This window comes from Stomoxys calcitrans, chromosome 4 (genome assembly GCF_963082655.1).
Source record: "Stomoxys calcitrans chromosome 4, idStoCalc2.1, whole genome shotgun sequence".
Classification (NCBI taxonomy): Eukaryota; Metazoa; Arthropoda; class Insecta; order Diptera; family Muscidae; genus Stomoxys; species Stomoxys calcitrans.
In genome coordinates, this window is record NC_081555.1 from 152368427 (window position 1) to 152440515 (window position 72089).

Genomic DNA, 72089 nt, shown 5'->3' on the forward strand with positions numbered 1-72089 from the left:
ATAGTTTCTCCTTTAATACTCATTACGAAGATGCTGGACCAAGTCTTTCTCTGCTGGACTTTGGTTTTTCTATTCGGAATTTTTATCGTTCTCCAAATTCTACCGAATACCATGTGTTTTATGTGTACACATTTGCAACATGTTGAATTTTTGCAGCTGGCTGCTGTTTGCTATGTACTACGTCCGTTTGTCTTCTACTCCGCATCTAATGCTGCTGCTGTAGCTGTTATTGCCTAAGCTAAACCTACAGCATAGCACGAAAGTCTATTTTAAACACGTATGCAACCATAGCTGAGTGCGTGTACAATTGAAGAAGAGAGAGCATAACAGAGAATTTTCGTATCTGTGTGGAAGTGTAAATTTGCTTTTGAGTTAAATGCAGGCATAACTTCAAGCTTGAGATCCCACTTTCAGGCATTTGTCTGTCTGTCATGCTCATACCCCATGCATATTAACTAACATTGGGGAGAATTTCATCAGCATTTATTTGCTCTCTTTCATTTCTCTCTCTCTCCCTCTCTCTTTATTCAACTCTCAGAGCTGATGATTAAATGGTGAGGTTTTGGTCATTTAAGCAAGGTTTGAGGTATATCGCCCTCTTGTTGTTATTGTTTGGCAATAGGTGGTGGTGGGTATGAAGTTTTATTTTTTCTTTCTAAATTCAATGAGTTTTTGAATCTCTCAGTACTTGCTCACCCATTATAACCCATGACAGTGGCACGTTTGTCTGTAAGTACATGCATCTTTTTTCCCTCTCCATCAATTTCAGTTACTCGCTGCTGTTGTTGTTTTTGTTTGTATTATTACTTGAGGCTGCTGCTGTTGCCTGTGTAAGCATTGTTGTTGGTATTGTGTTATGCTGTTCGCCAGCCATTGAATTGAGCTGCCTGCTGTTGGTGGTGGCATTGTTGTTGCCTGTCTCTGTGTTAGCTCTTTCTGTATGTTGTTTGTGTTTTTGTTGTTGTGTTTGACTGCTGCTGTTGTTGGTTTGTGTTGTGCTCGTGCTCTGTGTGTTATTTTCAGTGTTGTGTGTTTTTGTTCGAAATGTGTTTTTGAGCTTCTTGAACATCAGCCACTGTTCGAGCATATTAGTGTAGTATTTGTGTGTTCACAGTACTCAGCTTAAAGTATCTGACGACGCGTGTAAAATTCTTGTTTTTCTCGACAACGATGATGATATTTTTCTATGATTACAATGGATTGAACGAAAAATATCGCTGAAAATTGTAAAAACCAAACGCGAAAATTATTTTAAAAAAATAAGAGGAAAAATCGAAAAATAATTTGAAAGAAAATATCGGTGAAACAATAGTGAAAATCTTTGCATTTTAAAAAAAGAGAATTCACCCAGATTGAAGCCGCCGTTACTGGCTCATTAGCATTTTGAGCGGCAATTTTGTGTGTTTTTGTCAACCTTCCAAAGAACCACCCACAACTGTGTCGACTTTTAAAGTCTCTTCACAGCATCATTCAATTGTTAAACGGAAATTGGAGGTGCATCATCATCATTCACATCATCATCCAACTGCCTGTATCCCATAGGAAAAATAGCAGCAATTTTATAGCCTCCTACCTATCTAAGGCCCCCTGGAAATCCTGGATTAGCAGATTTGCTGTTGCATCTTTCAGATGTGCTTAATATTCCTATAACAGCAATTCATAACAAATGATTTTGTAAGTACCCAACTAACGCTTTGAAATCTATGATGAAAAATGTCATTTGGTATTCGTCATGAGTATTTTTTGTTTTAATTTGCAATAATTAATTCATTCACTAAAGCTTGAGCTGCATGCCATAAATAACTTTTTTCGGTTTTTTTGTTATTTTGTTTTCGTCAGAGCTCCCATAGAATTGTTATGGCTATTAGTCACTAAAAATAGCATTTCTCACATAATTCACTGGAAATTATAAAAAAGCGGATTTAATTGAAATGGCTTCAATAGCCGGAAAGTGTGTTTTTTATTAGCCCCATTCACCATTGACTACATAGTTTTCCGTCCGGCTATTATTTCAATTATTTTGTATTATTAATTTAACAAATAATCAGCTTCGATCTTTCATTGCCTTGAGATGATAAGAAGTGAAGGTTGTTGTAGTGACATTTTTTTCAAATGTGCCGCCTATTAAACCCTCATTTTACACATGGTCCCTTTTTTGATTGAATTTTGCAAATATTCACATGTCCATGTGGTTAATTGGCAGATTTTTATCCCAAGCTGTTAGTGTTGGCAGTTAAGTTGGAGTTTGACAAACGCGTTGTATATCAAACACATGGTGCAAGAGAGCATGCTATTACAAAGTATCGGAGAATAACAGATGTTACCCTAAGGTTACCACGATATTCGTATTAGTTGTTACAATCATGTTGTCATGACTAAGGGTTGCCACCTCAAATTCGACACAGAAGAGCACTTGGGGCCTTCGTAACTTTGGGGATTTGTTTATACATTTTTCAATCAATACAATTTTTTTTATGGAAAAGCCAAAACGATAACGAAAATGTATTCAGGAATATAAGAAAATTCCAACTTTGTAAAATCATAGGTATGAACCAAAAGTAAAAGCGTGCGGCCGGGCCGAATCTTGAGATGGATTCTGCTAAAAATGTATACAAAATATATTTAGGTGAAGGGCATAATTTTATTCTACATACCAAACTTTTGTCAAACCACCAAAAATGAAAGCTTCTAGGAACCGAGCAAAGATGATTGAGAGACCGGTTTACATGAGAGCAATATCAGGTTATAGACTGATTTGGACCGCATTTTGGCACTGTTATTGGAAGTCGTAAAAGAACGACGCATGGAAAATTTCAGACAAATCGGGAAAAAATTGCGGCTTCCAGGGGCTCAAAAAGTCAAATCTGGAGTTCGGTTTATATAATAGCTATTGTATATCCAAGGGCTCAATTGTGGGATAGGTTTATATGGGAGCTATATCAGGTTATAGACCGATTTGAACCGTATTTGGCACAGTTGTTGGAAATCATGACAGACTACTACACGCAAAATTTTGGCCAAATTCTGCTTCCAGGGGCTCAATAAATCAAATCGGGAGATCGGTTTATATGAGAGCTGTATCAGGTTATAGACCGATTTAGAACGTACTTAAAACAGTCGTTGGAAGTCATAACAGACTACTACACCTAAAATTTCAGCCACATGGGACAAAAATTGCGGCTTACAGGGGCTCAAGAAGTCAAATCTGGAGATAGGTTTATATGGGAGCTATATCTAAATCTGAACCGATATGGCCCATTGGCAATCTCCAACGACCTATATCAATATTAAGTATCCGTGCAAAATTTGAAGCGCCTAGCTCTACGCGTTCGACCGCTGTCGTGATTTCGACAGACGGACCGACGGTCATGGCTAGATCGACTTAAAATGTCATGAAGATCAAGAATACATATACTTTATGTGGTCTTAGACTAATTTTTCGAGGTGTTACGATTGATTCTTCTTTGTAAAAAGTCAAATATGAGAGTTAAATTTAAATATGAACCCACCACCACATACAACATAAGGGAATGTTCGAAAACGATTGGGTGTATCCGTTGGTCTGGTCTTTAAGTTGTTATCACGCTATGGGGGTTACATTTTGGATTTGACACCTCGCTTCTTCTACCGGCTATGGTTTAATCTGAATCATATTCGGTACAAGCATCTAGGTTAGAAGTATGATAGCTATCATTTGGACCTATCTCCCGTTTTAGAGTCTTGAGCCATTAATAGGAAGCCACCTTGGCGTAGAGGTTAGCAAGTCCGCCTATCACGTCGCACGCCTGGTTTCAAACCCTAGCGGTTATGGTGGCATTTGTAAGGTTAACATCCATGTTAAAACTTCTCTAGCTAGTGGTGTCGCTAAGCGGCACATCTTTCGGATTCAGCTTAAAAAAGGATGTCCCATATCATTGAGCTAAAATTTGAATAGGACTGCACTCTTTGATATGAGAGAAGTATTCCCTGTTTCTTAATGGAATGTTCATGGAAAAATAGTCGAATTTATTGCCACATTTCGACGTCTCTTACCACCCCAGGTGGGCTCTTATACCATCGGAATTGGTATTTTATACCACCGGAGGTGGTGGTCTTCTATGCCACCAGCAGTGGTCTTGTATACCCCCATAGGAGGTATTTTATACCACCATAGGAGGGCTTTTATAATACCACCAGTTGGTCTTTTATACCATCAAAGTAGGTCTTTTATAACACCAGAGGTGGTCTCTTAGACCACCAAAGGTGGTCTCTTAGACCACCAAAGGTGGTCTCTTAGACCACCAAAGGTGGTCTCTAATACCACCAAAGGTGGTCTCTTATACCACCAAAGGTGGTCTCTTGTACCACCAGAGGTGGTTTCTGATACCACCAGAGGTGGTTTCTGATACCACCAGAGGTGGTTTCTGATACCACCAGAGGTAGTCTTATGTATCACCAGAGATGGCCTCTTGTACCACCAGTGGTGGTCTTTAATACCACCAGACGTAATCTTTTATACCACAATACCTATACCACGATAGGTGGTTTCGTATACCACCATAGGTGGTTTCCTATACCTCCATAGGTAGTTTCTTACACCACCATAGATGGTATCCTATACCACAGTGTGTGTATACTGGTAGTGTGTATACTACGCCACCATAGGTGGCATCCTATACCATCATTATTTGTTTTGCTATACCACCATAGGTAGATTCCTATATCACTATAGGTGGTATCCTATACCACCAGTGGTGGCGTCCTATTCCACTATAGGTGGTCTTCTATGTCATCAGAGGAGGTTCCTATACCGCCAGAGGTTGTCTCCTTTACCACCAGAGGTGGTGTCCTCTACCACCAGAGGTGGTCTCCTATACCACTAAAGGTGGTCTTCTATGTAACCAGAGGAGGTTCCTATACCGCCATAGGTTGTCTCCTCTACCACCAGAGGTGGTCTCCTATACCACCAGAGGTGGCCTCCTATACCACCAGAGGTGGTCTGCTATACCACTAGAGGTGGTCTCCTACACCACCAAAGGTGGTCTCCCATACCACCTACACCTCCAGAGGTAGTCTCATATCAGCAAACGTGAGCGCTTATAACACCGAAGGTGGTTTTCTTTACCACCAAAGGATGTCTCTTATACTACCGAAGGTGGTTTTCTATACCACCAAAGGTGGTCTCCTACACCTCCAGAGGTGGTCTCATATCACCAAAAGTGTTCTCCTACACCGCCAAAGGTGGCCTTTTATACCACCAGAGGTGGTCTCTTATTTCACCAGAGGCGGTCTCTTATTTCACCAGAGGTGGTCTCTTATTTCACCAGAGGTGGTCTCTTATTTCACCAGAGGTGGTCTCTTATTTCACCAGAGGTGGTCTCTTATTTCACCAGAGGTGGTCTCTTATTTCACCAGAGGTGGTCTCTTATTTCACCGGAGGTGGTCTCTTATTTCACCAGAAATGGTCTCTTATACCACCAGAGGTGGTCTCTTATAACTCCAGAGGCGGTATCCTATAATACCAGAGGATGTATCCCATACTACCAGAGTTGATATTTTATGACACCAATGATGGTCTCTTATACCGCCGTAGGCGTCCTCTTTTCATACTAGAGGTGGTGTCATGTACTACCAGAGACGGTATCCCATACTACCAGAGGTGATCTCCTACACCGTCAGAGGTGGTCTCCTATACCACAGGAGATGCCTCGTATACCACCAAAGGTGGTCTCCTATACCACCAAGTTGGTCTCCTATACCACCAAGTTGGTCTCCTTTACCACGAGAGGTTCTGTTTTATATCACCAGAAGTGTTGTTTTGAACCATCAGAGGTGGTATCTGATGCCACCACTTATACCGTAGGTGGTCCTTTTCAAGAGTAAACTAGACCTTTAAAGTGTTACACTAAGCGCGTTGCTTTTGTAGAATTTGTTTTCACAGTTGCATTTTTCAACCCAACTCTTGAAAACAAAGCTCAACGTTCCCATTCTGCTTTGGCTTTAAGGGTATAGTATTATATGTATATGCATTTGTTAACAAATTTTTGAAAATTTCAAAAGTGTTATTAGTTTTTTGGCAAAATATGTTATGTATAACAGTTTTTTATTATTTACTATAACTGTTATACAATGGCCTTGAGGAAGAAAATGTTATAAAAGAAGCAGATTTTAACGTATATTCTCCAATATTATAGGTATTATAATTGCTTTTAATTATATTGGATTGCCCAAAAAGTAATTGCGGATTTTTCGTTTGGTCGGCGTTGACAAATTTTTTCACAGCTTGTGACTCTGTAATTGCATTCTTTCTTCTGTCAGTTATCAGCTGTTACTTTTAGCTTACTTTAGAAAAAAAGTGTAAAAAAAGTATATTTGATTAAAGTTCATTCTAAGTTTTATTAAAAATGCATTTACTTTCTTTTAAAAAATCCATAAAAAAACGTGGCTACCTAAAACACCTTTAAAATTCGTATAAAACTTTTACAGAGCTCTTTACCTTCGGGTTATTTTAGCATATAATAAAAATGACAATAGCTTAGATGGTATAAAAGCATTTTAATTATCATTTCATGTTTTTCCGCGATTAAAAGTGAATATTATTAGTGGGAAATTAAGCTGAACATTTATTGTGATTATGAAATTGGATTCAATTTAGCAGTCTATCCCTATATATTAACACTGCTGACAAGGTTTCGTATGATATTTTACTCGGAAATCTAACAAAACATTTAGTGGATGTGAATATTCCCAAGTTGTTAACTTTTTAAAGCGTTCTGGATAGTTTAATGGTAGGAATTAGAAGGCATTTTCTTTAAGTGGAAGTCTCCCATCAGACTCATTTGTGATTCCACAGGAACAGAAGAAGGAAGTAAGATGCCTGCCTTCTATTTTGTCCATACCGTTGAACCATCCAGATATCTTTAAGAAGCCTAACAACTTGTGAAAGTTCACATCCGCTAAATCAGACAAATTCTCATAGAAATCAGAACCTTCTGACTGCCACTGCGCGACACACACACAGTATATATTCTATAGTCTCTTCTTTCTCGATATAACTAGTCTATGCAACTTCTATTACCAGGGATTATCTATCGGAAATGGTAGCAAAAATGCAAATTTTCCCATGAAAATTGCATTGAGTAACAGGGGAAAACTTCTTACATCTCAAAGAGTGCTGTCCGGCTGCGGCAGCGATGCACAAACAAACCAATCTTTGCAACAGGCTGAGTTTTGAACAGTAGGTGGATTTTCAAAGTTCCGTCCACCAGACTACAAATCCAGATAGCATGATAGGTCTGATAACTGCAGTATATACCCAGTGCATGAAACGCGGTTTAAACCCCCCAAATTTTATTAATTACTTTCTTGCAGGTGTATGCAATGAACAAAAAAGCCACCCTTTGGAACTGGCTGAGTTTTGAATAGTAGGCGGACTTTCGAAGTTCCGTCCATCAGACTACAACACCATATAGCATAATAGGTCTGTAGTATATACCCAGTATATACCCACGCGGTTTAAACCCCCAAATTTGGCCAATGGCTTGCTTGCAGTTGTATAGGGCAAGAGTTGCCTTTCTTGCTCTTTCCAAAATATTTCAATTAAAGTTAAATTTCTTGTCCATCAAAACACCCAAGTATTTTGCGCTTTCAGTAAATGGAACATTCTCTTCTCCCAAGGAGACAGATGCCACTGTGGGAAGCTTGCATCTCCTGCTGAAAGGAACAACTTCCGTCTTAGATGGATTTACGCCAAGAAGACTATCGGTAGCCCACTTCGTACGTAGAGCTGCCTCAAGTATATCTCTAAGAGTGATTGGAAACCTTCCAGCTACACTTTTACCCCATTTTGCTCCAGAGATAATAACATGTTGCTAATGGCAATATCCCAAAGTAGAGGAGGCAGTATACCTTCTAGAGGTGTTCCTCTGTTGACCCATCTTTTTAGAACAACAGAGCCTAAGCCTGCCGAAAAGAATCTATGTTAGGTTAAAAAGAAGGTGGGAATGTTAATACGCCCGATGGGTTGTCAATGTTGACCCTCAGTCGCACTCTGTTCTCTAGCTTTGATGCCTCTGTCTAGCATGAACTTTCAGATCCCAATGCTAAAGTCGCCTCATTCCAAGACTGTGCCGCTGGGAGTATTACCAAGCACTCGACCTTTTAGAAAGAAGTTTTTAACAATCTTTCTTGCGGTAGTGTTTATGCTTACAAACTCCAGCTCCTTCATGACTGTCGTGTTCCCCCATCATGTTGTGTTCCCCCATCCGACAGGTATGTACGACATGCTGATACAAACAGAGTATTTCTTCCAAAGCCAAGGATCCAGTCTATCGGCCACAGCTTGTAATTCACCGGTGATACATCATCAGGGCCTGGCGATTTAAATGAGTCAAAACTTTTTATCGCCCAAACAATTTTCGACTCAGACAATATCTCCTCAACAGCCTCCAACGAAAGCATATTAGTGACAACCTCTTCTAGCGCCACGTTGTGCGTTAGTAAGTTTCAACGAATAGTTCTTGTGTTACTTCACTAGACATTGTCCATACATTCTCTGACTTCTGAATATACCCCACCGTAATAGGTCTCGAGGACAGAATCTTCCGTAGCCTAGAGGCCTCAGAGATATCCTACATGGAGATGCAGAATTCCACCCAGGATTTATTCTGAGCCTTTTTCTGCTCATCCTTAAACCTTGTCCCAATCGTTTGATGCCCTTGTGGCAGTCCTTCCTTAGACCAACCAGTTCTGAGGCGGTCGCTGTTTGCCTCTTTGCTTGGCACTAGAACATGCTGACACAAGCTAGTCACTCAGGGCCTTCGTGATCCGCTTGATGATTATGTCTATATTCTCCGCAGTTGCCCCTTCCTTTTCTGGTCTAAAAGGAATAGACATGCAGAATTTGTGCCGAAATTTATCCCAATCCGCCATTCTTCTGTTAAGCCGAGGGACCACTTGTGCAGTACTTTCATCAAGACATTTGTCTTAAATCCTTAGATGTGGGTGGGAAAAAACATTAGCCGGAAGTCGATTCCACATACGAACGGTTCGAGCGAAATAAGAATTCTCTCTATAATGCATTATGAGGTCCGGTGGCCAATCAATTACAAACGGGTGTGAGTTCCTAGAATGTCTAGTATCCCTGACATACATCCTTACAGCAGGAACAAGTAGACGAATATCAGACGAACACACACCGTGAAAGTACCGATAGAACAGCGCCAAGCAACCCACATTGCGATGATGATGAAGGGAGGCAATAGAGTTGGATACCCCACTGTCCCCAATCAACGCCATCGCTCTCCTCTGTACACGGTCCAGTAGCTCCAGGGATGATTTTGAAGCTGCAGCCAATACATGTGAGTTGTATTCCTTTATCGGCCATATGAAAGTGGTGTAGATGTTAAGAAGAGCAGATAGAGTAAAGTAATTCTTACACCGTTTAAGGAAGCCTAAACACTTGAATGCTTCTTTCGACACTTCAAATACATGTTTAGTCCAACGGACATCACCTCGTATTTTCATGCCCAGAACATCAAGAGCATCTGATTGCTCAACATCTATACCGTTGACAAGACTAAGATGATCGTAATGGGTCGGCGAATCGTTTGTGTGACAACAAGCAGCACTGAGCCTTCCGTGCATTAAAATCTACTCGATTCATTCGACCCCACTCAGAAATGGCCAGCAATTCCTGGTAGAGTGTATCGTCCATTACCCTTCTCTTGTCCTCAATCTATCGAAGACTCGGCCTATGGTACAATGAGTACAAATGACAGAGATTACTGTCATCCGCAAGTGAGTAGATCGGATTCGATGTCTGACCCAACAGATCGTTGATGAAAATATTGGGTTGCCCAAAAAGTAATTGCGGATTTTTCATATAGTCGGCGTTGACAAATTTTTTCAAAGCTTGTGACTCTGTAATTGCACTTTTTTCTTCTGTCAGTTATCAGCTGTTACTTTTAGCTTGCTTTAGAAAAAAAAGTGTAAAAAAGTATATTTAATTAAAGTTCATTCTAATTTTTATTAAAAATGCATTTACTTTCTTTTAAAAAATCCGCAATTACTTTTTGGGCAACCAAGAAAAAGAGAAGGAGAAAGAACAGAGCCCTGGGGTACACCTGCGGTCAATTTATGCTCATTGGATGAAAACCCACCTATAACGACTCGAATAGTGCAATCTCTGAGAAAGCTCGAAAAAATTCGAACGAAGCAATTACCGACACCAAATGCGACAAACTTTGATGATAGTGCACCGTGCCAGACCCTATCAAATGCCTTGGAGATATCCAGAGCCACAACCTTACTCTCACCAAAACTGGTGGATTGAGCGACTCCAACGTTCCGACAGAAGTGCCATGAGGTCGCCCGTAGAGCGATTTCTGCGGAACCCATACTGTTGGTCGCTAAGAAGGCTATTAGACTCTATATACCTCAAAAGATGTTGATTAACCAGGCTCTCCATGACCTTGGAGAGAGCGGAGCATATCCCAATTAGCCGTTAATTCGTAGGGTTGTTTGCCTCACCCATCTTGGTTATCGGCTGAACGTTCGCAACCTTCCAATGCGCAGAGAAGACTCCCGCACAGTAGGCAATGTTGCGTAATGGACGAGCGAGCGTCGAAGATCACTTGCGTAAGACAAGTGTTGATATGCCATCCGGGCCCGGGGATTTATTTACCTCGAGATTCTCGAGAACCCTTTTAACTCCACGTGTTCGAAAAAATATTTGGGGCATGACGCCAGATACATTTTCGCTTGGGGGGAATGATTGATTGCTATCTGGCAGGGAAGAGTTCCCTGCTAATATATCAGCCAACAGGTTAGCCTTATCAACGGAGTCAGTGAACGTTTGATCATCCTTAACAAGAGTTGGAATAGATGAAGAACTACCCTTTACTCTTTTCACGAACGACCAAAAGCTCTTACTTCCTCGTGTAGATGCAAGGACCTTAGTACGCAGACGCTGTTCGTAAAGAAATTTCTCACGCCTAAGCACGTTGGCACACGAAGATCTTGTCTGCTTGCGCAGCAGTTCAGTATAGGCATTTTTATCCAAGCGCCAGTTCCTGAGTGCCACCTCTTTCAGTCAGACCGCATCTCGGCATGTCTGATTAAACCAATTTTTGTCGTCTGATTTAGCCGTTATAGTCTTAACTGGAATAAATGTCCTCATTCCATTTAAAATTATCTTCTCAATCATATCAGCAGTAGCATTTATATCGTAATCTAGAAAACATAGTTTCCAATTAAAATGGTGAAATAATCCATTGAGCTCAGCCCAACGTGCTTTTTCGTATAAAAATATTGACCGCTTCGGTACTGGGGAGGAAGCAGAATACGAAAAAGATGCTGAAACAATGCAGTGATCGGAGTTACCAAGAGGTGCAAGAGTATTAAATTCATACTTTTCAGGGTGTGAAGCTAAAAAAGGTCAAGAGTATTATTTTGGTGCCCTTGGACTCATGAGATATTTGGCGGTTCGTTCACTAGTTGCTCCAAACCATTGTGCGCAGCGAAAAGCTCAATGTATTGACCCTCAGTAGTCGTATGACTCAAATGGGAAAGCCAGGAGGAGTAGTGGATATTGAAATCCCCAGCTACAACGATTTCACTGTCCGAAAAATCTTCCAAAAAATTTGTAATGGAATCTGAGAGGGCGTCAAAGCCGTTCATGGAAGTCTCTCTTTCTGAGTTTAGACTTCTATATAAAAATCCGAGAGACAGTATATGTGATCCAATCCCGAATTTAATCCAAAGGGAGTTAAATTCAGGATCCTGTGAGTCCAGGTGTTGTCGTCTTTGGAACACTACATCATTATCTACATATACCACGAGGCCTCTGTAAGAAATAAAAAGTGACTGAGTATGGTACCCAGGGATGTGAAAATCCTGTGGATCTGAATTCTCACGCACCTGGGTCTCATTTATTTATCATTTATGTTCTCAACTTCAATATTTCTTGATTTGGTATCGTGAGGCTTGATTGATAGTTACATTGAATAATACTATTCCGACACTTATTGATTAAGCCCTTGTATTGAAAGATCTAATTTTGTTCTATACCCAGAAGCAGCAGTTGCTTCAGTCTTTACTATTTCATTGATTTCTTTTCAAAAATCCATTCTGTTTCCAATCAATATTTTCCAACTGAATAAAAGGTTAACTAACTTCAAAAAGTCATTAGTCATTCCAAATGTTGTGAAAATTTTCTTCTTAATTAACACACGCTTGTCTGCTTATTCTTCCTTGCTCATTTCATTTCGTTATTCTTGAGATATCTGTTTTTATAAAATGTATGTATGTACCCATGTACTTTCCATTTGAAACTATAAGAACCCAAAAGCAACGTCATTAACCATTACTTGTGGTTTTTTATTTCCTTCCTTTTATTGGGTTCTTTTTTCCATACTGGAACTCTTAAATGACTGTTGATCAACCACGTCATTTTAGCCCAGAGCAAACCCAAAGACCATATGTTTTTGGTAATCATGCTAAGAGGGAAGTTTACTTTCGTTTTGTTTTATAGTCGTCAACCTTTACTTTTAGGAGTTTATCGTATACTGCAAGTATTGACTTCCGTTCCATTGTCATGCATTCCAAGCTTGTCTTGTCTGTTAACTCATTTGTTGGCATTGCAGTGCAAACACAATGAGGCGAGACCAAGTGGTTTAACTTCTTTGGTATTAGGAATTCATTTGTTTAAGCTTAGCCTAAAAGGAAGATAAGAGTTATAAAATGAAGTTTTGTTATACAGACGGCAAGAAGAGTATTTTAAAATTATTATGACAGGAAACAGATAAGATCATAGTTTTTTTGTTTTGTGAGCATGCAAACAATAAAAATGGCGATGCAAAAGGATAAGAACAGCAAGGACAATGTATTGTTTTGCCTAAGTCAATATCTATGGGGAATAAGCTTTACTATCAAAACGCAAATTTGGCCATGAACACTCAACTAAAGAACAGGGTCAAACTTCTCACATATCAATGAGAGCAGTCCGATTCAAGTTTATGCTCAATGAGGGCCTCCTTTTCATAAACGAGTCCGAACGGCGTGCCGCAGTGCCTCTTTGGAGAGAAGTTTTACATGGCATAGTACCTCACAAATGTTGCCAGCATTAGTAGGGGAAAATCACCGCTGAACATTTTTTCTTAATGGTCTCGCCAGGATTCGAACCCAGGCATTCAGCGTCGCAGGCGGACATGCTAACCTCTGCGCTACGGTGGCCTCCTTTACTATCATAACATTAAAATTGAGAATTTTACAAGAATAGCAATCAAGAGGAAAGTCTTGGAAGATTAATCCAGATTTATCAAAACCAACATTTGGGCAAGGGCAAGAAAGACCACTCTATACACCTGCAAAAGAGTCATTGGCAAAAGTTGGGTATATAGTGCAGTTGTCAGACCTATAGTGCTGTATGGTGTTGTGGTCTGGTGGACGGCGCTTCAAAAGTCCTCCTACTGCTCAATACTTAACCGGATCCAAAGGATGGCTTGTTTGTGCATCAAAGCCGCACTGAGGACAACACCATCTGGTGCACTGAATTTAATGCAACATCTCATGCCTCTGGACATTGTGGCTAAACAAACTGCAGCGACTACTGCTGTGAGGTAAAGGGTGATTTCTCATTGGCTATCCCATGTTCTAGGCAGTATGGATTACACCCTACCTGAGCCGCTTTTTGCTAAAAAAGTACTGTTCCACTATTGTTGATAGTACCGATTGGAACTACGATATCCCTGGTTACAGAAGTTACATAGACTTCTATACGGATGGTTCCAAACTAAACGCCCAGATGGGCTTTGGGGTGTACTCTAAAGATCTAGAAAACCGAAAAGGTTAACCTCCCACTGCAGTGTGTATCAAGCAGAGATCCTTGCAATTGAGGAAGTGGTGGTATGGCTAAGATATAATGTTATAACGACGATTGGCATAAATATCTTCTCTGACAGCTAGGCAGCCATTAAATCCCAGGAGAACGTAATTCTGAACACAAAAACCGCCCTCGACTGACGCAGATCTCACAACGAGATGACTGAACATTTCAAAATTCACCTGTTCTGGGTGCCGGGCCACAGAGATATCCCAGGGAATTCTAAAGCATACGAGCTTGAGAGACTAGGAACTACCTTACACATTCCAGGGGATCTGGAATCTGAGGGTATGCCTCTAGCGACATGTAAGCTAAGTTTTCAGGACCAGGCCCGAAGGACAGCAAATGATAGATGGTTACAAAGAGGACGCTGTGAGCATTCCAAAACTATGTGGCCTAATCTAGAGTTGAAGAGGTCTACCGTTTGCTGTCATTGGCTAGAACAGACATCTTAGTCATTGTGTCCGTCATGATAGGTCACTATCTAATCGGAAAACATGCTGACTGACTGAAGGTTGCCAGCAACGACTTTTGCAAAAGCTGAGAGGACATCGAAGAAGAAGAGACTATAGAACATCTTCTGTATGTGTGTCCCGGACTAGCAGTCAGAAGGAGTTCCACATTAAGTTCTTATTTCTTTGAGAACCTGTCTGCTTTAGCGGATGTGAACATTCACAAGTTATTGGTCTTTTTGAAGCGATCTGGATGGTTCAACGGTAGGAACTAGAAGGCATCTTCCTTCTTCTGTTCCTGTGGTATCACAATAGACGAAGACGGGTAAGTGAGTCAGATGGCAGACTGACACTTAAACCTTAGCTAACCTAACTTATCCAACCTGTATAATCGAAAGTCAGGCGCTACTCTTATCCATATCCTAAATTGAAAAAAAAAAAAATGTCTGCGGTTGTTTTCCCTCCAAATGCTGGCAACATTTGTGAGGTACTATGCCATGTAAAACTTCTCTCCAAAGAGGTGTTGCACTGCGGCATGCCGTTCGGACTCGGCTATAAAAAGGAGGCCCTGCACTGCACTCATTGATATGTATGAAGTTTGCCCCTGTTCCTACATACACCCAGAGAAAATTTAATACCAAACGTGCTCATTTCAGTACCATATGGTATTGATTGATAGTAAAGCAACACCGTATGGTACAAAAACAATACCGGTTGGTATGGATGAAACCATAGTACCGTTTGGTATTAGTACCGTTTGGTATTAGCCTTATTATCGAACTGGTATTGGTTTTAATACCAATCTGTTATTGGTTTTAACACCAGACCGTTGTAGGTTTTAGTACCAAACCGTTATTGATAATTTCATCCTATTTTATTACCCTCCACCAAAGGATGGGGGTATATTAATTTTGTCATTCTGTATGGAACTCCTCGAACTATTCGTCTAGGACCCTATAAAGTATATATATATTCTTGATCGTCATGAGATTTTAAAACGATCTAGCCATGTCCGTCCGTCCGTCTGTCGAAAGCACGCTAACTTTCAAAGAAGTAAAGCTAGCTGCTTGACATTGTGCAGAAATATTTCTTCTTAGTGTAGATCGGTTGGGATTGTAAATGGGCCCTATTGGTCCAAGTTTTGATATAGCTGCCATATAAACCGATCTTGGATCTTGACTTCTTGAGCCAAATTTCTTGAGCTGAAATTTTGCACGAAGTGTTTTGTTATAACTTCGAACAACTGTGCTCAATACGGTTCAAATCGTTTCATAACCTGATATAGCTGTCACATAAACCGATCTGGGGTCTTGATTTCTTGACCCTATAGAGGGCGCAATTCTAATCGGATTTGGCTAAAAGTTTGTACGATGTGTTTTGCTATGATTTCCAACAACTGTGCTAAGTATGGTCCAAATCGTTTCATAACCTGATATAGCTGTCACATAAACCGATCTGGGGTCTTGATTTCTTGAGCCACTAATGTGCAAAATTCTTTTCCGAGTTGGCTGCAATTTTGTACAACGGCTTCTCCCATGGCCTTCAACATACGTGTCCAATATGGTCTGAATCGATCTATAGCCTGATACAGCTCCTATATAAACCGATCTCTCTATTTAACTTCTTGAGACCCTAAAGGGCGAATTGGCTGAAATTTTGCACAATGACATCTACTATGGTCTTCAACATTCAATTCGATTATGGTGCGAATTGGACTTGATATAGTTGCAATATCAAGCTATTCTTTTTTTTTCCTTTGTTTGCCTAAAACGAGATATCGGGAAAAGAAATCGACAAATGCGATTAATGGCGGAGGGCGTGCTAAGTTCGGCAGGGCCGACTTGTTTACAACTTTCGACGTAGATTAACTCAACAATAGTGCATCGATGAACTTAATTCAATGCTTGGCGATGAAGCTCCATCAAGGACCAGTGTTTTTCGATCGAGATCGTAGTTCACTCCGAGAAGAATTTCCTGAAGGTCGTCCAAAATCAGTTGTTGTTCCAAAAACCATTGATGCTGGGCGCCAACTGATGATATTGCAAGATCGTCATGTAGCCTATCGTGAGATTGAAACAACCTTAGGCATTAGTGGGACCAGCTTCCAATTAATACTGCATGAACATTTGACCGTCAAAAAAAAAATTGTTCGAGTTGGATCCCACACAATTTGTCAATCGCCCAAAACAGGCTGGTTTAAATTGGTTAAAAGAAATGCTCCAAAAATACGAAACAACTGAAGTTTTGAGGACTCAAAACATTGATTTGATGAGTCATACGCCGAATAGTCCTGACTTGGCACCGAATGACTTTTTTTATACCCGTACGAAAGAAATAAAATGAAAGGTCAACGTTTCTTGACACCTGAAGAAGCGGTTTATGCGTTCAGAATGCATGTTTTGGTGATTGCTCAATCAGAGTGGCAAAAGTGCTTTGACAATTGGTTCAAACGCATGCAAAAGTGCAAAGGTCTTAAAGGGGAATATTTTAAAAATCAATAAAGCGATTTTCGATGATTAATATTGGGTTGGCCAAAAAGTAATTGCGGATTTTTTAAAAGAAAGTAAATGCATTTTTAATAAAACTTAGAATGAACTTTAATCAAATATACTTTTTTACACTTTTTTTCTAAAGCAAGCTAAAAATAACAGCTAATAACTGACAAAAGAAAGAATGCAATTACAGAGTCACAAGCCGTGAAAAAATTTGCCAACGCCGACTATATGAAAAATCCGCAATTACTTTTTGGGCAACCATATATGTTTTTGTTCTCTAATCCCGAAATATAAAAGGCAACCCTCGTAGTAGTAGTTAGTTTCGAAGTATCTTTCTGCACTAAGTCTTTTCATTGTAGATCGATCTTCCTTTTATTCGTATTTTTTTTTAAATTCTATGAAGATATGTTACTGCGGCCTTTCCTCTTCATTGCCAAATTAATTTTTTTCTCTGTGTTGAAATGATTTTTTTAACTTTCATTAGCATCACGCTTATGACTAATAAACATCTTAAAAATCTTCCCCCGAAATTATGAAATTAATTTTTATTGGCAACAATTTCATAAAGCAACTCATCCTCACTTCATACATTGTCCACTTATTTGACCATATTAATAATTGTTTAGAAAAAAAAGTATTTTTTCCATAAAAAGACCTATTTGTTTTAAATACTCATTAATGAAGACTGCTTGTTGGCTGTAAAAAACAAACAACAAATATCATTATTATGAACTCAAAGTACAAACTTGACACAAATTTCAATGCGTTTGACTGTTTCTTCTCCTTTTTGGCTCGTCAAATTATTAACACTTGCTTTGTTAAAGTCATCAGCACATCGTTCATTCATCCCAACTCTATACCATAAATGAATAAAAGACCTGTTCTTAAGTAAATAGAATGAAATGTAACAAAAAATACAAAAATTCCTTTCATGCGACAAGTGTTTTGAAGAAAAAATATACAGTAGTTGTAAATCATTGCTCTTAAATTAACTTTCAAGTTTGAAATCATGGAATGATGTGTTAGAGGGGGAAGAAACTATCGATACAACTAACCAGTTATTCAATCGTCAAGTGGGGATTTAAATATACTATGAAATTTAGTGTTATCTTTAAATGTTTGATTTATAAATTGAATACTAAATTTACACACTAAGTTTTGATTTTTGATTGCTCAATTGCAACATTGGTCAGTTGGTATTTAGAATGTCTGGTATGTAAATCTTCATGAAGGTTGCTAATATGTTAATCTCGTCTTAGCTTGTCTATATATTACTAATCTGAGACATACTTCTCGTAAAGCCTACATTCAACATGGGATCAATGAAATGTTTTGTTGAATAAAGAACAAATAAAAGCGTGCTAAGTTCAGCCGAGCCGAATCTTATATAGCCTCCACAATGGATCACATTTGTCGAGTTCTTTTCCCGGTATCTCTTTTTAGGCCAACCAAGGATTATAGAAAATAATTGCTATGCTATTGGAGCTATATCATGTTATGTTCCGATTCGGACCATAATCGAATTAAATGTTGTAGACTCTAGTAGAATAAGTCATTGTGTAAAATTTCAGTCAAGTCGAATAAGAATTTTGCGTCCCTTAGGGGCTCAAGAAGTAAAATAGAGAGATCGGTTTATGTGGGAGCTGTATCAGGCTATAGACCGATTCATACCATAATAGACACGTATGTTGATGGTCATGAGAGGATCCGTCGTACAAAATTTCAGCCAAATCGGATAAAGCTTGCGACCTCTAGAGGCTCAAGAAGTCAAAATCCCAGATCGGTTTATATGGCAGCTGTATCAGGTTATGAACCGATTTAAACTTTATTTGACAAAGTTGTTGAAAGTAAGAATAAAATACGTCATGCACAATTTCATTCCAATCGGATGATAATTGCGACCTCTAGAGGCTCATGAAGTCAAGTCCCCAGATCGGTTTATATGGCAGCTATATCAGGTTATCGACCGATTTGAACCATACTTGGCACAGTTGTTGGATATCATAACAAATTACTTCGTGCAAAATTTCATTCCAACCGGATGATAAATGCGACCTCTAGAGGCTCATGAAGTGGAACTGCGCCCTCTAGAGCCTCATAATTCTTGAGCCCCTGGAAGTCGCAGTTTTTGTCTTATTTGGCTGAAATTTTGCACGTGATATTCTGTTATGATTCCCAACAACTGTGCGAAGTACCATCCAAATCGGTCTATAACCTGATATAGCTCCCATATAAATCGATCTCCTGATTTTAATTTTTGAGCCCCTGAAAGCCGCAATTTTTATCCGATTTTGCTGAAATTTTGCGATTTTTATCCGATTTGGCTGAAATTTTCCATATAGTGTTCTATTATGACTCTCAACAACTGTGCCAAGTACGATCAAAGTCGGTCCATTACCAGATATAACTCCCATATTTTAGTAGAATCCATGGTGGTGGGTTCCCAAGACTGGGCCCAGCCGAACTTAGCACGCTTTTACTTGTTACTTTTTAACAAATGAAAGATCTACCAGAATGCAATTCTTCATTTAGCTACTATAGTTTCAAGGTCACCTAATGTTTGTTACTGTCTGTTACCTATTTTACAGCTGCAATTGTATCCAAATTTTAAGCGAAACACATATTCATCAAATTTCTGATCCAATCTCAGATGTTAATGTAATGAAATACCATCAACTTTTAACTCTCCTTCTTGGAGTTAATATGTTTAATAAGACGCCTATGATATTCAAACCACATTAGATGTATTCAATTGAAACTTTTGTGGGCAAATAAAGATCTCAATGGTAGTTTTGTAAATTAGAATACATAATCTCTATGGGTATCAAATAAAAGTGTCATAACAGGGAACGTTGAATGCTAAAGTAACTTAAGTCATAAAAAAGAGAAAAAAGAAACACCTTAAATCAAAATTGAATAAGTAGAAGATATTATTGGCTTTTTATACAAGGTATAAGGTAGAACTTTTTACAAGGTAGAACTGTATCATCAAGTTTTGATTTTTATCGAAACTATTTTAGGAATTACAAAAAAGTGACGATTTGTAAATTCTACAGTGATGCTTTCATTCATTTATTTTTGTTTTCAAGCTTTTTTTCATTCACATTCAAATTTTCTTTACTTCATTACAACAATTGCCTTAAGTCATTCTTATGCTCACTCGCCCAACATGCGTTCTACTAAGTACAAGTTCATTTGCACAAATGTAATTTAATGTGACTTTAAGTCTCACCGTGACGCAAAACCTTGTACAGATTATTACCATATACTAGTCGGATTCAATTGCGCTGCTCGATGTTAGAATACCCTCTCTCTCTCGCGTTTAGTTCACTTAATACACCACCGTCACACCACAAGGTGTGGGCCAGCTTAATATGATAATGATGGCGGCGGTTAAGGTGTTATTGACTAAGCCACCCATTGACAGGCGTACTATGAGTTTGTGTCTAGAAAATGCAACAGCTACAAATGGGATGTGGACACATGTGTTTGGCATTGTTATTGTGATTACTAGCTACCACATCTCGTAGCGACGAGATGTAGTGGTTGTCGAACACCAGAAAATGTGAGTCCAATTTTGTGCATATGGAATTCTAAAATTAAGTAATTTTCGTGCCGCATGGCATGCTGCAGGTGATTAGTTAGAAAAATTTTCATGGGATGAGAGAGAAGATGGGGGTTCTTTCAGAAAATGAGATGAAATACTTTAGAGGGATTGATTATGTGATTTAGAAAAATATGGAAGCAATTTCATGAGTTGGAAATATGCATCATATTTGGTTCCACCTGTTTAATCGCAACCAAGTGTGGACCATCACCATGCCAGTTTTTAAAGCTGATATGTTAAAATCAAACTGAATGATTGAGCTAACCACAATTCTTTATGATAAATAACATTCCCCATTTAAACCGCAACCGCGGAATGTTCAATCTGTAAAATTCTCTTTTGTACACTGAAAAAAAATTTATTGATGGTTGAGTCCATAGCGGCCTACATGGTAACTCATTAAATAAAGAGGCTCTCTTGACGAGGATGAAAAAATAAACCTCTTGCTTTGCTCCTGTCCAGGTCTACAGGGGCACAGGCTTTCCATCATGCGGTTTTTCTTCGATATGGGTAAACTTTCAGGCGTATTTATAGAAGACCACGGGGTCATGCGTGTTCGATAGGCTTTAGCTCCCTACTATCTTTCTTCAATCTCATGGCAGCCGGTTGTATATACCGGATTGGCCCGATGGGGTCTTTCATCGGCAAGGGCTGCCGCCTCAGTGTACAACACACTGCTAGAACAACAACAACTAACTTTCCTAATCTCCCTATCTCGTCTTTAAGCCCGATCTTGGGACCAGGGATGGAAAAGTCAGTACTATAATACTTCTTTGACCCAAGGAACACCGATTAAGTACCAAATTAGCACAAGGAATTTTGGAAAGAATTAGGAAGTCTTTTAAGCTTTATTTCTACACTCCCCCATTTGTAACAAAATGCAAATTTGCCCATTAGCATTCCATTAAGATACAGGGGTAAACTTTTTACATATCAATGAGCTGTCCGATTCAAGTTTAAGCTCAATGATAAGGGACCTCCTTTTTGTAGCCGAATCCGAACGACGTGTTGTAGTGCGACCTCTCTTTGTGGAGAAGTTTTTACATGTCTTAGGACCTCGCCAGCATTAGGAGGGGATAATCACTGCTGAAAAAAAATCGTCTGCTGTTCTCTGCACCGTTTGTAACACCTTGAAATATTCGTCGATCTAGCCATGTCCGTCCGTCCGTCCCTCTATCAAAAGCACGATAACTTTCGGAGCAGCAAAGCTGGCCGCTTGAAATTTTCCACAAATACTACTTATTAATGTAGGTCAATTGGGATTGTTAATGGGTCACATTTGTCCTTGTTTAGATATAGCTCTCGTGTATACCGATCTCTCGAATTTGCTTCCTGAGCCTTTAGAGAATGCAACTTTTTTTTTGTGGTTTTTCGAACATCTTCCAGCTCGAGATCATATTCAATGCTTTCTTTTCAAAGAATATCATAGCAATGAACTTATCAAAGTTGAGCAAGATTGTGTTATTATTCAAAACATTTTGACTGGCTTGGTGGATCATGATTTCTGATACGCCATATATCTTCACCAACACCTTTGTCAAGTTGAATAAGGTACCCTACATATCCAAAGACTGTTTTGTACGGTGTAGAGCACGCTTTTGTTTTGAAACAGGGCTCAATAAGTACTCTAACTCTCCTTAGCGCAGTAAGAGAGGGGAAAGTCTAACTTTCCACTATTCCGATACAAACTAATCATCAACGCTACGAACAGCAAACACATCAACTTTGCCAAACTCTTTTTACTGTGCACTTGAACATTCTTTGTATGTCATTGCAAGTGTTTTTTATGCTTAGACCGCATTGCCCTAATTCACAGCGATGGGCCGGTTAGTTTGGTTTGTCCGTTTGCACTCCTTTATTTTGATCTTTAATATCTTTTTGTGATTTTTCGAATATCTTTCAGTTCGAGGTCATATTCAAAAAATAGCATAGCAAAGGACATATACAAGTTGAGCAAGTGTGTGTTACTATTAAAAACACTTTATATGGCTGGGTGGACCATGATTTCTGATATGCCATGTAACTTCTTCAACATCTTTGTCAAATTAATTAATATGTCCTACATACCCAAAGACTATTGAGTACGGTGTAGAACACGCTTTTGTTTTGAAACAGGGCTCAATAAGTCCACTCACTCTCCGATTTATCTGAAAATATATCAAGTATGATCCGAAGCGGTCCAAGACCTGATATAAATAGCTCCCATTTACACCTATCTCCCAGTTATACTTCTTGAGCCCATAGAGGGTGAAATTGTTATCCGAATTAGCTGATATTTTGCACAATAATTTCTACTCTGGTCTCCACCACCCAAACCAAGTATGGTCCTAATCGATAAATATTCTGATATAGCTTCAACAGCTCCATTATCCCTTGTTTGCTTGTTTGAACTTGACAAATGTTATCCATGGTGGAGGGTATATAATTTTCGGCCCGACTGAATTAAGCACGCTTATTAGTTTTCATTGGCGAATTGCCCATTAACGTCTGACCCTGGATTCTCTTGTCCGAATTTGATGAAATTTCATATATTAATTTTACCAACGCAGTATTTTTATAGCATCCATCATAGAATGATGGTATACTATTTCCCCATTCCGTTGAAATATTCATCTCAGACCCAACAATGTATAAATATTCGTCTTGACATTCTACCTCGACCTAACCCTGTCCGTCCGTCTCTCAAAAGCTCGCTATGTTTCGAAGGAATAAAGCTTGAAATTTTGCACAAATACTTCTCATTAGTTTATGTCGGTTGGGATTGAAAATGTGCTATATATTGGGTTGCCCAAAAAGTAATTGCGGATCTTTTAAAAGAAAGTAAATGCATTTTTAATAAAACTTTGAATGAACTTTAATCAAATATACTTTTTTACACTTTTTTTCTAAAGCAAGCTAAAAGTAACAGCTGATAACTGACAGAAAAAAGAATGCAATTACAGAGTCACAAGCTGTGAAAAAATTTGTCAATGCCGACTATATGAAAAATCCGCAATTACTTCTTGGGCAACCCAATAGGTCCTTGTTTTGATATAGCTGTCATACGAGGCCACCGTAGCGCAGAGGTTAGTATTTCCCCTATGACGCTGAACGCCTATGTCCGCCTATGACGTTCGAATCCTGGCGAGACCATCAGAAAAAATTTTCAGCGGTGGTTTTCCCCTCCTAAATGCTGGCAACATTTGTGAGGTACTATGCCATGTAAAACTTCTCTCCAAAGAGGTGTCGCACTGCGGCACGCCGTTCGGACTGGGCTATAAAAAGGAGGACCCTTATCATTGAGCTTAAAACTTAAATCGGACTGCACTCACTGATATGTGAGAAGTTTGCCCCTGTTCCTTAGTGGAATATTCATAGGCAAAATTTGCATTTGTCAAACGAGTATAAACCGATCTTGGGTCTTGACTTCTTGAGCCTCTAGAGTACGCAATTCTTATCCGATTAGAATAAAATTTTGCACCACGTGTTTTGTTATGATATCCAACAACTGTGCTAAGTTACGTTCAAATCGGTCCATAACCTGATATAGCTGCCATATAAACCGATCTTGGGTCTTGACTTCTTGAGCCTCTAGAGGGCGCAATTCTTATCCGATTTGAATGAATTTTTGCACGAAGTATTTTGTTATGATATCCAACAACTGTGGCAAGTAAGATTCAAATCGGTTCATAACTTGATAAAGCTGTCATATAAACAGATCTGGGGACTTGACTTCTTGAGCCTCTAGAGGGCGCAATTCCTATTTTATATTATTTTTATTCTATTTTATTCTTACTTTCAACAACTGGGTCAAATAAGGTTCAAATCGGTTTATAACCTGATATAGCTGCCATATAAACCGATCTGGGATCTTGACTTCTTGAGCCTCGAGAGGTCGCAAATATAAGCCGATTTGCCTGAAATTTTGTACGACGGATCCTCTTATGACCATCAACATACGTGTTTATTATGGTCTGAATCGGTCTATAGCCTGATACAGCTCCCATATAAATCGATCTCTCTATTTTACTTCTTGAGCCCCCAAAGGGCGCAATTCTTATTCGAATTGGCTAACATTTTACACAGGTCTCCAACATATAATTTAATTGTAGTCCAAACCGGACCATATCTTGATATCACTCTAATAGCAGAGCAAATCTTTTCTTATATCCGTTTTTGCCTGAGAAGAGATGGCGCGAAAAGAACTCGACAAATGCGATCCATGGTGGAGGGTATATAAGATTCAGCCCGGCCGAACTTAGCACGCTTTTACTTGTTTTTCTTTGCCGTTTCACTTACATCTCGTTCTCGCTAGGGAGTCACAATGAACTTTAACCCTATATACCTCCCATAAATATTCTAATTTGACTTCTGAAGAACCTGGAGGGGTGGAATGCATATGCGATATGGATACAGATAAATTTTTTTGGTTTCTGTTTATAAAGACAAATAGTCTAAAGAACTTGGCAAATGTGATTCCAGTTACTTTTTTTTTTCAAAGTGCATTTAAATCTACACAACACCATGCCCGAGTATAAAAAAAAACGTTCCACCATTATCACACAAACCGCTTAACACCCTTTTCTCAACATTCCCACTAGGTAGTTTTAACAGGTTTGTCCATATTTCATTGTTTATTTCAGTTTGTTTTGCTTGATTGAGCAAATTAAGTGCAAATTTTATTCAAAATATCTGGGGTGCTCTTCTCCCTAAAAAAAAACCATTTGTGCGAATATTTATGAGTTTAAATAGAAAAAGCTGGGCAACAACAAAGCTTCTATCGTGCCGATCACCAATAACTACGTTTACGGAAGTTCATTAAATAAAAGTAATGCCAAGGTAAAATGAATTTCTTTGTTTTTATATTCAAGTACGTAGATACACTGAGAAAAAAATTAGCACATTCAAATAAAGAAATGCAGAAGAAGGAACTGACTACTCTAAACTCTTTAACTGAGTGATTAGGAAACATTTCTGAAGTCTTTTTGACAATGGCAAACGGCATTCGGATGCCTTGGGTCATTTTCATGTATTTTATTGGCAAATTTAAATTATTCCCACTTTTGTTTAAATAACTTGCCCACAAATGACTTAATAAGTCAATATTCATAACCATCTGTATCTGTACCCAAGAGCAACCAAGTGAAATCGAGTGTCATTTCAGTATTAATTAATTTTGATTTAAGTCTATAAATGCATTTATAAATAAATTATTTCATATTCGTTATGAATAGAAATAAAATATTCTATTTGCCAGAAGGTATTGCGTTTCTAGGTAGCTAATATCAAAAATCCAATTTAATCAAGCTGATAGACATGATTCTGTAATAAACATAAGTGAACAAATAACAATGGAATTAAATTTGCTGGCGCCATGTTAAGCGCAGTTCTTGCAATGGCTAACACAACTTACAACTCCTAATTTTATCCGAACTGGCTAAAAAATACCGCTGTTTTGTCATCAAGAAGTAAAACAGGGAGATCGGTTTAAATAAGGGATATATTAACCAAGTAAGAGCGTGCTAAGTTCGGCCGGGCCGAAACTTATATACCCTCCACCATTGTTCGCATTTGTCGAGTTCTATACGCGGTATTTCTTTTTAGACAAATATGGAATATTAAATAAGAACTGTTATGATATTGGAGCTATATCAAGTTATAGTGCGATTCGGATCATAAATGAATGCTGAACAGATCATTCGGATAAGAATTACGCCTTGTAGGGGTTCAAGAAGCAAAATCGGGAGATAGGTTTACATGAGAGCTTTATCAAGCTATTGATCGATTGAGACCATATTAAACACGTATGTTAAGGGTCATGAGAGAAGCCCTTGTACAAAATTTCAGCCAAATCGGATGAGAATTGCGCCCTCTATATGTTCAAAAAATCAAGATCCCAGATCGGTTTATATGGCAGCTATATCAGGTTCTATACCGATTTACTCCATACTTAGCACAATTGCTGGAAGTCATAACCAAACACCTCATGCAAAATTTCAGCCAAATCGGACGAGAATTGCGCGATCTATTGGCTCAAGAAGTCAAGATCCAAGATCGGTTTATATGACAGCTATACCAGATTATGAACCGATTTGCGTCATACTTAGTACAGTTGTTGGAAGTGATACCAAAACACTACGTGCAAAATTTCAGTTAAATCAGACGATAAATGCGCCCTCTAGAGGCTCAAGAAGTCAAGAGCCCAGATCGGTTTATATGGCAGCTATATCAAAACATGGTCCGATTTAAACCATATTTAGAGTAGTTGTTGGAGGTGCTACCAAAACGCTACGTGCAAAATTTCAATTAAATCGGATAAGAATTGCGTCCTCTAGAGGCTCAAGAAGTCAAGACCCAAGATCGGCTTATATGGCAGCTATATCGAAACATGCACCGATTTAAACCATACTTAGCGTAATCGCTGGAAGTGCTACCAAAACACTACGTGCAAAATTTCAGTTAAATCGGATGAGAATTACGTCCTCTAGAGGCTCAAGAAGTCAAGACCCAAGATCGGTTTATATGGCAGCTATATCAAAACATGGACCAATTTAAACCATACTTAGCGTAATCGCTGGAAGTGCTACCAAAACACTACGTGCAAAATTTCAATAAAATCGGATAAGAATTGCGCCCTCTAGAGGCTCAAGAAGTCAAGATCGAATATCGGTTTATATGACAGCTGTATCAAAACGTGGACCGATTAAAACCATACCTAACGTAATTGTTGGAAGTGCTGCCAAAACACAACGTGCAAAATGTCAATAAAATCGGATAAGAATTGCGCCCTCTAGAGTCAAGACCCAAGATCGGTTGAAATGTCAGCTATATCAAAACATGGACCGACTTGGCCCATTCACAATCCCAACCGACCTACACTAACAAAAAGGTATTTGGGCGAAATTTCAAGCGTCGAGATTTACTCCTTCGAAAGTTAGCGTGGTTTCGACAGACAGACGGACGAACGGACATGGCTAGATAGACTTAAAATGTTATGACGATCAAGAATAGATATACTTTATGGGGTCTTAGAGGCATATATCGAGGTGTTATCGTATGGTGGTGAGTATAAAAGGCGAACTATTTGTACTTTATTCAGTTAGATGTAGAGTTGCCTAACATAAATCCGCACTACATTCAAGTGATGTGATAACAAGTTAGTATGTGCTAAGTTCGGCCCGGCCAAGTCTTATATTCCCTCCACCATGTATCGTATTTCTCAAGTTCTTTACCCGGTGTCTGTTTAAAAGCAAACAAAGGATAGTGAGAATGAATTGCTATGCTATTGGAGCTATATCAAGTTATGGACCGATTCGGACCATACCTGATTTGGATGTTGTAAACCATAATAGAAGTCGTTGTGCATTGGATGTGCCCTCTAGCGACGGGAAATGCGCCCTCTGGAGGCTCTAGAAGTAAAATCGGGAAATAGGTGTATATGGAAGCTATGAACCGATTGATATCATATGTGGCACATATGTTGAAAGTCATAGGAGAAATTCTTGTGCAAAATTTCAGCCAAATCAGACAATAACTGCGACCTTTAGGTGCTCAAAAAGTGCAATCGGGAGATCGGCTTATATGGGAGCTATATCAGGTTATGGTGCAGAGGTCATTGTGCAAGATTTCATCCAAATCTGAATTGTGATCGAGAGGCCCATATGTATAATAGGGAGATCGGTTTATATGGCCCATCTACAATCCCAACCGACCTACACTAAAAGGAAGTATTTGTGCAAAAATTCAATTCACGAACGGACATGGCTACATCAACTTTATGGGGTATAAGACCAATATTTCCATGTATTACAAACGGAAAGAAGAAGTTTGTATACCCCCATCCTATGGTCGAGGGTATAAAAACGTTCGCTGTTCCCTGTAAACTCAGAAGAGCTCACAGTGGCATATAATCGAAAAAAACTAATAAACAAGTAAAAGAGTGCTAAGTTCGGCCGGGCAGAATCTTGGGAACCCACCACCATGATTTAAAATAAATTTAGTTGAAGCGCATAATTTTATTCTATATACATACCAAGCTTCTATAAAAACAGGAAAAATTAAAGCTTCTAGTAACCAAACAAAGACAATCGAAAGACCGTTTACATGGGAGCTATACCAGGTTATAGACCGATTTGAACCGTAACTAGCACTACTGTTGAAAATCATAAGGGAACATCACATGCAAAATTTCAGCCAAATCGGACAAAAATTGCGGCTTTCAGGGGCTCAAGAAGTCAAATCGGGATATCGGTTTATATGGGACGCTATAAACCGATTTGGACCGTACTAGACTCAGCTATTGGAAGTCGTATCAGATTACTACAATACATGCAAAATTTCAGCCAAATTTGACAAAAATTGCGGGTTATAAAGGCTTAAGAAATCAAATCGGGAGATCGGTTGGTATGGGAGCTATATCAGGTTCTTGGCCGACTTGGACATTACTAAACACAGTTGTTGAAAGTCATAACAGATTTGGCTGAAATTTTTGCACATGGTGTTGGAACTACCAATACCTGTGCGAAGTACCGTCCCAATCGGTCTATAACCTGACGTAGGTCAAATACAAACCGATTTCCCGGTTTGAGCACTTTAGTGCAATATTTCCCAAAATCGGACGAACATATACATGGGATCTATATCTGAATCTGCGCCGATTTGGAGCAAACTTCTAAGATATTGCGATAGTTGAGGAGAAAAGCGTTGTACCAAGTTTTGGCAAGATTGGCCAATAAATGCGCTTGTAGTCACCATAGAAGTGAATATCGGGCGATGTACATATATGGCAGCTATATCTAAATCAGAACCGATTTCTATGAAATTCACCAGCAATGACGAGAGTCAGGAGAAAATCCTTTCTACCAAACTAACAAATGAATATTTCATTGCATTATTACTGCAAATCGGACGAACATATATATGGGAGCGCAGAGGTTAGCATGTCCACCTATGACGCTGAACGCCTGGGTACGAATCCTGGTGAGACCATCAGAATATATATGTCATGTAAAACTTTTCTCCAAAGAGGTGTCGTACTGGGGCACGCCGTTCGGACTCGGCTATAAAAAGGAGGCCCCTTATCATTGAGCTTAAACTTGAATCGGACTGCACTCATTGACATGTGAGAAGTCTGCCCCTGTTCCTTAGTGGAATGTTCACGGGGCAAAATTTGCAAATTTATATCTAAATCTGAACCGATTTCAAGCAACCTTCTCAGATATAGTGGTAGTGGTCGGGGAAAGCGCTGTACAAAATTTTGGAAAGATTGGTAAAAAAAAAATCGACTGCAGTGGCTCTAGAAGTGAAAAAAAATCGGGCAATATATATATATATATATATATAAATATGACAGCTATATCTAAATCTGAACCGATTTCTGAGAAATTTACCTGTAATGTCGGGAGTCATAAGAAAATCCTTCCTGCCAAATTTCGAGAAAATCGGTTAACTAAAGACCATTTTTATACCCACCACAGAAGGATGGGGGTATATTAATTTTATCATTCCGTTTGCAACACATCGAAATATCTATTTCCGACCCTATAAAGTATATATATTCGTGATCAGCGTAAAAATCTAAGACGATCTAGACATGTCCGTCCGTCTGTCTGTTGAAATCACGCTACAGTCTTTAAAAATAGAGATATTGAGCTGAAATTTTGCACAGATTCTTTTTTTGTCTATAAGCAGGTTAAGTTCGAAGATGGGCTATATCGGACTATATCTTGATATAGCCCCCATATAGACCGATCCGCCGATTTAGGGTCTTAGGCCCATAAAAGCCACAATTATTATCCGATTTTGCTGAAATTTGGGCCAGTGAGTTGCGTTAGGCCCTTCGATATCGTTCGTCAATTTGGCTCAGATTGGTCCAGATTTGGATATAGCTGCCATATAGACCGATCCGCCGATTTAGGGTCTTAGGCCCATAAAAGCCACATTTATTATCCGATTTTGCTGAAATTTGGGGCAGTGAGTTGTGTTAGGCCCTTCGACATCTTTCGTCAATTTGGCTCAGATCGGTCCAGATTTGGATATAGCTGCCATATAAACCGATCCGCCGATTTAGGGTCTTAAGCCCATAAAAGCCACATTTATTATCCGATGTTGCTGAAATTTGGGACAGTGAGTTGTGTTAGGCACTTCGACATCCTTCGAATTTGGTTCAGATCGGTTTAGATTTGGATATAGCTGTCATATAGACCGATTTCTTGATTTATGGTTTTGGGTCCATAAAATGCTCATTTATTGTCCGATGTCGCCGAAATTTGGGACAGTGAGTTAAGTTAAGCCCCTTGACATACTTCTGCAATATCGCACAGATCGGTCCAGATTTAGATATAGCTGCCATATAGACCGATATCTAGGTTTTCGGTTTTGGGGCCATAAAAGACGCATTAATTGTCCGATGTCGCTGAAATTTGAGACAGTGAGTTTGGTTAGGCTCTTCGACGTCCTTCCTTAATTTTGCCCAGATCGGTCCAGATTTGAATATAGCTGCCATATAGACCGATCTCTCGATTTAAGGTTTTGGGTCCATAAAAGAGACATTTATTGTCCGATTTCGCTGAAATTTGGAACAGTGCTTTGTGTTAGGCTCTTCGACATTTTTATGCAACTTGGCTCAAATCGGTCCCGATTTGGATATAGCTGCCATATAGACCGATATCTCCATTTAATGTCTTGGCCCCATAAAAGGCGCATTTATAATCCGATTTCACTGAAATTTGGCACAGTGACTTATGTTAGGCTTTTCGACATCCGTGTCGTATATAGTTCAGATCGGTTTATTTTTAGATATAGGTAATGTACTTATTAGTATTTGGTCCAAATCGGAACATATTTGGATATAACTGATATGGGACATAAGGTATAAAATTTTCACCGAATTTTGATGAAAGGTGGTGGGTATCCAAAGTTCGGCCCGGCCGAACTTAACGCCTTTTACTTGTTTGCAGTATTACTGCAAATCGGACGAACACGTATATGGGAGCTACATCGAAATCTGAACCAATTTTTTCCATTTTCAATAGGCTTCGTCTCTAGGCCGAAAAACATGACCATACCAAATTTGAAGACGATCGGATGACAATTGCGACCTGTAGTTTGTATACAAATTAACATGGACAGACAGACGGACAAAAAGACAGACGGACAGACAGACAGGCTGATAGACGGACAGACAGACAAATGGACATAGCCAAATCGAAACAGAATGTGATTCGGAGTCTATCGGTATACTTATCAATGGGTCTATCTCCCTTCTTTTTGGGTGTTACAAACTAATTCACAAAGTTGTAATACCATGTAGTGGTAAAATTACCAATTACTTTTATTTGTTTAAATCCATTAACAGCCAATAGTACTGAGAGACCAGCTTGAATTTGAGATACAGACATTTTCCTGCGTCCACTGTGTATCTTGCAATTGTTTGGGATTCATGATTTATTCTCAGAATTTTTAAATTAAATTAGCCAACGAGCCATTTTTTTTTCCAGGAGTGGGCAAATGTATATGTATTTCAGTATAGTCTCAAAAAGAATTCCAGTGACAAATTCTTATGAATTAAGATGCATAACTGAGGAAATGGACAACAAGTAATATATGAATATTCCCATAAATAATATTTTTCAAATGATTCAATAAAATCTCTGCACCATCAGCGCCACCAGCCACCAAATGGCTGCAAGATGTGCATTGAACTCAATTAATGTCAATTTAACTACAATAAAATTCAGGCTGTAGCTTCAAGAAGGAAAAAATTCACATTTTTCTTATATTGAATGAATAAAAAAGACCCATATATGCACAGAATCTTCTAAATGCATTACTTCACTTCGTAGAAAGCATTCAAATGTTGGTGAATAAATTGATGGAGAAAAGAAATCGAAACTTAAATGCGTAGACGCCAAGCCCATCACTAAACGAGGGCAATAAACTTAGAAAGACACACTGAACTGCAATATTCAAAAAAGACAGTGCTGGCGCTTTATATTTCATTGAAAAAAAAAATTTTTTTAAAGTTTCCCCCTTTTGGGACCTTTAAATTTAGAATTCTGGGAAATTGAAGCGGGCAGACAAACAGCTCTTACATGTTGATGGGAAATGATGAAAAATACACTAAAGGCTGATTTAAAGCATTTGTTGAACATGCTCACTTCATGTCTGTCTATTTGCCTTCCACCATCAGCATGGCCTTCTGAGTGTGTCGAGATTTAGTTTTAAATAAAATTTAAAAATAAAAAAAATAAAACATTTGGTAGTTGTTTGTATTTACCCCTGAACTTGAAATGTCTCTTCACTGAAATTTGTTTAAGTTCCAAGGAAGTTGTTGGGCATCAATCCAAAATTTGTCACCAACATTTTGGGTTACGTATGCATAAACAAATGTTGTTTATTGTGTTTTACATATAAACAAATATTGTGAGATATGAGAGATATTTCTATAAACAAAAGGAGACAACATGTATGAATGTTTCAAAGTCTCCAATTTCAAAAATGTCAATACTATCTATCAATAGCTTCTTGCATCATGCCTTATAAGCTGATTTTTGTGAATTTTATGTACTTCTTGTTAAATTTTCTGATTTGTTATGCCAATATTTTAATGTTTTCTTAATTTTTTCTTCTCTTTCCAGTTGATATGAATTCTCGCCTAATAACCACATTTTTAAACATTTCCAGAAAATACAAGTGATTTCCCCTCTCAATTCTTTCCATCCCATTGCGTTCTTTTCGAAACTCTAACAAAATTCATTTCACACTGCCATCACCATGTATAAGTTATTGGTCGGCTTAAAAAGCTATCTCAAATGGCAGGACATTCAAACGGACAATACAATATTTCGTTTGCACAACTCCTTTACCACAGTTCTGCTGTTGACCTGCAGTCTAATTATCACCGCCACCCAATATGTGGGTAATCCCATCAGTTGTATAGTCAATGGCATACCAACGCATGTGGTGAATACCTTCTGTTGGATTCATAGTACATTTACTATGCCGGATGCCTTTCGGAGACAGGTGAGTGGTAGAAAATATTCATTATTTTAAATGAAAAATAAGTAAAAAGGATTTGGATACCTACCACCTCGGGTGTATACGTAAACACCCGTCGGTCAAAATGCGGTGAAAAACAACAACACAACTCAATGTCCCAAATTTCGGCGAAATCGGACAATAAATGCGTCTTTTATGGCCCCATAACCTTAAATCGAGAAGTCGGTGTATATGGCAGCTATATACAAATCTTGATCCATCTAAGCCAAATTACAGAAATAAGTCGAGGGGCTTAACTTCACTCACTGTCCCAAATTTCGGCGACATCGGACAATAAATGCGCCTTTTATGGGCTCAAAAACTTAAATCGAGAGATCGGTCTATATGGTAGCTATATGCAAATCTTGATCCATCTAAGCCAAATTACAGAAATAAGTCGAGGGGCTTAACTTAACTCACTGTCCCAAATTTCAGCAAAATCGGATAATAAATGTGGCTTTTATGGGCCTAAAACCCTAAATCGGCTGATCGGTCTATATGGCAGCTATATCCAAATCTGGACCGATCTGAGCCAAATTGCAGAAAGTTTTCGAATGGCCGAACACAACTTACTGCCCCAAATTTCGGCGAAATCGGACAATAAATGCGTCTTTTATGGCCCCATAACCCTAAATCGAGAGATCGGTCTATATGACAGCAATATGGAAATTTTGATCCATCTAAGCCAAATTACAGAAATAAGTTGAGGGGCCTAACTTAACTTACTCTCCCAAATTTCGGCGAAATCGGATTATAAATGCGCCTTTTATGGGCCCAAAACCTAAAATAGAGAGATCGGTCTATATGGCAGCTATATACAAATCTTGATTCATCTAAACCAAATTACAGAAATAAGTCGAGGGGCTTAACTTCACTCACTGTCTTAAATTTCGGCAACATCGGACAATAAATGCGCTTTTTATAGGCCCAAAACCTTAAATCGAGAGATCGGTCTATATGGCAGCTATATCCAACTCTGAACCGATCTGAGCCAAATTGAAGAATAATGTCGAGGGGCTTAACTTAACTCACTGCCCCAAAATTTCCGCGACATCGGAAAATAATTGCGCCTTTTATGGGCCCAAAGCCTTAAATCGAGAGATTGGTCTATATGGCAGCTATATCCAAATCTGGACCGATCTAAGCCAAATTGAAGAAAGATGTTGAGTGACCTCACATTACTAACTGTATTAAATTGCAGCAAAATCGGACAATAAATGTGGCTTTTATGGGCCTAAGACCCTAAAACGTCGGATCGGTTTAAATGACAGCTATACCCAAATCTGGACCCATCTGAGCCAAATTGAAGAAGGATGTCGAAGGATGGCTTTTATGGGCCTAAGACCCTAAATCGACGGATCGGTCTATATGAAAGCTATATCCAAATCTGAACCCATCTGAGCCAAATTGAAGAAGGATTTCGAAGGGTCTAACACAACTCACTGTCTCAAATTTCAGCAAAATCGGATAATAAATGTGGCTTTTATGGGCCTAAAACCCTATTTATTTTATCAATTAAATTGATAAAATTAATATATCCCCATCCTTCGGGGGGTTAAAAAATTAACCTCGAAAGGGTAAATCTAATTTAGGAATTCCGTGCTACTTACAACATCTTTGATTGGTTTATATTTCACGCCCCTTTGTTGGTTCATGTCTGGTATTGTGTCCCCACCTAAGTACCGGTATCTGTTAGACATGAAAGTCGGGCAATGACATAGGAAATTCTTCAACATCTCATCATCTTCCCCACATGTCCTACAGATGCTATTGCTGGCCGCACCGATTTACATAAGTTAGTCCGTAGCCATATGTGTCCCGCGATTGCAAATTTTACCCATGAACATTCCACTAAGAAACAGGGGCAAACTTCTCACACATCAATGAGTGCAGTCCGATTCAAGTTTAAGCTCAATGATAAGGGGCCTCCTTTTTATAGTCGAGTTCGAACGGCGTGCCGCAATGCGACACCTCTTTGGAGAGAAGTTTTACATGGCATAGTACCTCACAAATGTTGCCAGGTAGGGAAAATCACCACTGAAAAAATTTTTTGATGGTCTCGCCTGGATTCGAACTCAGGCGTTTAACGTCATAGACGGACATGCTAACCTCTGCGCTACGGTGGCCTCCGTCCCGTTATGATACCAAGATGTATAGCTCTTGGTATCATAACGGGACGGAGGCCACCGTAGCGCAGAGGTTAGCATGTCCGTCTATGACGTTAAACGCCTGAGTTCGAATCCAGGCGAGACCATCAAAAAATTTTTTCCACCTTCCACCTTCTTACTTCATTACATTAATAGCCTTCTCTTCTCAGGATCGGGACCCCCTATAGGATTTTCGCCGTCCTACCGACCAATTCGCTGTTCCACAATGTTGCTTGCGCATTCGTCGCCCACTCCCTTAACTCGGACTGCGTCGACCCGAAAGGCTTCGGGTTAACCAAGTTTATTGACGGCAGTCCTCTGACCTTCACCGCCAAATCGTCTGCCCTTTCATTTCCCCTTACTCCGTTATGGCCCGGTACCCAAATGATGCGGATTTTCCCATCCTCAGAGAAGGCGTTAATCTCTTCTTACATTCAAACACTGTTCGTGATCTTACCATCCTGGTTTTTATTGCCCTGATGGAAATTTAACTGTCCCTAAAGATGTTCATATTCGACGTTCTCGCGTTAAATCCACACCACTTCACGCATTCCCTGATCGCCCAAATCTCCGCCTGCAGGACCATATTTTGGTCAGGCAGTCTATGACAGATCTCAGTCCCTGGGTTCTCAGTGTAGACCCCCAGGCCCACTCTGTCCTCTAGCTTTGATCCATCCGTGTAACATTATCTTCCAAATGACAGAACTAGGGTTTCGCCTATGCAAGACTCTGCCGCTGGCAGCATTGCCTCGAACTCGACCTCAAGTGTCGTCTTAGGTATCCGATCGGACGAACTTTGTCGTTAAAAATCGCAAGCACGATTTAGATTTTGACCTATGGTTTCTTGGGCTTATGTTCTTAGTAATCGTCCTAGATTTAGATTCGATAACCGCTTGGAGGGGATTTTTGGTCAATACAAATTAACCCACCTTGAACTCCATCCCCCAGCAAAACAAGAGTCTCAAGTTCTTGAATTCCTGAGTCTATGGGTAATCTTCGTGCCTACATACCCAAATGGCTAAGGATCGAATATACCATTTACCGTTATTCAGGGCCGGATGCCACAACAGATATTCTTATGCGAGAAATGACGAACAACCGCCATAAGCATGCAGTGTACCGCCCCTGGCCAAAGATCAGGACCTATCGAGTAACGACAGGAATAGAGTGCTTTCAGTGCTTTTCTTCAGCTTAGTTCCTGGCTAAAAATCACACCCAAATTATTGACCTCCGTAGAGAGCTTTAGGATAGGTTCCCCAGCCATTTTCCACCTCCTGGTCCAAAGCAAACAGTTCTGTCTTTTTAGAGCTCGATACAGCCAACCACAACATGACCAACATCAACTCACCGACCTTTAGTGTAAGCCGTATTGGGATACATGTCGATTAGACTCTCTAGGGTCTTTAAGACGATGAGGGATTGATTAGTCTGTAGTTCTTGGGCAGAGAGTAGTCTCGGTAACTTCCCGCCACCTAGAAGAAACTACGACCAGCAAAATTCAGCTTCTTTAAATCATCCCAAGAAGTTGTATGGCATATGGTCTTGCCGTTTGCAATTTAAAGGCCCACAGAACCATTACTTGTATCCATCATCTCCTTCGCAACGCACTTTCGGCGGTATTTATTTTCTTAAAATTTTAAGATAATCCTTTAATGTTTGTTCTTATAACCGTTCATGAACTTCTTTCTATTCAAGCCAAGGTTTTAAGATTGGTATTAGCGAGGTATGGCTCAGACATTCTTTAGTTCAGATCTCATATTTCAACAAGGAATATAAAACTATTTTGTTGTGAATAAAAAAATTATTTCATATGGAAGCTTAAAATTTCTGTTAAATGCCACCATTTAATAAATGTCAATTAAATCCAGAAAGGAAATACCAATCCATAACATCATCATCACAACAAAAGAAATCCCTTCTACAAACTCAAGGTAGAGAGGTAGCTCCACAGCCAGGCCGCAAGATCGCACAACATATCCAATTACCAATTCCTTGAAAGCTTGCCTTGAATTTTTTTCTTGGATTTTTTTTTCTGTCTCCCCCGATCATACCAAAAATGGATGGTTGAAGGGTTAAATTGTTGCTGCTTCTTGGTTTCTTGCAATCACAGATTTTTAGACATGAAAAAAAAAACAGTTCATAAAAAACTGAAGCAAATAAAAAACACACAAAACATCCTTTGCAGCGTTTCTCAAACTTGATAGATGTGGTTTTTATATCATTTGAAATATAATTAAATTTTCATAACGCCCCATTTGGCAAGGCGAAAAGATGAGGGCGTTACACAGATGTCTGCGCATAAATTAAATTTTGGCTGGTTTTTTTCGAAATTCCTTTGGGCTCTAGGAGAGTTCATAAAGACAGTCAGTTAGTTCGTCATTCGTAGCATTGAGGGGGCTTACACTTTTAATACTAATTTGCCGGGGGTTTGTCTGTTGCTGCTTCTTCTTCTCCTTCAGCATTCATTTGTTTTATGATTTTTAATAATTCATAAAATGCACTTTTTATGCTGTATTTGCACGCCATTCGCCTGAGCTTTAAGATTCATTACAAAAGTGAAGCACCGAGGCTGCCTTTTTTCTTCAATGTCTACCAGTCGTCGCAGGCACAACGACCTAAAGTTCAACAGAATTTTTAATTGTATGGCGATCATTTGTTAAAAGTGCAGTTGTTGGCATGTTGGCTGTTGCCTTGATGGCTTCAAGTTGTGGAATAAATTTTAAGGAAGAAAATGAAAGGAGTTTTTTTTTTTGCAATCATGGCGTGACACATATGTGCGGATGTTTTGATTGGCATGTGTGCTTGTACTTAGAGAGCATATAGGAGTAATAAGCGGGAAAATCAGGAGTAACAAGTAAAAGCGTGCCAAGTTCGCCTGCGGTGAATTTTATATACCCTCCACAATGAACGGCATTTGTCAAGTTCTTTGCCCGGTATCGCTTTGTAGGCAAACAAAGAATAATGGGTGAAAATTGTCATGCTATTAGAGCTGTATCAGGTTATGGACCAATACGGACCATACTTGGTTTGGATGTTGGAGACCATAGTATAGGTTAGGTTAGGTTGAAAAGAGGGTGCAGATATTAATCCGCCCCATGCCACTATGGACATACACCTAAGCCTGTAATCGGCTCTAAAAACTACAAAAGTAACCTCTAAAAAGAAAATTTTAAGTTAGGAATTCCGTGCTACTTACAAAATCCTTAATTGTTTTCAATGCCACTTCCCTAAGTTGATTCATGTCTAATATTGTGTCTCCACCTAAGTACCGGTATCTATTCTCACATTCTGGATACCCCATAGGATTTTCGCCGTCCTACCGACCGTTTCGCTGTTCCACAATGTTGCATGTGCATTCGTCGTCCACTCCCTTAACTCGGACTGCGTCGACCCGAAAGGCTTCGGGATAACCAAGTTTATTGACGGCAGTCCTGTGGCCTTCACCGCCAAATCGTCTGCCCTTTCATTTCCCCTTACTCCGTTATGGCCCGGCACCCAAATGATGCGGATTTCCCATCCTCAGAGAAGGCGTTAATCTCCTTCTTACACTGCAAGACTGTTCGTGACCTTATCGTCCTGGTTGTTATTGCCCTTATGGCAATTTTACTCTCGGTAAAAACGGCCTCAGACTCAACGTCCTCGCGTTAGCACCACACCATTACACGCATTCCGTGATCGCCCGGATCTCCGTCTGCAGGACCGTATAATGGTCAGGCAGTCTAAAACAGATATCAGTCCCTGGGTTTTCAATGTAAACCCCCAGGCCCACTCTGTCCTCTAGCTTTGATCCATCCGTGTAACATGATCTTCCAGATGGCAATACTAGGGTGGCAGCAGTGCGTCGCACTCGACTTCAAGGTTCATCTCAGGTATCCGATCGGAAACCTCTCCCCTTCCTTCCAGGTCCCCTCGATTATACCGCGATGGTATGAGCTGCTCCCATCCTCAATCCATTCTCCCATCGCCTTAAGTCTTATAGCCGTAGTGGCTGCCTCACACTTAATCTGTATGTCAATGGGTCGGATATCTAGAATAGTATCCCATGCCCTAGTAGTCGTGGTCCTCATCGCTCCGCCTATGCCAAGACAACATGTTCTCTGAACCTGTTGTATGGTCCTTATGTTGCACTTTTTCTCCATAGCGGTCCACCAAACTACTGAGGCGTAAGTAAGTATTGGTCCAAACACGCTTCTCTAGAGCCAGTGGACTATCCTAGGATTCAGGCCCCATTTCGAGCCTACGGCCCGTCTACATAGTGCCCAACATCTGTAAGCCTTCTCAGTACGCTCCTGAATGTGACACTTCCAATTCAGTTTCCTGTTCAAGATCACACCTAAATATTTGAAATCAAATCCCTAATCAGTCAGCATCCGTAATAGGTCATTTATAGTGGTCACCCATTGGAGTGGCGATAAAATGCCCCCCTGTGGCGTGCCCTGTGCCACTTTCTCCCTTATATTTATGCCATTGAACACACAATTTATCCAGCCGTTCCTTAGCATATGGTTTATCCAGTCACTAAGGACCTGGTCCACCCGGTACTGGTCTAAGGATTGGATCAGTGTGTCGCTCCGCACATAGTTAAAAGCCCCCTTGATGTCAATGCATACCGCCAGTGTGTACGTTTTGGCATCGAACGATTCTTCTGTTTTATGCGCAACCTCGTGCAGGGCAGTCTCCACCGACCTTCCCTTGACTTAGGCAATGACCATAGTATAAGTCATTGTGCGAAATTCTAGTAAAATTGGATAAGACTTGTTCCCTATTGCGGCTCAAAAAATAAAATCAGGATATCGATTTATATGACGGCTATATCAGATTACGTACGCCATACTTGGCACGTATGCTGAAGGTCATAGGCAAAGTTGTTGTGCAAAATTTCAACCAGACCGGATAAGAATTGCGCCCTGTAGAAGCTCAAGAAGTACAATTTGTAGATAGGTTTATATGGAAGCTATATCGGGTTTTGATATAGATCAAGAAGTCAAGATACAAGATCGGTTTATATGGCAGCCATAACTGTCGAAAGGTTTCTGGGGGTGGGCTAATCACCCCCAGAAAAGTTTAGAATATCAAATATGCAATTTTTTTAGATAAAATTTTCCAATTTTATTGCTGTTAAAACGGTTTTAGGTTCAGATTTAGATAACTCCCATATATGTTTATGTGTCACCCGATCTTCACTTCTACATCCTTTACAAGGCGCATTTATCAACCGATCCTCTCAACGTTTTGCACAACTATTTCCTTTATGACCCCTCAAGTATGGACGAATTTTGTTCGCAATTCCACACAGAGACACGATTTTAATAAAATTTTTCCAAAAACAAAATTTTAACCCAATTTTTTTTAAAACTTTAAATTTTCATATATTTCTTTTTCAAGCATAAACTTTTAATGAAATTTTTTAATAACATTTTTTCCAAACTCATAATTTCAATGATTTGTGTTTAAAACATAATTTTAATGCAATTTTTTATAAGGAACTAGCCGAACCCGCTCCGCTGTGCCTTCTTTAACTCTCTAATATCTTTTTAGGGTGGGGACACTTCGCCCTGAATGCGGATATCGAATTCGTGCCATTGTGGCCTATGTACAATATTGTCCCGATCGGTCCACTTTTGATTTTGGGTTGCGTTTTTGGCATAAGGGGGAAGGTCCGTCCCCCTTCCGATACCGAAAAATTATATAGCCTATGTTTCCTTCCAGGTCAACCTACACAATATGCAAAAATTTAGAGAGAATCGCTTCTGCCGTTTTTTCGTCTATGCGGAACAAACAAACCGAGTCCCATACATTCATGATTGGCTAATGTGCCCATTTTGGGCATCTTTATGGGGTGGGGTGACCCCCTATACTTCGACATGAATTTGTATGCCTGATTCGTTATCTACTCCCACATACTTTTCATTTGATACCCATATTGTCCTTATCGGTCCAGTTTTGATTTTGGGTGGCGTTTTTGGGGTAACAGCGTTTTTGATAACGCCCCCTTCCCTTATCAATAAATTATAAAGCATATTCCTACTCCTACAATATTCGTAATCTACTCCCAAATACCTTTCATTTGAGTCCCATATTGTCATGATCATCAAAAAAACCTATTTTAAGGGGTTATGGGGCAGGGGTGGCCCCCCAGGTGCTAGGATCCAACTTTTATAAGAAATTCGTACTCTACTCTTGAATACCTTTCATTTGAATCCCATATTGTCGCAATCGATCCACTTTTATTTTTGAGTAGTACTTTTGTTATATATAAAATTTTATTGACATTTTTGTACCCAGTTTATACCATAGGAAAGGGTTTAGTCTTTTCGTTTACATTTCATTTAGTCTTTCAGTTTACAACATATCGAAATATCCATTTCCGACCCAGCATAGTATATATATTTCTAAGACGATTTAACGATGTTCGTGTATCTCTCCGTCCGTCCGTCTGTTGTAATCACTCTTCAACTTTCAAAAATTAAGGCATTGAGCTGAAATTTGGTACAGATACGTCTTTTTGTTTCACGCAGGTTAAATTCTTGAACGGCCAAATCGGACCATATTTGGATACAACTGCCATATAGACCGATCTGCCGGTAAAGGGTCTGAAGCCGATAAAAACATTTATTACCCGATTTCGCTAAAATTTGAAACAGTAAATTATTTTAACCTCGATTTTCGACTTAAATATGGTTTAGATCGGACTATAATTGGATATAACTGCCTTATAGACCGTTCTGTCGATAAAGGGTCTGAAGCCCATAAAAGCTTTATTATAACCACCACCGAACGATGGTGTCCGTCCGTCTGTCTGTTGAAATCACGCTACAGTCTTTAAAAATAGAGATATTGAGCTAAAACTTTGCAAAAATTCTTTATTTGTCCATAAGGAGGTTAAGTTCGAAGATGGGCTATATCGGACTATATCTTGATATAGACCGATCAGCCGATTTAAGGTCTTAGACCCACAAAAGCCACATTTATTATCCCATTTTTCTGAAATTTGGGGACAAAGAGTTGCGTTAGGCTACTCGACATCCATCTTCAATTTGGCACAGATCGGTTCAGATTTGGATATATCTGCCATATAGACCGATCTCTCGATTTAAGATATCAGGCCCATAAAACGGGCATTTATTGTCCGATTTTGCCAAAATTTGGGTCAGAGAGCTAAGTTAAGCCTCTCCAAATATTTCTGCAATTTGGTCTAGATCGATGAAGATTTGGATATAGCTGCCATATAAACCGATCTCTCGGTTTTAGGTTTTGGACCCATAAAAAGCGCATTTATTGGCTGATGTCGCCACAATGTGGGACAGTAAGTTGTGTTAGACCCTTCGACATTCTTCTTCAATTTAACTCAGATCGGTCCAGATTTGGATATAGCTGCCATATAGACCGATCTCTCGATTTAATGTTTTGGACCCTTAAAAGGGGCATTTATTGTCCGATGTTGCCGAGTAGAGTTAAGCCCCTCCACATACTTCTGCAATTTGGTCTAGATCGATCAAGATTTGCATATAGCTGGCATATATACCCATATCTCAATTTAAAGTCTTGGTGCCAAAAAAGGCAAATTTTTAATCCGATTTAACTGAAATTTGACACATTGACTTATGTTAGGCTTTTCAACATCCATGTTGTATGTGGTTCAGATCGGTTTATTTTTAGATATAGCTACTAAAAAGACCAATATTTTGTTATACACAATTGGACAATGACTTGTACTTATTAGTATTTGGTCCAAATCGGATCATATTTCGATATAACTGCAATGTGACATAAGGTATGCAATTTTCAGCGGATTTTGATAAAAGGTGGTTTACAGGTGGTTTAAAGGAGGTGGTGGGTATCCAAAGTTCGGCCCGGCCGAGATTAACACTTTTTTACTTGTTTTTTAAACATATAAATATTTTATAGTATTTTTTAAATAAAATAAATTCAAATAATAGTCGTCTAAATTCTTTCATTCTTTCAGGTTGGTCGCGAAGTGGCTCATCCTGGTGTGTCCAACGACTTCGATGACGAGGATGCCAAAAAGTATTACACATACTACCAATGGGTTTGTTTTGTGCTCTTCTTTCAGGTAAGACCATCCATCCAACAAAAAACTTCAAAATTTCTCACATTTGTTATACCCATTTCCTTCTATAGAAATAAGCAATAAAAATACATAGTGGTACTGCAACCAGAAATGTAGAAATAAACTTTAATATCGCATAACTAACTTACTATGCAATTATGGCCAAAATTATATGCTGCTACCATTTTTGCCTGTCCGCAAAATAATGATTTATAAAACAATGTTTACACGATTTCATTTTATTTCATTTCTCATATGATGCAACCTGACTGAGAGTATGTCTGGTTTTTTTTTGTGGGATTAAATTTTGAGCCATGCCAAAAGCCGGTCGATTTTTTATTTATGACCAAAACGAAATAAAAAACCAAACAAGTTACGAAAAATTGCTATTTAGCAAATTTTTTAAACAATAACAAAGTATACGAGACTGTTTTGTGCCGCAGACTATCGGTCAGTACACCATCGTTCAACCAAGCAATCAACATTTTTTCACACGTTCGCATTTTATTTCACCCATTGTTCAATTATTTAAACGGTAATTCTATTAAATTTCCATAAAAAAAAATCAATTGGTTGCAGAAACGTGCTACGTTTTTATGGGTCTCTGATGATGATGGCAATGATGATTTGTTTCAAATAAAGTCTCGTTCTTGTGAAGTGATTTTTAAAGATGTGTTATTTATATAGCAACCAACCAAGGGAAGGCTATAGAAAGTCAATTGATGTGTGCGAAAAAAAAATGTTTAAATTTTTGAATAAAACGAAAAAGTTGCAGAAATTTTGACTATTTGAGAAAAGAAATTTTGTAAATTTTTGTCAATATGGTTATGAAATGTCCCCAAGAGTTTGGAAGGCCGTCCCATCATCACAAGTCTCCCTAAAGTGTCATTAAGACCGACCTATTGACCCTGTTGGAGTATATATCACTTCTTAAATAGTCCCCAAAACTTTTATTTGAGTTCCAAATTGTTTCGGTCGAGCTATATGTCCTATTGGGAAGTTTTCTATAATCAGTATCGAACTCTACTTTCAAAGATTTATCTTTTTAGTACCGTCCCATTACCACAAGTCCCCCTTAAGCGACATATAGACAGGAGCAATAAGTCGATCTATATATCTCTTCAGGGGAATTTGACTCAGATCGGATCAGATTTCGATATAGCTGCCATATGGACCGATCTCTCGATTTAAGGTTATGGGCCCATAAAAGGCGCATTTATTGTCCGATTGCGCCGAAATTTGGGACAGTAAGTTGTGTTAGGCCCTTCAACATTCTTCTTCAATTTGGCTCAAATCGGTCCAGATTTGAATATAGCTGCCATATAGACCGATCTCTCGATTTAAGGTCTTGGGCCCATAAAAGGCGCATTTTTTGTCCGATTTTGCCGAAATTGGGGACAGTGATTTATGTTAGACCCTTCGACTGCCCTCTTCAATTTGGCTCAGATCGTTTCAGATTTGGATATAGTTGCCATATAGAAAGGGGAGCGGACGCTCCCCCTTGCCATTATTTTCAGAAACGCCAGATCTCAGAGATGGGTGGTGCGATTTAAGCGAGATTTTGTGTGCTCTCATATAGTAACCTACAAATAGATATATGGTATCCAATTTTCGGATGGGGTACCTAGGGGGGCGCCCCACCCCAAAACCTACCAAATATATATATACACCAATCACGACAATATGGGACTCAAATGAAAGGTATTTAAGATTAGAAAACGTGTCTGATATCCACTTGTCGGATCAAGTGTTTGGGGGACTGCCCCAAAAACACCCCTAAATCGGACATTTTTAACGACCACGGCAATATGGGACTCAAATGAAAGTTATTTGCGAATAAAATATGAATCTGATATTCAAATTTGGGACAAAGTTTCTGTGGGTCCACCCCTTCCCCCACAACACCCCCCAAACAGGACTTATTTACTGACCATGGCATTATGGGGCTTAAATAAAAGGTATTTGAGTGTAGAATACGAATCTGATATCCAGATGTGGGACCGAGTGTTTGGGGGGCCGCCCATCCCCGATAACATACCCCAAAGAAGACAAATGTACGACCATAGCAAGATGAGACTCAAATAAAAGGTCTTTGGAAGTAAAGTACGAATCTGATATCAATGTTTGGGAAAAGTGTTTATGGGGCCACCCCACCCCCATAACACCACCCAGATAGGAAGTATTTGGTGACCATTGCAATATGAGGCTCAAATAAGAGGTATTTTAGAGTAGGACACGAATCTGATATATATTTTCAAACGCAAGTCATTGAGTGGCCATCACCCAAAACACTCCCCAAACCGGTCAGGTATGCCGACTATGGAAAAATGGAGCTCAAATGAAGGGTATATGGGAGTAGACCATGAATCTGACATCAACATTCAGGACCAACTGTCTAGGGGACGTCCACCCGCCATAACAACCCCCAAGTAGGACGTATTTGCTCACCAAGACAATTCGGGGTTTCAAGACAGTGGAGCTCGGTATTCATAGTTTTTAGGGCCCATACCCCAAACTGGACATATTTGCTGGCTTTTTTGGTGTTTGAGATTAGAAAACGAATTTTATATCCAATTTTGAGGCCAATGGCAATATGGGATTCAAATATATGAGAATAGAGTAAGTTCCTGATATATTTTCGGGGCTTAGTGTTTGGGAGACCACCCCACTCCCCAAAACACCCCATAATCGGGCATATTTACCGACCATGTCAATGTGGGGCTTAAATGAAAAGTATTGAGGGGTAGAGCAAGAATTGATACTCACTTTCGGGACCTTTCCCAAATATACCACAAACAGCAATTTTTTACTGACCATCGCAATTTGGGGCTCAAATAAAGGTATTTGGGAGTAGAATACGAATATGATATCCAAATGTGGAACCATGTATTTTAGGCATCACTCCTTTCCCAAAACACCTCCCAAAGGGTAAAAATTTTTCGACCATGTCAATATGTGCCTCAAATGAAAGTCTAAGAAAACGAATTTGATAACCAATTTTGGGGCCATGTGTTTGGGGGACGCCTCATCCTGTAAACTCCCCTCAAACCCAATGGAGTTTAATAAAGGGAAGACCACGATGCTGATATTTTTTCAAGGCCAAGTGTCTGGGGGACATCATGAGAATATCGGGCTGAAATAAAGTATTTTAAGAATGGAGTACACCTTACATCCAAACTTAAATTCGTAGACCAATAAAGGTCATATGGGATTCAGATAAAGGCACTTATATTGTTAAACTGTTTGTCAAGCGATATACTATGGGTTGCCCAAAAAGTAATTGCGGATTTTTAAAAAGAAAGTAAATGCATTTTTAATAAAACTTAGAATGAACTTTAATCAAATATACTTTTTTTACACTTTTTTTCTAAAGCAAGCTAAAAGTAACAGCTGATAACTGACAGAAGAAAGAATGCAATTACAGAGTCACAAGCTGTGAAAAAATTTGTCAACGCCGACTATATGAAAAATCAGCAATTACTTTTTGGGCAACGCAATATTTTCGTAGCATGGTATTTCACTAAAAGCTCTTTAATTGTCGAAAATAAATATTCCAAGGAAAATTTTGTTCCTTATAAATTACAAGAAGGCGCAGTGGAGCGGGCCCGGTCCCGCTAGTTTTATTATAAGAATTAAATATTTGGCATGACCTTCTTTTTATCTCAATAGAGCTAAGTCCCAATAAATAAAAAATCTCAAGTTAAAGTTGAAATCAATTGACTAAGTATTTTTAGCCTACACCGCCCACTACAGGCCCCCGCATCAATACAAATTGGAATTTGCAATGCATAAACTAAGCTCAGTAAGCTTAGTAATAACTATAGGTTGGCTTTGTCCCAACATTGATCAATTGAAGGTTTTCACTTTTTGATGAAGACAAAAGTCGAACCAAGCCCCGCCAGATCATTGATATAATTGATTATAACGATTTGAAATGAGACATATGTACATGTGCCATGGGTATATGGGTATATGGCTTCGTATAAACATTTAAACGCACAGATATGTGGATAGTTTACGTTTGGTATGCCTGTCTATACACTCATGTGTATACAAAAATTACATTAAAACCTTAATTAAAGCCAATTGAAGTGGAATTGAGAATATGCTGAATTTTGTATTCAACATCAGCAGCATCACCATCCCCATCGCCACTATTATCATCTGTGCCATGCATGAAAAACGGGCTCGGGAGCAATGCCATTGAATCACACTTCACGCACTGCAAGATCTTGGAAAGAAGTCTTAGCTAAAAAAAAAACTGAGATGATTTTTCAAAAATTAGTACACCCGAAAAATTTTTAGAGTTTTTAAACTTTTTGATTTTTAGGTCATAACGGCCTTAAAATACGTTTATTTGACAGTTCTATAAGGGAAATATATCAAATAAACCTATTTTAAGGCTTCATTAGGTTTTGTGAATAACGCAGTCAGACTCTAATAGCTTCGTATATTTTGACAGTTTTTTCTGCAGCCACTCTAAACTTGTTTCCTTTGGTTACTTCCAATTTTTTTCACTGTATCTTTTCCTTTTTTTGGCTTGTGTTATTTTTACACTTCAAAAACTAGTGTGGACGTAATAAATGACTTTTAAATTGACCCTAGAAAAGCTTAAAGATGGCATGCAAGGCAGCGGTGGCCAGTGGAAGATGAACAAGAAGAAAACCACCTCAAACCAGTTCATTTCTATGGGTTGAAAGTGAAAAATAAGTAAAACAAAATTATTTCATACCCAAAATAAATGACTGGCCATTTGTTAAAGGTGTGTAGTGATTAAGATCTACACAGTTTAAATGTGAGCTCGATAAGAGATTGTTTTTGAAAAGAAGATAAAATTTGTTAAGGAAATGACTATGAAGTTAAGCTGAGGTTATAGTGGCCATCTGCAATCAGACTAACTAAGGCACTTAAGTCGATTGTGATTGCATAGGAATATCGAATAGGCCTTCTGGGCCCTAAGAAAGCCTGATAACTTGGCTATGAAAACAACATTGTCATTTTTTTGTATAAAACAACAACTTTAATTTTCATAAAATCTTTTTCGAAAATGCTTGTCGAACGAAATTTTGTCAATATTTATACCCTACACCACTACTGTGGTACAGGGTATTATAACTTAGTGCATTTGTTGGTAACACCTAAAGGAAAGAGAGACCCATTGATAAGTATACCCATTGACTCAGAATCACTTTCTGATTTGATTTAGCTATGTCCGTCTGTCTGTCTGTCCGTCTGTCTGTCCATGTTAATTTGTGTACAAACTACAGGTCGCAATTTTCATCCGATCGTCTTAAAATTTGGTATGGGCATGTTTTTCGGCCTAGAGACGAAGGCTATTGAAATTGGAAAAAATCGGTTCAGATTTGTATATAGCATCCATATATATGTTCGTCCGATTTGCAATAATACAGCAATAAAATGATCATTTGTTAACCCATTCTCTCGAAATTTGGCAGGAAGGATTTTCTTATTACTCTCGTATTAGAAGTGTATATTATAGATATTTACTCCTAGATTCTCTGCAAGCGTAATTATTGACCAATCTTTCCAAAATTATGTACAACGCTTTCCCCGACGTCTTCCACAATATCCATAATGTCTGGTCGAAATTGGTTCAGATTTAGATGTAGGTTGCCCAAAAAGTAGTTGCGGATTTTTTAAAAGAAAGTAAATGCATTTTTAATAAAACTTAGAATGAACTTTAATCAAATATATAGTTGCCATTTTGTTCGATAACCTTTTGCCATCTTCCTGGCAAATTTAGTATTCCACGCTCATAGAACTTCTGGCCTTCATCTGCAAAAAACTGAACCAAGTGCGATTTTATAGCCTCATCATTGCCGAAAGTTTTACCATTTAAGGAGTTCTGCAAAGATCGAAATAAATGGTAGTCTGATGGTGCAATGTCAGGGCTATATGGTGAATGCATCAAAAGTTCCCAGCCAAGCTCACTCAGTTTTTGGCAAGTGACCAATGATGTGTGCGCTCTAGCGTTGTCCTGGTGGAATATGACACCTTTACCATTGACCAATTCTGGTCGCTTCTCCTTGATGGCTGTATTCATTTTGTCCAATTGTTGACAGTAAACATCCGAATTAATCGTTTGGTTCCTTGGAAGCAGCTCAAAATATACCACACCCTTCCAATCCCACCAAACAGACAGCATAACCTTCTTTTGGTGGATATCAGCCTTTGAAGTGGTTTGAGCTGGTTCACCATGCTTGGACCATGATCGTTTTCGACTAACGTTGTTGTAAACAATCCATTTTTCATCTCCAGTTATGATTCGTTTTAAAAACGGATCGAATTCATTGCGTTTAAGGTGCATATCACAAGCGTTGATTCGGTTTGTTGAATGAATTTCTTTCAATACATGTGGTACCCAAATATCAAGCTTTTTCACCAGTCCAAGACTTTTCATGTGATAATGAACGGTTGATTTTGGTATATTTAACTTCTCTCCTATCTCACGCTCAGTTACATGACGATCCAATTCGATTAATCCTTAAAATTTGCTTAAAATTTGTCAACGCCGACTATATGAAAAATCCGCAATTACTTTTTGGGCAACCCATAGCTTCCATGTATATGTTCGACCGATTCTGAGAAATATTGCAATAAAGTGCTTATTTGTGAACTGATTCTCTCGAAATTTAGCACGAAGGATTTTCTTATAACTCTTAATATTACTGGTGAATTTCATAGCAATTGTATCAGGTTTAGCTATAGCTGTCACTTATGTGTATCGCCCGATTTTCACTTCTAAAGCCACTGCTCACGCATTCATTGACCAATCATACCAAAATTGTGCACAACGCTTTCCTCAATGACTACCACAATATCTAAGAAATTTGGTCAAAATCAATTTAGATTTTGATGTAGATCCCATTTTTTCGTATTTATAGAAATTACTAAAGTGGTGTTATGTGTTGTAAACCAGATTTTGTGTTAGTGAAATAATATCCTCTTCTATTTTGTGCAAATGGAAATTTGCCCATGAACCGATTGAAGTTTAAGATCGATAAAAGGCCTCCTTTTAATAGCCATGTCCGAACGGCGACCGCAAATGTCGCCTGCATTATGAAGGAATAACCACCGCTGAAATTTATTTTGTTTTTCTGATGTTCTCGCCAGGATTCGAAGCCAGGCGTTCAGCGTCATAGGCGGACATGTTACCCTCTGCGCTACGGTGGCCACCACCTCTAATAATTGCCTTTTTTCAAATATTGTCCCCAACTCGTGTGCCACATTCAACAAGCATTCAAGCTTTTGTTAAAATGAAGTCAAATTGAAAATTACCAAAATTTTCGTTCGCTAGCGCGAGTTATGTCTTCTTTTTTTTTGGCTAAATTGATAAAGAAACCGCTGACAATTTAAACGTGATGGAAATTTATGATGATTTAGAAAAAAAAACCACCAACAATAACTTCATTATCCAAAATGTTTTGTTGAGTTTATTGTTCATGCACGCTTGATATCTGAATAATTTCAAGTAAATTTAAGAGACACACGAGTAACAAGCATACGAATTAAATGTTATTGCGGTAAAAATGTTCTAAATACGATATGAGCTATGAATAATTCATTTACCCATGAGATCAATGACCGGCGCAGAAGTTAGCATGAAATCAAATTAAATAAAATAAACTTAAATGAAATAAAATAAAATAAAATAAAATAAACTAAAATAAAATAAAATAAAATAAAATAAAATAAACTAAAATAAAATAAAATAAAATAAAATAAAATAAAATAAAATAAAATAAAATAAAATAAAATAAAATAAAATAAAATAAAATAAAATAAAATAAAATAAAATAAAATAAAATAAAATAAAATAAAATAAAATAAAATAAAATAAAATAAAATAAAATAAAATAAAATAAAATAAAATAAAATAAAATAAAATAAAATAAAATAAAATAAAATAAAATAAAATAAAATAAAATAAAATAAAATAAAATAAAATAAAAGAAATAAAATAAAATAAAATAAAATAAAATAAAAATAAAATTATTTCGGGATTTTCGAGCATCCTCTAGCTCGAGACCATGTTAAATGCTATATATTCAAAGAATAACATAGCCCAGAACTTATAAAAATTGAACATTTGTGTATTATAATTCAGAACACTTTGACTGGCTTCATGGATCATGATTTCTGATACACCATATATCTTAGGGGAGTTAGAGGACTTATTGAGCCCTGTTTCTAAACAAAAGCGTGTTCTATACCGTACTCAATTTGGGTATGTAGAGCACCTTAATCAATATGACAAAGTGATGAAGAAGACACATGGCGTACCAGAAATCATGATCCGCCAAGCCAGTCAAAGTGTTATGAATAAAAACACACACTTGCTCAACTATTATTAATTCTTTGCTATGCTATTCTTTGAATAGGAAGCATTGAATATGATCTCGAGCTAGAGGATGGTCGAAATATCACAAAATGATTTTAAAGATCAAAATAAAAGAGCACAAACAGCAAAATAAAATAAAACAAATTAAAATTAAACAAAAATAAAATGAAATGAAACAGAACAGAATAAATTAAAATAAAACAAAACAAGTAAAAGCGTGGGTGGTCTCAAGAAGTCGTATTGGGATATCGGTACTTAGTGAGGCCTATATCACCATATTGACCGATTCGGATAAAACTTGGCACTGATGTTGTAAGTCCATAGATAGGTTTTTGGGCCAAATCTGTTGAGAATTTAGGCTTCTAAGCGTTGAAGAAGTCTAATCTGGGGATCCGTTTATATGGGGGCTATATCGTTTTATTGGCCGTGTCATACTTGACATGGATGTTGGAAGTCATAACTCAAGTTTTAGTTCCAAATTTCAGCAAAATCGGATGAAAATTTTGTCTTCTAAAGGCTCAAGAATTCAAATCCGGGTATCGGTTTATATGGGGGCTATATCGGTTTATTGACCGTGTCATACTTGACATGGATGTTGGAAGTCATAACTCAAGTTTTAGTTCCAAATTTCAGCAAAATCGAATGAAAATTTTGTCTTCTAAAGGCTCAAGAATTTAAATCCGGGTATCGGGTAATATGGGGGCTATGACGGTTTATTGACTGATTCGGATCATACTTGGCATGGATGTTGGAAATCATAACTCAAGTCTTTGTTTCAAATGTAATTCAAATCGGATGAAAACTTAGGCTTCTGGGGATCGGTTTATATGGGGTCTATATCTGTCTATTGACTGATTCGGATTGTACTTGACACGGATGTTGAAAAATCATAACTCTTCCAAATTTTAGCCAAATCAAACGATATAGCCCATTTGCAATCTCCAATGACCTACATCAATATTAAGTATCTGTGCAAAATTTCAAGCTACTAGTTTTACGCGTTCGAGCGCTATCGTGATTTGGACAGACATACGGAAGGTCTTGGGCCAATAAAAGGTGAATTTATTGTCCGATTTCGCTGTAATTTGGGACAGTAAGTTGTGTTAGGCCCCCCGATATCCTTTTTGAAGATGGCACAGATTGGTCCAAATTTGGATATAGCTGCCATATAGACTGATATCCCGATTTAATCTATTGGTCCCATAAAAGGCGTATTTTTTATCCGGTTTTGCTGAAATTTGACACAGTAACTAATGTTAGGTTTTTCGACATCCGTGTCCTATATGGTTCAGATCGGTCTATATTTTGATATAGCTGCCAAAAAGTCCAATATTGAACCAAAATTGAACGGTGTATTTATTAGACCACTCAATGACCGTGCCGAATTTAATCCAAATCGGACCATATTTGGATATAGCTGCTATGAGTGCATACATAATGCATTTTTCACCGGATTATGACGAAAGTAGGTTTACATATATACCCGATGTGGTGGGTATGAAATGTTTATACCCTCCACCATAGGATGGGGGTATACTAGTTTCGTCATTCTGTTTGCAACTCCTCGAAAAATTCTTCTTAGACCGCACAAAGTATATATATTTTTGATCGAAGTGACATTTTTTGTCGATCTAGCCATGTCCGTCCGTCCGTCTGTATATCGAAAGCACGCTAACTTTCGCCTCTAGAGGGCGCTATTACTATCCGATTTGGATGAAATTTAGCATATCGTATCTTGTTATGACCTCCAACAACTGTGCTTAGTATGGCTCAAATCGGTTCATAACCTGATATAGCTGTCAACCGATCTTGGGTCTTGACTTCTTGAGCCTCTAGAGGGCGCAATTATTACTCGATTTGCCTGAAATTTTGCATGAGGTGTTTTGTTATGATGCCTAGTCAGAATGAGTTTCAAGTATCAGTGACCCGACTAAAGAACAACAAGGCAGCAGGAGCCGACGGATTACCCGCTGAACTATTTAAGACCGGAGGCGACACGCTAATAAGGTGTTTGCATCAGCTTATCTGCGCAATCTGGCTGGAAGAACGCATACCCGATGATTGGAACCTCAGTATACTATGTCCCGTACACAAGAAAGGAGACAATACGGAATGTACCAACTACAGAGGAATAAGTCTCCACCCCATCTCATACAAGATACGCTCGAGCGTACTGTGTGAAAGATTAAAACCTAAAGTCAATGAGATAATTAAGCTTTACCATTGCGGCTTTAGACCTAGTAAATCCTCCCTAGACTGCGCCAAATCCTGGAAAAGACCCGAGAAGGACAAATCAACACCTACCATTTCTTTGTTGACTACAAAGCCATGTCTGAGTTTGGTATCCCTGCAAAATTAATAAGACTCTGCAGGATGACACTTGCTGATACGCGTTCCTCAGTTAGAATAGGAAACAATCTCTCCGAACCATTTAATACCAAACGAGGTTTCAGACAAGGAGACAGCCTAACGTGTGATCTCTTTAATATCCTGCTGGAGAAGATTATATGAGATGCAGATGTGAATAGATATGGCACAATAATCACAAGAGAACACATGCTACTCGCCCATGCTGACGACATCGATATCATAGGACGGTCACCGGAAGTAGTAACTGCAGCCTTTGAAAGACTCAAAAGAGAGTCAGTGAAAATGGGTCTGGTAGTAAATGGAGATAAGACGAAATGGATGATTTCAACACTCAAAAAGCCTTGCACAACCGAGCAAATAAAGAGAATGGAGAAAGTTGGGAACCACAACTTTGAGACAGTCAGTAACTTTATCTACCTCGGCACCGCCGCCGTAATCGAATCGAATGACACCAGTTTTGAGATTAAGCGAAGAATAATACTGGCAAACAGATGCTACTTTGGACTAAGCAGGCAGTTTAGAAACAAAGCCACTTCTCGACAGACGAAGATTACACTATACAAGACACTGATACTACCTGTGCTGTTATATGGTTCTTAAGCATGGGTACTTGTGAAACCAGATGAGGCAGTGCTTGGAGTATTTGAGAGAAAGATTCTTCGTAAAATATATGGACCAGTTTGCGTTAACGGAGAATATAGGCGACGTATAAACCACGAGCTGTATGAGCTGCATGACGACGATAGCATAGTTATACGCATCAAAATACAACGGTTGCGTTGGCTAGGTCATGTTCTCAGAATGGATGAAGAAGATCCAGCAAAGAAGTCTTTTGAAGGCCAACACGGTGATACACGCAAACAGAGAAGGCCAAAAGCCCGATGGAAAGATCAAGTTGTTGGAGACACCTCGAAACTTGGTGTCAGAGATTTTAGAATGTGCGCGAAAGATCGAGGCGCTTGGAACGCTATTCTACGTTCGGCCAGTGGAACAAATATTCTGTCATAGCCAATTAAAGTAAAGTAAAAATTTTGTTATGACTTCCAATAACTGTGCTTAGTATGGCGCAAATCGGTATATAACCTGATATAGCTGCCATATAAACCGATCTGGGATCTTGACTTCTTGAGCCTCTAGAGGGCGCAATTCTTATCCGATTTGGAAGAAATTTTGTACAACGGTTTCTCCCATGACCTTCAACATACGTGTTTGTTATGGTCTGAATCGGTCTATAGCCTGATACAGCTTCCATATAAATCAGTCTCTCTGTTTTACTTCTTGAGCCCCCAAAGGGCGCAATTCTTATTCGAATTGGCTGACATTTTACACAGGTCTCCAACATATAATTTAATGTGGTCCGAACCGGACCATATCTTGATATCGCTCTAATAGCAGAGCAAATTTTTTCTTTTATTCTTTTGCCTAAGTAGAGATGCCGGGAAAAGTACTTGACAAATGCGATCCATGGTGGAGGGTATATAAGATTCGGCCCGGCTGAACTTAGCAAGCTTTTATGTTTATTTATTATATATTTAATTATATTTTTTTTATTATATAACAATTGTAATTGTAATTTTCTTTCTTTCACAGGCCATTGCATGCTATACTCCCAAATTTCTATGGGATAAATTTGAGGGAGGTCTTATGCGCATGATTGTCATGGGTCTGAATATCACCATTTGCACGCGAGAGGAAAAGGAGGCGAAACGCGACGCTCTCCTCGACTATTTGACCAAACATGTGAAACGCCACAAGATGTATGCCATACGCTATTGGTTGTGCGAGGCATTGTGCTTGGTCAACATCATATTGCAAATGTATCTGATGAATCGTTTCTTCGATGGCGAATTTATGTCCTATGGTACGCGTATAATGCAACTATCCGATGTGCCGCAAGAGCAAAGAGTCGATCCCATGGTTTATATATTCCCCAGAGTAACAAAATGTATATTCCATAAGTATGGTGCTTCAGGATCACTGCAGAAGCATGATTCGCTATGCATATTGCCGCTGAACATTGTCAATGAGAAGACCTATGTTTTCATATGGTTCTGGTATATGATATTGCTGGCCCTATTGATTGGTTTGATAACATTCCGGTAAGCTCCAAGACTCATTTAATGGAAGTAGCAAAACGTTTAATTTACTTTTATTTGTTGCTTTCAGTGCCTTTATGCTTCTTATGCCCAAGTTCCGTCCACGCTTATTACATGCCCGCAATCGCATGATTAGCTTGGAAACCTGCCGCACCCTCTCCCAGAAGCTGGACATTGGCGATTGGTGGCTCATCTATATGTTGGGTCGCAATTTGGATCCCGCCATTTACAAGGAAGTCATGACAGAGTTCTCTAAAGAAATCGATCCTTCAAGATACAATAGAGCCAAGTGATTTTCAGCAGCGCACATGCGTAACCAACCTGCCCAACTTTGATGACTCCAACCCACTGAACCAGAAACAACGACGACCTTTAATAAGAGGAAATTCTAATTAAATGGAGAGAAAAAAGCAAAATACAAAATATCTTTGCATGAGTGTAGTTCTGTGATTAAGTTAATTAATTATTCTCCTTTGTATTTGTCTTTGTTTCCTTTCCCCTCATACCCACTTGTTGAGGTAGATAAGATTTTTTGTTCTTCCCTTTTTAGGTGAGTTTAAGAATACGAAAACCTTAATACTCAAGCAGCTCTCTCTTCTTTTTTATAAAAAAAAAATGAAAATCTCTAAAAGCGAGGAACATTTTTTATCCTTTACAAAAGACAAGGGATAACAAAAAATAATTTTATAATAAAAAAAAAAATCAATGATCACAACTCTTTTTTTATTATAATTATTATCATAAAAAAAGAAACATTTTATTATATTATTCTTTATATATTTCTTAGTTTATAAGTTATAATAAAAAAATTAGTTCGTCTTTATAATAATATTGATAATTTTAATGTAAAACAAAAATCCATGTTCGTTTTGTTACCCTTCTAAATGCTTGTGTTTTTGACATTTTCAAGAGTCTCTTTCTATAAAAAAAAAACAAAAACATATTTTGTATAAATATTTAAAAACAAATCACCGATAATGAAAAACATGAAACAATCAAAAATGAATAAAACAAAGCATTTATATGTGTATGAAATAAATTTTTTTAAAATATTGCAATTTATTGCAAAACAACACTTTATTAGTGAAGTTCAATTGTAAGTTATTTTTACAAAAACAACAAAAAGGACCAACAAAATTTTTAAATAAAAAGAAAAACAACAAACCGTAAATTTGTGAAGTCTTCTTTTTTCATTGGCCAAAAACTCTGATTGAAGAGTTGGCAATGATTTTTATGCCCTACACCACCACTGTGGTACAGGATTGTTGCTTGATTCTGTTGAGTGTCAAGACCCAGGTTACCAGGACCCTGGTTACAATCGGGACATACATCTTGCACGTCGGCATCAATCCTTGCTCTCTAGGAGTTAGATAACTTTCAACATATTAAAATGTTTGGGGTAATACAAGAAAAGGTTTTTTTTGAAGAAAAAATTGTATACGACTGACAAGAAAAAGAAAACTTCTAATATACATTCAAGAACAAAGCATATTTCATTAAATTAAAATGTAAAAACAAAGTATCAATACCACAAGTATTTAATTGCATATACTAACACCCCCATCCAATTAAATAAATCCAATATTATCTCCAAAATTTTCAAAAAGAATTTTTGTCAAAGACTTGGTAAAGAAATCTGCGACTTGTTCCTTACTTGATTTGTAAACAATGTTGATTATCTTATCTTGAACCAGATCTCGGAGAATATAATATTTGATATCAATATGTTTCATTCGTTGATGTTCTTTAGGCTCTTCCGCGATCTTTATGCAAGACATATTATTGGGTTGCCCAAAAAGTAAATGCGAATTTTTCATATAGTCGGCGTTGACAAATTTTTTCACAGCTTGTGACTCTGTAATTGCATTCTTTCTTCTGTCAGTTATCAGCTGTTACTTTTAGCTTGTTTTAGAAAAAAAGTATAAAAAAAGTATAAAAAAAAGTATAATTGATTAAAGTTCATTCTAAGTTTTATTAAAAATGCATTTACTTTCTTTTAAAAAATCCGCAATTACTTTTTGGGCAACCCATATCTTCGTAAATAGTTATGGGCAAATCAATATTTATGTTCAAATCCTGCAATGATTTCAGTAAATACATAATTTCACTAGCTGTAATACAAAGGGTTATGTATTCTTATTCGGTCGAAGAAAGTGAAACCGTTGGTTGTTGGTAATTTATTTAAATAACCACTCAAAGATTTTCTATCGTAGGTATCACTTTCCCAATCTGCATCGCAATATGCAAATAATGTGTAATCAGATTTTCCATCAAATAAAAGCTTCATATCTTTGGTCTTCTTTAGATACCGAAGAATTATTTTCAGATGACTCCAGTGACAATCTGTAGCACAATTTTGAAAACGGCTTAAATAGTTTACACTGCGAAGCAAGCATCAAATACATCAAAAACAGCCAATTAATTCTTTGTAAGGTTCTTTAGAATGTTGAGTTTTCTCATTGATATCATTAGGTATGGACAACTTAGGAGTATCTGCATTTTTACAGTTTTCCATTTCAAACTTCTTTAATAGATTCACTATGAAACCTTTTTGAGTCATTTCAATTGTGAATTCTTCAATATTTCTACGTACTTTAATTCCCAAATAAACGTCAATGTCTCCCATATCCTTCATTTCAAATTCCGATTTTAGCTGTAATTTTAAATCTTGGATTGCTTTCATGTTGTTGCCAACAATAAGAAGATCGTCTACATAAAGCAGTAAATATATTATATTGCCATTGTCTGTGCGAATATATAAGCAATAGTCATTTTTCGATCTTGTAAAATTCAATGATAATATAAAGGAATTAAATCTTTCATTCCACATTCTAGGTGATTGCTTTTGTCCATACAGGGAACGGTTAAGTTTACACACAACATTTGATTCACATTCAATACCTTTTGGTGGATCCATGTATATATCCTCTCGTAGATATCCATTCAAAAACGCAGTCTTGACATCCATTTGATGTATGATATATTTCATTTTATTTGCGACTGCTAATAAAATACGCAAAGTACCAATTCTAGTCACGGGAGAATAGGTCTCATTGTAGTCAAAACCTTGACACTGAGTAAATCCTCTAGCACCAACTCGTGCTTTGTATTCACCTGGATTCCCGTTTGCATCCAACTTTCGCCGAAATCCATACAGGGAACGGTTAAGTTTACACACAACATTTGATTCACATTCAAGAACTTTTGGTGGATCCATGTATATATCCTCTCGTAGATATCCATTCAACGCGGTCTTGACATCCATTTGATGTATGATATATTGCATTTTATTCGCGACTGCTAATATAGAAGGAGAGAGAATAGGAGCAAGATAATAGGTCTCATTGTAGTCAAAACCTTGACACTGAGTAAATCCTCTGGCAACAACTCGTGCCTCGTACTCACCTGGATTCCCGTTTGCCTCCAACTTTCGCCGAAATACCCATTTGGAACTTGTGACACTTTTTGCCTTTGGACGTTAAACTTATTCCCATGTGTTATTCTTGGTCAAAGAATTTAATTCTGAATTAATGGCAGCATACCACTCATCAGCATCAACACAGTTTTCAACATCTTCGTATCTAGTGAGAACTTCTGATACAAATTGTTCTGCGCTTAAAGCCAAAGCCATATAATGAAATCGTCTAGTGAGGATTTATTGTTATTGTACCTCTACGCAGTTCTACAGTTGGTTGGTTGGTGCTTTCAGTAAGCACAACTGTATCTATATCACCATTTTCCCACATATTTTGTTCTTCCGGGATATTAACTGTTTCTTCGAATATTTCATCCTCACTGTTTTCTTCTTCAGTCCCAAGACTTTGTTTCAGGCTATTTTCATTTTCCTTATACGACTTCTCTAGTACTATAGATACATCCTTTCTTACAGGCAGCGGATTAGTAAACATCTCTCGACAGAACTAGCTTCCTTCCAGCTGTATGCCATAAACGGTAACCATTTCCACTATAACCAATCATAAGTAGTTTCCTCGATTTCATATCCAGTTTCGTTCGTTGAGCTTTTGGAATATGGGAATATGCAGCACAGCCAAACACTCTCAAGTTGGACAAGTAAGGCTTATTTCCGGACCAGACTTCAGCAGGAGTTTTGTTGGATGAAAGAGAGCTGGTTGGACTTCTGTTTGTGACATAATTAGCACAGTATATTGCTTCAGATCTCAAATATTTTGGAACACCACTTTTTGATATCATAGATCTTGATTTTTCAATTAGAGTTCTGTTCATCCTGTCAGATTTTCCATTCTGTTCTGGTGTGTAAGCATGAGTATATTGTATTGTAATCCCAGAATTTCTACAAAAATCCGATGAATATTCACCGCCGTTATCACACTTCAATTTTGAAAGTTTATTGCAATTTACCTTGTAGTTTTTAAAATGTGTTAAAACTTCTGATTTATTTGCCACTATATGTAAGGACAAGTAAAGTGCGAATAGTCATCTATGAATATTACAATATACTTCTTTCCATCCCAGGAATTTGGTGTTAAGGTTCACATACATCGCTATGAATCAGCTGCAAAGGTCTAAGAGAATATTCCTTGTCTTTCTTACCTTTAAACGGCAATCTGTGTTGCTTTCCGAAAACACATGATTCGCAAAAGGGTTTTTCATCCTTAATATCGTCCATTCCATTTACCATTGCTTTCAACTTTTTCATATCTTGCTCATTTAAATGGCATAGACATTGATGCCATAAATCTGCGACTTGCTGATGATTACTTAAATTGGCATTTGCATTTTCATAATTCAGTATCATCCTTCAACATCGAAGTATGCCCTTTAAAAATTTGTATTCTTTTGTTTTCAAATACGGATTTCATCCCTGCTTCTTCAATGCGTCGTATAGAAAATAAGTTTCATTTCAGATCCTTGCAAAGTAAAACATTTTTTATTGAACACCTTGAAAACTTCCCATTCACTTTGAAGTATCCAACAATTGTTCCAGATTTTTCGGCTACAATACTTACGACATTCTTTGCAACACCAATAATTACTGGATTATCTTGCTTGTGCAACTCGAAGAAACATCTCTCTTCATTGGCCATGTGATCGCTGGCTCCGGAATCATCTATCTATTTCATATTGCTGTTCACTTGACTTGTATAGCATTCTTCGTCAGCAATAAAGCACAAATCAGAATTTGCCACGTTTCCAGATTTCTCAGATTGATCTCGCTTAAATTTGAAAGAGTTTTTCTTTTTGTGTCCAATTTTCCCACAATAATGGCATTTGAATTTAAATGAAACTTTCATAGCAACACTTTCTTCCACTGGATGTTCATTGCTAGAACACATACGTTTTCTTTCCTCTTCAAGCAAACGATTTTTGACAAAGTCCATTTCAAGACAATCCGGGTTCTATCAATTGCTGTTATCACGTTATTGTAGGATTCCAGCAAATTATGAAATAGCAAACAAATGGTATCCAACTTTTCCAACGTAGCTCCCGACGATTTCAGTTGTCGAACAACACTATCAAACTTGAGGAAAAACGAATTAAAATTTTCCTTGCTTTCACATTTCATGGTCAACAGCTTTTTCCTGAGGTACTATTGATTTGATTTTGATTTTCTTGGCAAACACATTTGATAATGATTGCAAGATTCCAAAAGAACTTTTGCTGTCCTTTACATATTCCAAGTGTGAATCCCCAATTCTTCTTATTATCAAAGATTTCGCCTTTGTGTCCTTCTTCTTCCATTCCAATTTCTTAGCCTCGACAGTTTCTTGCGAAATAAGTTCCGTGACATCTTTCTGTATCAGTTCCAACAGATCGTGTTCGTTCAAAACCGTTTCCAATCTAAACTTCCAATTATCGTAATTCCGACCCTCGAACAAATGCAGTGCGAACATCTCTTCCGCCATATCTGGGCCCATAACCAGATAACTTTCAACAAAGTAAATTTTTTTGGGGTAATACAAGAAAAGGTTTTTATTGAAGGAAAAGTTTTGTACAACTGACAAGAAAAAAAAAATTATGCTTCTAATATACATTCAAGAACAAAGCATACTTGATTAAATTAAAATGTAAAAACAAAGTATGAATACCACAAGTATTTAATTGCATATACTAACAGAGTTGAGGCGGCTGCATCTGCCGGAACGTAATTGAGGCTGAACTACTCTGGTTTGCCGGGTGAGGTCAATTTATTCAGGTGCAATGGAAGGCGGTCGTTCTCCAAGAACTATTGGGTTGCCCAAAAAGTAGTTGCGGATTTTTCATATAGTCGGCGCTGACAAATTTTTTCACAGCTTGTGATTCTGTAATTGCATTCTTTCTTCTGTCAGTTATCAGCTGTTACTTTTAGCTTGCTTTAGAAAAAAAGTGTAAAAAAGTATATTTGATTAAAGTTCATCCTAAGTTTTATTAAAAATGCAATTATTTTGGGCAACCCAATACATTCACCCGGTAGCCATTTACCGCATCTGCTACCTTTTCTGCATGAGTGTTGTCTAGAACTGCTTGATATGCCGGCTTGATCTAGAGGTTCTCTCTTGTAGCGCTGAACCTCACGCTCCAGATCATGTAGATCTTGTGGATATCTATCCACAAGATGATGATTAAGATGATCTCTGCGATAACAGTCCAAAAGATATTGCTTAGACAGCATGTAGTTATGTCTTCGCACTGGTAGGATCTTTGTCTCCCGATGGAGGTGGTCCAGATGAGAACAGGTTGTTGTTGTTGTAGCAGTTTATTGTGTTCTATCTTTCGTCTGCTTGATTCTGTTGAGTGTCAAGACCTCTGCGACTAAGACGGTACGCGTCCACAGAGATCTGGGTCTAAGTCGAGTGTGTCTGGCCGGGCAGTTAAACAGGTGACGTGCGGTCCCTGGTTACAATCGGAACATACATCTTGCACGTCGGCATCAATCCTTGCTCTGTAGGAGTTGAGACGGCTGCATCTGCGGGAACGTAATTGAGGCAAAACTACACTGGTTATGTCTTCGCACTGGTAGGATCTTTGTTTCCCGATGGAAGTGGTCCCAAATGAGAACTGAGGAGACAGCCCGTCGCAGTTCGGAGGACGGCATTCTGACAGATCTGAATATTATTCCACTGCGTGCCACAAAGTTGACGAGACCACACTGGCGCTGCATAACTTAACACACACCGGCCAATAGCTTTGTACGTGATCAACAAGGTTTTTTTGTGCTGCCTGCGAGTGACTCGAGGACCTTGTTTCTACTTTCGATTTTATCGCAAATTGCTGTGGCATTTGGGAAGAATTTGTATGTTTAGTTTGGGTTTAGGAAGAGTGGCAGTCCTTTACATACTCACTTCACAATTTGAGGTTCATTGTTATACCACAGCAGCGACAGACCAAGGCTTCTGACGGGAATCGAACCCACGACCGCTGTACTGGTAAACCACACTACCAACTCGGCTACCAGGGAGAATGTGTATGAGCTGTCCAATGTAACGCCAAGAATTTTGGAAGAATTTGGTCGGAATCCTATCTCCATCGACCATCACAGTCAGATCAGCATTCACCTCACTCATATTTGTAGTGAACAATGTGGCTGAAGATTTGGTGACAGATATCTTCAGATTAGATAAGGGCACCCCGGTAGCCGAGTTGTTAGGGTGCTTGGATTACCAGTTCAGGGGCTTGGTTCGAGTTTTGCCAGCAGCCTTGGCCTGTCGCTACTGTGTTATCACAATGGACTTAGAATTGTCTAAGTAAGTCTGTAAAGGACTGCCACTCTTAGCTAACCTAACCTATCTTCAGATTTCTTGCAGCGAAATATGAGGCAAGTTCGTTGAGGTAGACGTTCAACCTATCGCAGATGTCAACAATGGCTGGGGGGCCTGATGCCATGATCGTACAATCATCCGCATATGATACAATCTCTATGCCATCTGGAGGGGGTGGAATGGAGGATAGGTAGAGGTTAAACAGTGCGGGAGATATTACCCCAACTTGGGGAACTCCCTGTTTCACTCTATAGTATTTCGACTTCCGTGTAGACCAGGACTCAAATAACTCATCAAGTTTCAAGCCACCGGCAAAAAGGCAGCCGACAACTATCCAAACCACCAAAGTCCACCGAAATTTCCCAATAAATTACAAACCAACTTTTGTAGCGCCTCAAAGTATGCTTTGAATTGGGTACATTTACGTGCAATTAAAAGTAATTCATAATTTATTGGTCACCCATTAGTTCCATTACAATAAATTGCTGGGTGAAAAATATAGTCATTATTTTTTGAGCCTGAATGTATGCTAAAAAATTTAGATGTAATGTTGTTGTAGCAGTGTGTTGTACACTGTACACTGAGAGGGCAGCCATTGCCAATGAAAGAATCCATCGGGTGAATCCGGTACGTACGACCGGCTGCCAAGGGATTGTGGGTAAGCGATAATGGTAATATTGGCTGAAATTTTGCATGAGGTGTTTTGCTATGACTTCCAATAACTATGCTAAGTATGTCGTAAATCGGTATACCTGATATAGCTGTCATATAAACTGATCTTGGGTCTTGAAATTTTGCACGTAGTGTTTTGGTATCACTTCCAACAACTATGTTAAGTATGATGCAAATCGGTTCATAATCTGGTAAAGCTGTCATATAACCCGATTTTGGATCTTGACTTCGTGAGCCAATAGAGCGCGCAATTCTCATCCGATTTGGCTGAAATTTAGCATGAGGTGTTTTGTTATGACTTCCAATAACTGTGCTAAGTATGGCGTAAATCGGTATAGAACCTGATATAGCTGCCATATAAACAAATCTGGGATTTTGACTTCTTGAGCCTTTAGAGGGCGAAATTCTCACCCGATTTGGCAGAAATTTCGTACAACGGCTTCTCTCATGACTTTCAACATACGTGTCTAATATGGTCTGAATCGATCAATAGCTTGATACAGCTCCCATACAAACCGAACTCTCGATTTTGCTTCTTGAGCCCCAACAAGGCTTAATTCTTATCCAAATGAACTGAAATATTGCACAGTGACTTCTACAATGATCAGCATTCATTTATGGTCCGAATCGGACTATAACTTGATATAGCTCCAATAGCTTAGCAGTTCTTATTCAATATTCTTTGTTTGCCTAAAAAGATATACCGCGCATAGAACTCGACAAATGCGATCAATGGTGGATGGTATATAAGATTCGGCCCGGCCGAACTTAGCACGCTCTTACTTGTTACTAGTTTATTTATAAATTCTCGTTTGTTTCCAAAAATTGTATAAATTCATATTTTTTACAAAAGCCAGGTAGATGTTAATTGCCATTTGTTGTTGTTGTAGCAGTGTGTTGTACACTGAGGCGGCAGCCCTTGCCGATGGATAACTCCATCGGGTCAATCCGGTACGTACAACCGGCTGCCATGGGATTGCCATTTGTTGTTGTTGTAGCAGTGTGTTGCACGCTGAGGCGGCAGCCCTTGCCGATGGAGGACTCCATCGGGTCAATCCGGTATGTACAACCGGCTGCCATGGGTTTATTTATTGCCATTTGTGTATTTGTGTTGTTTCGTTTAGCCACAAACATCTGTTAAAATCAACTCTGATGGAAAAAACAATTGGTAGCCATTTGAAATTTCGATACGACAGCTTTCGAGTGCGGTAAGACATCCACTCGATACGTGACGAAATCTCATTCGATACAAAAGCGTACTCGATCACGTATGCGGTAATTCGGCCCTTTATATCTTTTGGAGTTACATTCTTTTGCATTTTATTTGTGACAATAATTGAACTTATTATGGACCCTATTTCCTCCAGCACAATCTCCAATGCAAAATTCCTCTTCTGTCATACTTCATTTCCACCAGTAAGCAAATTTTTTTTTTATCATAAGCAAAAGCATTTGAGACAGCAGTCAATCGTTAATTTGTCTGGTTTCTTATTTCTTTCAACTTTATTCACACTTCTTAATATTAATTGCCATCGTTTTGCAATTTTAATATAAACAAAATCGATGTCATATATGCCAGCTGTTGTTGATCTTTTGTTCATACAATACTTAATTTCATAGGTATACAAGTTTAAGGAATAGAGATATATATATAGGCGAGTAAGACAAAGTAATAAACATTATCATTAAGATAAGCTATTTTGCTATACACATACACACAAGGTGATTATGTGATCTTTATGGGTATTGTTTTTCTCTTTTCAGTTTTAGGGTAAAAGCTAAAGCTACTTTGCTAGACATACAAAGGAATAATTTTCTATCTTCTTTTTTCTTTTTATACATAAAGACAAAATACTAGATGAACAAATGTTTTTGTCTAAGGAAATTAACGAAAATTAAAGTACAAAATTTTTTTTTTAAATAGTACAACAAATATTAACAAAGATTCATATAGTAAATGTTATACATATAAATATGTTATTTTTTGTTTTCTTAATAATTTATCACATAATTGGTTTTAATCATAAATCGTCATCCCATTTAGGTTTCTTTTTTGTTTTGTTTCGTTTCAATTTTGGTAAGCTCTTTGAGTAGTGATTCATGCGGTTTTGTTTGTTATCTACAAAAATACAGAGTCATTAAAATGAATTTCTAAACAATTGAAATTAAGATTATATTCCCAAGGGATTTTTGGTTTAAGACCAATGGACTTTTATTTTAAAACAAGGAAAGTTGTTTATATGGCTTAGCTTCCTTCTTAGTTGATTAATTGCAAGTCCATTGTCTAGGAATTTGAAAATAAACAATTACTAACAATTCATTGGCACCAGTCTCTCATCACAACTCAAGGAGTAAACACATCTAAAACTTAGCTCTTCTTCTTCCTCTTCTCTTCTGTAGCTGCTTGGGATGTTGTTGTTTTTGTTTACATTTGGTTAATTTGCGACAGTTTGCATCACACCCGCCAACTCAACCACAGCATGAACCACGTGAACCCTCAGGCACTTGTGACTGCATATCATCGTTACCATCTTGTGAATCTTCCACAATTAAACGTCTTTGGCCAAATTGTTGCTGGGCCGTGGCCCTTTGTCTTTGATTGTTTTGCTGGGCATGTTGTACCATAAGTCTTGTCAATTCCATAAATAATTCATCGATGTTTTCATTTGTTTTGGCCGACGTCTCAAAGTAATGGGCACCCACACTTTCGGCATATGCAATGGCATCATCTTCGCTCACTGTACGTTGCTCTTCCAGATCGATTTTATTGCCCGCAATAGTTAGAATGATCTCAGCACCCAACATACGTTTCAATTCCTTTACCCAATTTTTGACTTTCTGAAAGGAGTCCTGATCGGTGATGTCATACACCAGTATGGCACCGTGTGAGCCTCTATAGTAGATGGGTCCCAATGCATGAAAACGCTCCTGGCCTGCTGTATCCCAAATGTTCAACTGCACTTTGTTGCCATTCTCCAGGTTGACTTTTTTGGTGAGAAATGAGGCCTGCAAAGTGCTAATGTGTTGGCTATTGAATTTGTCCTCCACATAACGGCAAACAATCGATGTTTTGCCCACACACCCTTCTCCCAGTAGTACCACCTTAAAATTATATTGCGTTGGTTGTTGATTGTTAGTCGTCATATTTTTTCTCTATTGATTTGTCGCTTTTTCCTAAGATTTACATGGATTTCGCCTTTTGGGGGAGTTTAAATCACCGAAATTTTTTAAAACTTTCTTATTTGTAGCCTTGTTTGGTGTTTTTTTTTATCGCTTGGTTGTATTGTGGTCTGTTGTGGAAAAATTTAATTAAATGCAGGCGAAAATGTCAACAACTAATATGAATAGTACAACAACAATGCGTTTGACAGTGCAAAATTTATATGACATATCGTCGAAGGAGTGACATCTGTGAAGAGAGAGAGAAACGATAGTTTAGATACATGTCTATCAACCAAGAAATTTGATAGATGGCGCTGTTAGCAATTTTGTTAAATAAGCCTTTGTTAACGGTATTGTATGGACCGTTTCCATGAGAAGATGTGTTGAAATGCTTGTGGGCCTTGAAAATATGTGTTTTATAAATTCCATCACAGTATTCTAATCTGGCGAGATATATTCATTTACAGTTAGTAACAGTTGCCCAACAACAAAATATTGCGTAAATAGTGCAATTCGGATTTTGTTGTTTGTGTGTGTTTTGGTTCTTAACTATATTACACACACAACCAAAACTCGTTGATAGGTAGTGCACTCCGCAAGAAAAAATTGTATTCAGCTGTCTACTGTACACTATCTGGTAATTATGTCACGCTATCTAGTCAGTTCTAATTGACCCTATAAAGTGTATTATTGTTAGTCATAGCACAAGGCGTATTTAAAAAGGTGGTTTCACGCGAACAGCTGTTAACAGCCGGCCAGGCAAGGGCAGCCGCCTCAGTGTACGTGTTTGTCTTTTTTTCGTCATGAGAGAGGCATATCCTGCATGCCATCTCCGCATGCCTCTGGTCAAGACCGAGATTGAAAAGAACCCCGGACCTGGTCCTGTTTGGTTTGCCAGAACTGCCTCCACCATCGGTCGGTGTCAGCGAGGTGTAATCGGTGCATGGAGTGGGTACATTTCCGATCTTGCTCTGGCCTCACTTCACTACGGGAGTAGAGTCATACTGGATATGTTGCAAGGTGCTGTGCGAACATAGCCAGCTGTGGGTCACAAGCGTCGTCGCCCGATCTCTCCCTTGCGGCAATATACGCAACGGCAGCATCCCAGCTCACTGCCGGAAAGTGTATAATATTTGCACCTGAACTGCAATGGTCTCCGTGGCAAGATCGATGAGTTTGTGGATTTTATAAGTCGGAAGAGCATATTGGTCGCAGCGATCCAGGAGTCACAGCTGGCCAACACCTGCAACTTGCACAGTTGTCACGGATACAATGTGCTACGTAAGGATCGCTCAAGTAATGGAGGTGGGGGATTGGCCTTCGTGATACACCATTCCGTGCAATATAGACCCATCTCGTTTGCGCCTGGCGCTAATGACCCCTACATGGAGTGCATGGGGATAGCAGTCAGGTCCGGTACTGCCGAGATAGAGCTATACAACGTGTACATACCGCCGGTGGGTAGCTGTGTCCCAATTAATGACCAAGCTTACAACCCCGACATAAGTGGGTTACTCTCTAGCCATAATTGTCTGGTTCTAGGGGACTATAATGCGCATTACACTTCATGGCATTCTCCCCTAGGTAAGAACCAGCGTGGCATAGCTTTGGCAGAGCAGATGGAAGGCCTCACGTTTTGCACGGTGAATGAGGATGTCCCCACTTCATAACCTCTGAGCGCCGGACGTTTATCAATCAGAAGAAGGACGATTGGGCTGGCTTCAGAGAGTATACCAATCGCCGCTTCAGTGAACTTCCACCCCCCACGGATGTGCTAGTTGCCGAGAGGAAATTCCGAGCAGCCACTCGCTTTATATCAGTCGGTCGAATACCCCAAGTACGTTTTCGAGCCGATGGACAACCATCATAATTTACCGTGGGCGAAGTTACGAATGTCATCCGTGGCGCCAAATCACCCAAGGCGTTGGTCCCCAACGGAATCTCTGCATTGATGTTGAAGAATATGGATTTACCTGGAGTTGAGTACCCTACCACTGTCCTCAACCTGTCTTTGAATACTTTTGTAGATCGCGATGTCTGGAGAATGGGCAGAGTGATCCCGATGTCCTCAAATAGTTTGACATGGAGAAAATGTAAACAAAGAATGAATGAAAAAAAGAGAACAAGTTGATATCCTCAATGCCAAGTACTGCCAAAAATTACAATAAATTTTATGTAGGCTGATCGCTGGGCTTAACCTTATTCAGTGATTTTTCTATTAAACACAACACAATTTTCGATGTTAATGATATTTTGAGCTTGTGTGCGTGATAAAGAAAATCACAACACAGTTTCACAATCGCACATACAAATTGGTAGTAGAGCGGTAGAAATCGAAAAACACTATGGGAATCCCAAAATCGTGAGCATATGAAATTGAAAACATTGACTTACGTATGTGCAGACGAAAAATTGAATTCGACATACACCAACCGAAAAAGATTCGATATCAAGCGATTGCTATTTGTTCGTCTGTACTATTTTTCAACATCCACAAACAGGCTATAAGACCATACGGTGAAATCGACATCTTGCCAAGGTGGATTTAAAAAAAGGGCCTCACGCAATCGGCTGTTAACAGCCGGCCAGATTTGACGGTATTAAGATGTCAGATTTTTGTTTGCATAGTCTTTGCTGTTATCTTCTTTCTCGTATATTATCTGCTTACGTACGCACGCGTGCACACACACGCACACAAATTTCTTTGTTTGTGTTGGCAATTGGATTGGAATTGAATTTCACCATGTGGTTTTTATGTTGTTGTATAAATGGGACAACCTTTAAAGTAATTCAGCCATGCCATCTCGCTGATCCACATTTTGTCAACACAAACCAAGAAATTAATGTGCGTGTGTGCACACGTATGCAGAAAGAGTGCGTACGTGAGCAGAGAATATTCGAGAAAGAAAATAACAACAAAGAGAAAGCATACAAAAATCTTAATACCGACAAATATGGCCGGCTGTTAACAGACGTTCGCGTGAGGCCATCTTATTAAATCCGCCTTGGGCTTAGTACTGACTTTTTTCGCAGCGAAAATGCCAATTAAATTATTGCGAAATCAGACCGATTCTATTCTTGGTCAGAACACAAACAGAAGTCAAACAAAGACAACAGCATTGAAGCAGAGTTCATTCGTGCCCATTTCGTGAGCATTTGATTACACTGACAATATTTTTAATACCATTTGGTATCAATTTAATACCAGACAGTGGAGGCATTAAGAATTGACGGCGTCACATTTGCATTCTTGTCACCACTGCAAAAGTGTTGTTTACCCCCATCCACTTTGCGATGGGGGTATACTAATCTAGTCATTCTGTTTGTAACACCTCGAAATATTCGTCTAAGACCCTATAAAGTATAGAAATTCTTGATCATTTCGTCGATCTCAATCGATCTAGCCACGTCCGTCCGCCCGTCTGTCGAAATCACGATAAAAGTCGAAGGCGTAAAGCTGATAGCTTGAAATTGTGCAAAGATCTTTATATCGATGTAGGTCGTTGGGGATTGCAAATGGGCTATATCGGTTTAGATATAGGTCCCATATAAACCGATCTCCCGATTTGACTCCTTGAGCCCCTGGAAGCCTCATTTTTTGTCCAATTTAGCTGAAATTTTGTACATAGTGTTCTGTTATGACTTCCAACAAGTGTTTTAAGTACGGTCCAAATCGGCCCATAACCTGATATAGCTCCCAAATAAACCGATCTCCCGATTTGACTTCTTTAGCCCTTGGAAACCGCAATTTTTGTGCAATTTGGCTGAAATTTGACACATAGTGTTCTGTTATGACTACCAACAACTGTGCCAGTTATCGTCCGAATCGGTCAATAACCTGATAGAGTTCCCATATAAACCGATCTCCCGATTTGATTTCTTGAGCCCCTGGAAGTCGCAATTTCTGTGCAATTTGGATGAAATTTTGCATAGTGTTCTGTTATGACTTCCAACAACTGTGCCCTGTACGGTCCGAATCGGTCAATAATCTGATATAGCTCTCATATAAACCGATCTCCCGATTTAATTTCTTGGCCTCTAGAAGCCAGTTTTCACCCG

The 72089-nt window shown here is 38.6% G+C and overlaps 2 protein-coding genes and 1 long non-coding RNA gene across 3 annotated transcripts; 1 reads left to right on the plus strand and 2 right to left on the minus strand.

The window, feature by feature from the left end:
* The first annotated feature begins 1062 nt into the window (after positions 1-1062).
* Positions 1063-57081, plus strand: LOC106087020 (innexin inx1). The gene is made up of 5 exons (XM_013251891.2): positions 1063-1674; positions 33033-33417; positions 43546-43653; positions 55973-56481; positions 56549-57081. The coding sequence occupies exons 2-5, from the start codon at positions 33169-33171 to the stop codon at positions 56769-56771; spliced, it is 1089 nt and encodes a 362-aa protein (XP_013107345.1). The 5' UTR covers positions 1063-1674; positions 33033-33168; the 3' UTR covers positions 56772-57081.
* A 2055-nt stretch (positions 57082-59136) lies between these two features.
* On the minus strand, positions 59137-60921 carry LOC131997217 (uncharacterized). The gene is made up of 3 exons (XR_009398121.1): positions 60859-60921; positions 59884-60790; positions 59137-59778 (listed from the first exon to the last, which is right to left on the minus strand). It is a non-coding gene; the product is annotated as an uncharacterized LOC131997217 (long non-coding RNA).
* Positions 60922-66339: 5418 nt separating this feature from the next.
* LOC106087026 (ras-related protein Rab-21) lies at positions 66340-68234 on the minus strand. The gene is made up of 2 exons (XM_013251895.2): positions 67183-68234; positions 66340-66987 (listed from the first exon to the last, which is right to left on the minus strand). The coding sequence occupies exon 1, from the start codon at positions 68010-68012 to the stop codon at positions 67338-67340; it is 675 nt and encodes a 224-aa protein (XP_013107349.1). The 5' UTR covers positions 68013-68234; the 3' UTR covers positions 66340-66987; positions 67183-67337.
* Positions 68235-72089: the final 3855 nt, after the last annotated feature.

Coding starts and splice junctions, on each gene's coding strand:
- LOC106087020 (XM_013251891.2), top strand. CDS start 33,169: ATGTATAAGTTATTGGTCGGCTTAAAAAGCTATCTCAAATGGCAGGAC. Junction 33,418..43,545: donor CGGATGCCTTTCGGAGACAG/GTGAGTGGTAGA, acceptor TCATTCTTTCAG/GTTGGTCGCGAAGTGGCTCA. Junction 43,654..55,972: donor GTTTTGTGCTCTTCTTTCAG/GTAAGACCATCC, acceptor TTTCTTTCACAG/GCCATTGCATGCTATACTCC.
- LOC106087026 (XM_013251895.2), bottom strand. CDS start 68,012: ATGACGACTAACAATCAACAACCAACGCAATATAATTTTAAGGTGGTA.